General features: G+C 40.5%; 2 protein-coding genes across 2 annotated transcripts; both read right to left on the reverse strand.

Moving 5' to 3' along the window:
* Positions 1-17,555: 17,555 nt before the first annotated feature.
* LOC121640333 (alpha-tectorin-like) lies at positions 17,556-20,722 on the reverse strand. The gene is made up of 11 exons (XM_041986046.1): positions 20,480-20,722; positions 20,137-20,293; positions 19,945-20,029; positions 19,753-19,815; positions 19,379-19,578; positions 19,162-19,290; positions 18,885-19,072; positions 18,643-18,794; positions 18,296-18,541; positions 18,025-18,187; positions 17,556-17,585 (listed from the first exon to the last, which is right to left on the reverse strand). The coding sequence occupies exons 1-11, from the start codon at positions 20,720-20,722 to the stop codon at positions 17,556-17,558; spliced, it is 1,656 nt and encodes a 551-aa protein (XP_041841980.1).
* A 22,923-nt stretch (positions 20,723-43,645) lies between these two features.
* LOC121640334 (alpha-tectorin-like) lies at positions 43,646-47,033 on the reverse strand. The gene is made up of 11 exons (XM_041986047.1): positions 46,791-47,033; positions 46,448-46,604; positions 46,256-46,340; positions 46,064-46,126; positions 45,690-45,889; positions 45,473-45,601; positions 45,196-45,383; positions 44,954-45,105; positions 44,607-44,852; positions 44,336-44,498; positions 43,646-43,654 (listed from the first exon to the last, which is right to left on the reverse strand). Exons 1-11 carry the CDS (start codon positions 47,031-47,033, stop codon positions 43,646-43,648), a joined length of 1,635 nt encoding a protein of 544 aa, XP_041841981.1.
* Positions 47,034-72,089: the final 25,056 nt, after the last annotated feature.

A 72,089-nucleotide genomic window follows, 5' to 3' on the forward strand; every position in this document is an offset into this window, starting at 1 on the left:
GGCCAGCAGGTCCTGCTTCCACATCATCTTCTAGCTCTAAACTGTGTCTCACCATCTCCCTGAAAAGTTCACACAAATCATCCATCATCTCTCTCCAGCCTTTCAGTTACAGACCAAAGCAATGGATCATACTGGACTAGCATTAGCCCCACCCACTGAGTTTAATGGGCTAGGCTGACAGATAAAATAAATTAATGACACATTTAAGTAATTATTTAATGATATATTTAATTAATTCATTGTGTCACTTTTACTCCTCCATATGTCACAAGCTTGTTTTCTGTATCCATCCAATTTTAAGAACTTATATACAACTTGATGTCATTGCAGTCCTTATATATCACCAATCTATTGGACTTCTGTCTTTCTGTGATGGAACTGGGTTCCGGGTTCCACCCTGTGCCTGCTTCCACAGACACAGTGCAGTGGGCCGAGGCTCTGTCACCAGATGAAAGAAAACGGTGGTCGAAGGCTTGCGTTTACTTGGAGCTTTATTGTGGTGATTGCTCCTTAGGATGCGGTGAAGTGAACCAGCGCTGGTGATATTTACAACGATATTCACACTATTTACAAGTCGACTATGATGTCGTCCGCTACTCATTCACTGTTTTCACTTTCCCCAGTTTTCACTGTACAATCCATCTAATTCACCACCATCGGCATCATTCTCATCCTTCATCCAACAATCTTCATCCCTTCATTTATCAATCTCAATCCCTTCAGCCCCCCCCATTAAACCCACGGTCAGTCCTCTTTAAAGTTTGCTTCCCGGGTACAAAAAGGGGTGTGTCTGGCAGGACAACCAATCACATCACATCTCTACTCATGACATTCAGCTGAACACAATCTACTCATCAGGTAAGTAATCACATCAATTACATCATCCCCAAAAACTCACAGGTAAGTGAACAGGTAAAATACAAAACAAATAGAAACACTAACCATTCCCCTCCAAACAGATAGGTATGTTTGTGTGTGTGCCGTAGGTGATTGGAACTACCACTATGGTGACAGCTGACCCTGTCACACTTTCATTCTAAGATTGTTTCCCAGTAAAATAACAGAGCACCTTCCTCCCTCTTTTACTCTACTCTGCATTGTCCTTTTGCCATTTCAGGACAAAATAAGGTCTTCTTTGTCAGACTGCTGTCTGGTGTTCACTTCAGGCTTTAATGCCACCATCAGGCGGCTTATGGACTTTATGGAGACCAGTTCCACTAATTGTACCCTCTGTGTTTGGCTGTGTTTGTCTCATTATAATGTAAGACACAATGGTTTTTCGCACAGGTCTGTGTTGTGCAAACCTGTTCTGACAGTAACACAGACTTCTAAATGCTGTTTGGTGTGCAACATCAGGTCCTCCTGTAGGAGGGCCAAACATACTGATGAAGCTGTTTTCCAGAGTTGCTTTATTTGTCAGATCACTACAGTAGTTGTAGTTAAGTGGCTGAGTGTCAAAAGTTCAAAGTTTTTACAACACCAATAAGAAGCTTCAGATTTTCTCATGCAGGGTACACAAAAAAGAAAATACAGATGAATTAAGAATAAATTTAGAGCCTTGTTAGAACATGCCCACATTTCATATCATGCTTCCTTTGTGTGGAAATTTTATGCCATTTTATGTAAATGTTAGATCATCACAGCATAAAAAGCCTGTTTGTTCTCTCTGTGGGGTCAAGTGGCATGATGAGAAAGTTTGGCAAGCCACAAAATTGCACTTTTTGAGCACCCTTGAACACAAAAATGGTGAAAATGCTAAAAAAAAACAAAAAAAAACCCCACAGTAATAATTACCACCAGATTGAATGTCTTATCAGAAAAGAGTTAAGCATTATTTCATCTATGATATTTTTTATTGTTCTGCCGAGACTGTAATTTGTGTACTTCTTCCTAGTGATGTAAAGCAACCATAACAGCAAAACCACACAAATAGTCTATTAATACAATGATATCCTTTTAGTGGATGGTAATATTATTTCAGCCAGAAAAGGCTCACAATTTATTGCTGTCAACAAAACTCTTTCTCATAAGCTCTGTCCGAGGTCCTGGCTGAAGGGCAGTAATTTGCAGATTCTACCTTGATGTGAAGGCAGGGGTCGTAGCCCTCCCCCAGTAAGAAGTTCAAGTTCATCTGTAAAGCGCTAATAACAATAAGGTTGTCACACAATGGCTATGCAGACTACTGGGCAGTCTTTTGTTTTTCCTGAATTGAATGTAAATAGTGGAAAGTAATGCAAGAGTTATTAACTCATCTTGCGGAACAGGTTCCATATATTAACCTTTTCTTTAAATATACCCTTTCCCCGTTTGAACCTGATTTGTGTTAACTCCATCCGCCACACTTAGAAGTAACTCATTTTAATTTTTCTAGCCCAACAAGAGCCGCATGTTCAGAAGTATGTTGTAATGCTAAATTTTTCTGCCATTCTTCAATGCAGCTCCTGCAGCCGACAATGTTATGGCAACACAATGAAACCATGGGTTCAGCTGGACCTGCAAATTTGAATCAGAGAATAATTGTAAAAATCAAATAAAAACACAGTAATTGCATAAGCGGTTACATTATTGTTGGTGTCTGGGTCTATTTCCTTCATGGACATGGCTAGATGAGTTGCACTGACATCTGCCTACAGAAGACAAAACTTTTTTTTATTTACCTTTGCAGACAATACAGGTGAACGCATCTTTCGTCGCAGCTGTTTCAGCCTTTGTCAAGGACACTGTTGTTCTTCGGTTGGAACTTGCCAGGTGTGTCAGCTCTTTGATTGTAGTTGACACCTCCTGAAGACCCTGTGCTGCCAGGACCACCTCTTCAATTGTATCAAACACTGTATCCAGGCCATTATCTTATCATCTGTCAGGGTTTTGCTTGTTTCCGATCTGCCATCCACACGATCAGCAATGAAGGTCGTCCTGAAGACAAAAATAATTTTGAAATTCGTTGTACATTCTTTCTGTAATCTAATTCACAGTAATTGTGACAGACAGACAGACATATTAGCCTGATGGGCCTATCTGATGTGTTAAAGTATTTGTTCACGTTTGAAATGCCATGGGGGCTTTTGGAGAGGGCCTTGCAGCTGAAGCTGAGCTATGACCTGAGACCGTAGCAGCACTTGCTTGTTGGTGGAAGGAGAAGTGGGTAGGGAATGGTTCAGGCACACTGGCTCCCTCCCCCGCATCGTCACTCTCTCCATGCACTTCATAATGTCCCCTTACTGTAAGGTCAACAGTTCTGAATGGGCCCTGATTTCCAGGGAATATGGCCATATCGGTCTTTGTCAGGTGACATCACACTCGGGAGAACCGCAGGACCAAATTGAAATATTAAAACAATGCAGTTTTTTGTTTTTGTGTTAGATGTAAAAGCAAAAAACAAAATCTCTTATGTTTTTATTTTTTTTTATTTTTGATTGACAATTGAAAACAGAAAGAACGAATGATACACAGATTCTATTCTATTCTATTCTATTCTATTCTATTCTATTCTATTCTATTCTATTCTGTTCTATTCTACAGTCATTTAGGGGCTTGACTTTATTGTTGTCGATAAAAAGGGAGCCTGGCAGAAAAAGTCTGGGAACCATGATTTATGCCAAATATATACATTCACACCCTGAAATAACATTTTACTTCTTTAAGTTCACACATAAATTTTGTTTTGCACATTATGAAATTATAAATGGATTTGTCAACTCCATCAGACACAGAATCTGACGGAGTTGACAGAAGAGCGAGTATTTGCCCTCCAAAAACAGCTAGCTACACTGCAGCTTGCAATCAGTCAGCCAGGGAAACAAAAGGGGTCCTCGGTGATATAGCTGATCATGCTCTTGTCTGATTTAATGAAGTTTATGAAAAAATCTGACAGAGTTGACATAAAGACAAGACTTTGATAGGCAGAATTTAATGAAAATTATTTTTTCATAAATGTATATACCTACAACCCTTCTTTTTAATTTGATGTGTATGTGTGTACAATTCTTGAGTTTTTAGTTTTTCTTTTTAAATGATCAATACTTGGAATTCTTCTTAAGGACAAATAAAATAACATGGGCGTCCTAATCACAGACCATCCAATTAAGCAAAATTTCACCAAAAAAGATTAAAAATATGTGGAAACAATAAAAACAACAACAAAAAAGATTTATTTATTTATATAAATGAATTCCAGCAAAAATAAATTATTTAATGTCATATATTTTCCACCATATAATCGACTTCATATCACACATAAAAATATGCAACACAATGCATCCATGATCTCTTCCCATCTGGATCCTTATCATACAGAATCCACTGCAGAAATAATTCCCCTGATGAAAGTTGTCTCTTAACTAGAGTTTGTGGGCTAAAGCTGTAGAGATGTGACATTCATGACCAAATTGATTCCTTTGAACGACTCTTTTAAATGAACAATGGGAACTGATTCACAGCTGTGAGCCGTTTATTTGTGAGCCATTTTTTTATATAGAAATTTTTGACACTGCCTTCATCAAATCAAATCAAACTTTATTTATAAAGCTCTTTTCATGCCATAGGCAACACAAAGTTCTTTACATGATTAAAACATTTATGCATATCTCAGTTCATATCTGATTGTTCAATAAAACAAGCCTTTACATACATCAAAGTAGAATAAGAATAAGAATAAAAACACTCAATGAAATCTTTCACAGTCACACGTATACACACACACACACACACACACACACACACGCCAAGCCCAATCACCCCCTTCCAGCTAAAAAAGACTGAATAAATAAATAAATGAATAAATACGTAAATAAGAAGTAGTACAGTTGAGTAAAATGAACATAAAATAAATAACATTTGTGACATCATAGAAGTCTGATGTCCAACACGCTCCATTCATGTGAAGCATCTATGGGCAGAGAGTATTGTTTGGAAACAAATACTATGAGTTCAAAACATTTACTAGAATTTGCACTGACTGCTCAGGTTTATTCTTTTTTATCTATATTTTTCCTATAATTTTTTAATGTTGTATAGTGGATTTTATATATATACATATTTTGATTGTTTGTAATTCTTATGTATTGTGAAATTTTGTAAGATATTGTGAGAATGAGCCAGTCTTTTGAATGACTCTTCGAAAGGAACGGCTCCTCCTCCCTTCCAAGAGCCATAAATCCATCTCTATAAAGTAGACTTCTACATCTCATAGAGAGCAGGGTCGGAGGGTCCTTCAAATTCTGTGAATTGGGACAGTGCTTCGCGCACCGTGATGACGTATGTGGCCGACGAAGCCGCACTTCAAAGTGTGCAGACCCTGATTTGGGACACACTTCCTTCTCCTGCCACATCTTTATTTTATGTTTTTATTTTATTTATTTATTTTTATTATTATTTTTAACACGGTGTTGCTCAGTTTCTCTGTCTGCGGCTGTTCCTCTCGGTATAAAACCGACACAGCACGCAAATGCAAGAGACAATATGTGGACAAAGACAGTCTGGTTTTGCGAGTGCTTTAACGGATTGATTACAGCTGAAGACCAAGAAGTGCTGTGATCAGAAACATTATTCCTCCTCCTCCAGCTCGGTGGCCCCTTCCTGGGCCTCGGGGGGGCTTGGTCGCCCTGGGCATGCCATCGGGGTCGGGCTGATCCGTTGCCGGGCAGGTACCCTTGGGATTACAATGTGTCCTTTGGGTCTAAGGGAGGGGTAGGGGGTAGGGGGAAGGGGGGCGGCGGGAGTCCTGGTGGGCAGTGGGGAGGAATAAGGCTCATGGGGGTGGAGTCTGCTCTCCTTCTCGCTCTCTCCCCTCCCGCCGGGGGCTCCTTCGGGGAGGATGGGGGCGCTGTGCCTTGGACCCGACCAGGGGTGGGTGGGCGTCCGGGGCGCTCATGTGCGGGGCTCTTGGCGGGGCCGGGCCTTTGCCCCTCTTCCCTCGGGTGGTCTTGGGGAGGCGGGGGCGCCTACAGCGGCCAGCTGGGGAGTTGGCTGCCTGGGACGGGGATCTCTATCCCAGTTGTGCCCCTTCTCGGGCCCGGCTGGGACGGGGATCTCTCTCCCAGTTGTGCCCCTCCCCGAGCCCCTCTCCTCCCCCACCACCCCACATCACACACACTACACATAGGGCACTGTGGGGCGGGTGGAGGCGGTGGGTTTGGCTGGGGGGTCCCCATTGCGGGATCCCCCGGTGGACCCCTGCGACTGCCCGCCCCACTAGATTTTAATCACAACCTAGACATCAATATACATTTAGGGCCTCGGGGGGATGGGCACATGGGCTGAGGGTGGGCGGAAAGGAGCAACCGAGGTGGCCCTTCCTCCATCCCCTCCCTTTGTGACCTCTCTCCCCCCGATTTTATTTACATGTTAGACACTACCACATTTAACAGTACTGCACTACACACATAACACACACTCACACACACTGAGGGAGTCCTGAGGGGGTCCTGCTGCCTGGCAGCAGTGGGACCCATCACCATCTCATGGCTCCTTCCAGTTTTTAATTGCATTATAAATAGCCCATACTCACGCACACACAACTCAGGCTGGGGGGCAGGGGGGCCGGGGTCTTCCTACGCCCTCTTGTCCCGGGATGCACTCGGGGCTGCGGGGGGTGGAGGTTTGGTGCCTGCCTGGAGTCCTGTGCGGGGTGCTACTGGGCGCCATCTGCCCTGGGGGCTGCCCTCGGTGCCGCATCGGGGGGCTGGTGAGACCCTAGGGAGAATGTATGTGGTTGTGTGGGTGTGTGTATGTGGAGAGGGTCGGGTCTGGGGCCCACCAGGCCCTAGACTCCCTGGGCTGCCCCTGGTGGGGGCGGGGGGGTGGTGAATGGGTAAGGGTTGGGGAAAAGAGGGTTTTTTTTTGGGGGGGGGGGGACCTGCGGACATGTTCTTGTCCCTGGGGTGCCTAGCCTTGGTGTTGGGTTGGCGTGGCCCACGATGGTTTTGCCTGGGGCCCCGTCGGGTTCCTGGGTGGGGCTTTGCTGGGGGGAAAGGGTGGCCCTTGGGCCTGTGGGGCGCCTGCCCTCCGTGCGGCCCGTGCTGCAGCGCCCGGCGCCCACTGGGCCTGCTCGCCATCTCCCTGGGCTGCCCGGTGCCCCTGCCCCGTCGCGCCGGGGGTTCCGGTCTGGGGACCCCTCTGCTCTGGTCCGGGTGGGCCGCTGCTCTGTCTGCTTTGGCTGTCCCGGGCTTGGTACTCTGTGGATCTGCTTGGCCTTTGGGGCCTCGGGCTCCCCCCGTCCCCCGCTGATGCTTCGGGGTGTGGCGTGATCGCGGCCCCCTTGCAGGTACACATTTCCTCCTTGTTGCATGGCCACACATGCATATTAACACGTGCATGCTCACAAACGTGCTCGTCTCTCCATCCGCTTCTCACTAGATGTAGCTGATGTTTGTGTGTTGGTACGTTCATCTGCAAGTACGTTTGATGACTATTGTAATTTTTTATATCATCATCATTCTATCTTTCTTTAGGTATCATGTAGTACTGTGGTAGTTTATGTTGTTGTTTTTTTGTGATATGTTCTGGGCAGCATAGACAACTGTTATTTCCACATTTTAATCCTGTCCTTTTCTCCCTTTTTTTTTTTTTTTTTTTTTTTCTCTCTCTCTCTCTTCCTCTATCTCCCTGTCAGGTTCGGCACTGACATATAAGACTAAAGAAAATAAGATTACAATAAAAATAATAAAAATATCAAGGGCAGCCATGTATATAACATGTCTCCCTTGGTAGAGCAAATCTGTCAAGCAAAATATGGCACACAGACCACCGTTCTGTATGTTAGGATGCTGGACAGGACAGGGTAAAAAAAAAACGTTATTCAGGCATCTTGCTGCTTCACAGTTTAGGCTTCATGTGTTTGTATGTTTCTTTATTCCTATAATGTATAGTCCACTTCGTAGGTTACATGATTAATGTATCGATTTATAAAGTTTAATTTCCATTGATCATCATGACTTATTCCTTTCAACTGATTACAGTATTTCTTGTCAATAAAATGCATAATAGCTATATATTAAAGTGGTCTGATTTTATTCAAGCGTCATATCGTACTGTTTACTGACCAACTAGTACCGTCTCATCAGTTTCTGACCGATGATCACTTTATGGTACAACACCTGTAGTAGTTAGTTACTCAGTTTCAATGGGTGGTTCGATGGATGGATGGATGGATGGATGGATGGATGTTACTTTGTCCAGACATAGGCTTGCCGTTCTTTCTTATACAACTGTCCACACCGGTGAAGCACAGCAAGTGCCGTTGTCTTTTCAGATCAAATCAAAATTTATTTATATAGCACTTTTCATGCAGGATTGTAGCACAAAGTGCTTCACATAATAAAAATGCAACAGTTTTTGCATCTTAAAAACCTAAAAAACCTAAGTCACAACAAAGTTTCAATCAAAGCACACACACGAAGAAAAAATAAAATAAAAAAAGTGATTGGCTAGAAGAGCTGGCCATTCTTTTCTTGTTATAACTTTCCAGATCTGTTCCAGTTTTTTATTAAATAATCATTGCAATAACCATGATGCAGGCTTAAGACCACGCCCCTTCATTGTCTTACTTCTTTCTGCTACCTTTATATGCCAGGAGAAATTTAATGAAACAAGATTTTTGCAACTAAAAATAACCCATTTTGTTTGTGATTTCAACTACAAATGGTAGAAAGATACAAATTATAATAGAAAATAAACCAAATTCTAGTATTTTGATTAAGTCAAAGAAAAGCCTGTTTGACTCATTTAGTGTTTGATTGTTATATTTGGCTATTTAGCCTTTTATTGTTTGTTTACACATGGATTGGGACAATTGAAAAACTGATTAACACTATTTGGTTTACCAGTTTATGTGGTTGTTGCCCTCTAGAGCGATATTAGTTTCACATTATGTTCAAACACATGAACTCCACCACATAAATAAAAATATGTCTTATGGATGATGGAAAGCACATTACTCTTTCATAAGTAAATATGTGTTTTCCAACTGGATTTTAAAGTTTATATTTGTGGTAAAATGTCCAGGTTTTTACCCATTTGCTTTTCTTACAGATAATATTAGCAAGTCCAGTTAATTCAGCCCAGCACAGAAGTTGAAATTTTCCTCTCTTCATATTTTAATGACTCAAAACAACGACGTCCCAAAAAGGGGCATTACTAGGTCTTAAGGATGGGGGGGGGCTTAGCCCCCTGGAAATGCACAGGATGTGAGTGAACGTAGCGCCTGGTTTACTTTCAGATATTAATTCTTATTAATATAGAGTGTGGATGACAACATTTAAAAAGTTAAAAGTGCTGTAACATGTTGCAGACTCTTAATTATAGAACAGCTGGAGCTGTTAAACAATTTGAAATGACACTTTAACTTTGGGTCTGTTCAGTTTTGGCCTGGGATTTTTTATTTTTTATTTTTTTTCAAGACATAAATTGAGTTTACAATATTAATCTCTCTTGGTTTATAATTTTATTTATTCATCCCCTAAAATTGATTTAAATTTAAAAAAATTTTGCTTTTTGAGTCAAATGTTGTTATGCGATTAAAATGCGAATAATCAAAATTAATTACAAAGTCTGTAATTAATTAGATTAATTTTTTTAATTGAGTCTAATGCATAAGTGGTTTTCTCCACTTTCTAATCATTACTCTCCTACTCACATTACCAGTAGGGGTCTCTCCCCTCTCGCTCTCTGGGCTCCTCTGCCCTCACTCCTACAGATCAGTATAGATGGTAGGTAGGGGAGAACGGGGCTGGTTGTCACAGTGGCTACAACTCAACCACCAGAGAAAGCTGTTGAAAGATAGTGGTACAGAAATTTCCCTAATAGTCATTTTAGATTAGCTACATGGTTAATGTAGCATTTTGACTCTTGACATTGAGGTGCGTGGACATTTTATGTTTTTGACATTAAAATGTAACTTTTCAGTTTTTCTGCAAGTCTTTTACACATTGGTTGAAAATGTAACACTTATTACCATTTTATAATATTAAGGGAGAGCTACAGTTCAAAATGTTTTTTTATTTTTTGCTAGGCTATTGTTTACATTTGCTAGCTTAACTTTTAACTAAAAATGCCTGTTGGGTATGGTTGTCACATTCTCTCCAGGGTTGGTTGTCACATGTGGCATCTATGGCATCAACCAAAAATAAAAAAGAAGATGAGGATGAATGTCTCTGTTTGGTGTGTGTGGAGCCATTTTCAAACAGCCGCCCCAAAGAGACATGGGTCCAGTGCATTCTGTGCAGGCTCACCAGGTAGCACATCTGGGCAGAAGCTGTATATCTGTCAGAACTGTGACTTGGAAAGTGAGTGAATGAAATATGTGGGCCAATTTCTCTTCTGTGGTATTGTTGTTGTCTGATAGTTCTTGATACTGATTTTCTAATTCTGATACTGAAGAACAAAAATTATTCAGCTAGTTAATGGTATAAGTGAAAGAAATACCAGATTTTGGTAAGCCTATGTCTGTTCTGTTGTAATGTTTTTATACACATTCTATTCTGTTTCTTTTCAAGTAATTGTGTCCGTTCTTTATAGATGAAAGGTTGTAGCCTCAATAAACAGTTGTTTATATTAAATGCTTTAAAATAAAATATTTCAATAAAATATACTTTTTTTTTTAGCTTACTTTTTTTTTCTCATTGAAATAGCAATGTGACAACCAACCCCACAATGGGGATGTTGTCACAAAAGCCCATGTTGTAGTTGTCAGACCATATCTTTGGAACAGATTTATATTAAGGAGTGAAAGTCCATTCATTATGATACCACACTTTTGGCTTCCATTAGAGATTAAAATAAATCTAAGGCTACCAATTTTTGAGAATTGAAATTAAAGTAAAAAGTGTGGTAACATGAAAGAGTTCAGATGCTGTACTTGTGCCTAAAGTAAGAAACACAGCTCCAGAAGGAAGTCCCCCCCAAAGGTAGAAAGAGTGGGGCCTTCATAATGCATTTCAAGCTAACTGGCTAGCTAAGTAGCAGCGTTCTTTTAGAACTGGAAAATCACTTTTGACTGCAAAAGAACAAAAATAAGAAGTGCGCAGAGACAGTATATAGGGCTAATACTGTTCTGTTCGGCTCTCTGTGCTTCAGAGACACAGCTGCAGGTGGAGCGCAAGCAAGGTCACAGGGAAAACATGGACGGGATTTTCAGGGATGTAGGTGTTCTCTACATCAACAAGTGGAATGGATTGAATGAACGACGTACTGAAGGGTCTCTCTCGACCTTACGTCATGAAGTGAGGGGAAACTGGCAGGTTTATATTTAAATGGTTATGATTATTTAAACTCATATTCTAGCCAATTTATATTGAATATGTCAGCATTTTTTCTAAAAAAAAAAAAAAAAAAACTTTAAAATTAACAACACTGAATCACTTATTAGGGGGCTCACTAAATTATTTAAGAGGGCTTAAGAATATTTTAAATAGGCCTAACGATGCCATTGCTTTCCGACAGATCACATACAGACACAGAGACCTTGTTTTCACATGCAGGATGTACATGATCCACCAACAGGAACAAATCAAATTTCTGCATGGGGAACACCAATAATATTTTTTAAGAAGTCCAAATACTAGTATGTATATGTATGTACAAAATTAGAGATGTTTTATTTCAGGAGAAATTTCCAAAATGGCTATTTTGGCTCAGTTTGACATCTGTTCTGAAAGACCTCATGTTTTAAAGGTTTAAGGCCAGACCATCAGCTCTCTACTGCCGTACTTGACGGTTTGAGGTGTTTGGAGAAACCCTTACAGTGACACAGTTTACCAGCACATACATGTTGCTGTGCATTATAACGTCTCCACTTTGGTCTGGTCTATCCAAATGACATTTGGTCTAATTCACCAATATTTTTTACAATTATTTTTAAATTCTTTCTTGAGTACTTAAGAAATGTAAAAAAAAAAAAATCAGATTAATTAAAGTGTTTTAGACCTTTAAATTGTTTGCTTCTCTTCGATTAATAAATGCAAATCTCCTCAGAAATTTATAAAGGATGTTCCAGCTGCCATACATTTACATACACACCCAAATCCAAAAGATGAGATGAGGCTGCATGGCCATGTGCAGTTAATGTATTGTATCTATGGCTGGCAGAAGAGTGCAGATGATGCACAGTTATGATACGCCCACCGTACCACTGAAGTGTTTTAGTGGCCAAAAAGCCCAAGGTCTAGAGAACCTGCACACACAGTAGAACAGGGTTGGACCGCTGTGTATAATGGCTCTGTGGTGTTAGCTTAAAATGCCAACCAGGGTGTTGGGTGTCTTGATTAATCCCTGCAACTAAAGGATGTTCAGGATATGTTTCCGATGAGATTCCTTCCAAGATTAATGAGCAGCAACAGCTGGTTATTTAAGATCATTGCTGATCTGAAGGACTGAATAAAAGCAAATGGACTTCTTTGCTTATTGAAGATGTTTCAGCTCTCATTTACAACACACTTGTAACTTGTCGTCCTTATTAATCCACATGGTGATCACTTCTTTTGATATGAATCTATTTTGAATTTGCCTGCTCTTAACTTTTCACACATGCATTTGATCCTAACAGGATTTCACTTGCTGAGACCTTAAAAACCAGAACAGCATGCTGTTTGGCTCCATCTAGCGGCTAGAATTGAGACGTTGATTTAATTTCAGTATATTCAGCTATTTGAAGTTTAAATATACTGAATAAATATAAATGTTTTGTTGAACCCTTTTAAAATGGCCTTTAGCAACAGTTCTCCAGCTTTCTGAAGGTCTAGGTTTTAGTTAGTTTATTTCTTTTAAACACAAGAAGCAAATTCTCACCTAAAACCATATGAAGCCATTAAAATATGTTGGTCTTCAGAAAAATAGGTTTGTATAACATTCTTAAGTAAACCAACGGACATGATTCCAGTATAAGTAGCTTTATGTCATGAAATCACTTCATAACATGACAGTTTTTTCATTAGTATGTGTGAATGAAAATGTTTATCCACTATTTGAAGTTGTTCATATAAACAGTATGTTTGTTCACATAATATGCTAATGCTAATATGTTTGATTAAAAATGCAGAAGGTTTACAGGAGCTGTAATGTTCTCTGGTATCTTGAGTTTAATTTTCTGTTAGCCAGGGCTGCTTCCAGCTTTTTGGGTGCCCTAACCACAACTTCCTTCTGGTTAGGGCATAAAACACAGTTTTTACAAGAAAAAAAAAAAAAAAGGAAACGCAGGGTTGAAAGTCTCATTTCATTTGTTGGGGGGGACAATAAACACAAACATTTCAAAGTAATTTTCTGAGGGGATGTGAAAGAATTGCATTCCCTCTTTCCTGCTTCTCTGCCATTTGCCTTGCAGGGTTGACCCTCATCACGTTAAATAAAGTTATAAAATAAGACAGACAGATGAATAGACAGAAAGAAAAGACAAACAAACAAACTCCTGAAAACATAATCTCCGCAATGGATGATGAAATAGTGAGGATAGTAATAACTTATCATAGGCTATCAATCAAGTCAAATATTATTTATAAAACACTTTTCATACAGGAGTAACAACAAGTCAAACAAGCCCCCAGAGGCTGCCACCACAGGAACCTCGGCCAGCTGGGACCAGGTGGTCACTGGTCGACTACTGAGCTGCAGTGCAGGAATCACCTACTGTGTTAGGCTCACACTGTTTGGGTTGTTCAGTTTTTTAAGATTTAGTGAGAGAATGGCGCCCCCAGTTGTCAGAAAAGTGACACCAAAAGTCTGGTACTGATGTAATGACACAGCAGGAATGACTCGTGGGTGTGGGTTATAAAAATAAAAACATATATGACTCCTCATATGTATAAACTACAGCATTTCCATGCTAGGTGCAGGTACAGGTGAGCTAGGTGGTTATTTAGCAGGTTCAGAGCCAACACAGCTGGTAATTAAGAGTAAATAACCACTGAACTGTCGTCTGCAGCAACTAAAAGAAAATATGCACCAGCACATCAACAAAGAGACGGAGTACTGAATGAGCAGTTTATTCCATCTTTATTCCTCCACAGAAGGATTTAGTCCAGATGAACATCTTAAGTTTTGCAGCAGGACCTGGTCTAATGGATGACAAAAAAAATGCACATAAAATTAGTTTTATTTGCATTTTCACCAATTAAATAAAATTTCTTCCAATCAAAAGCTGTGTATTAATGAGTTTTCAAGTTTATTAAAATAATTCAGTCCAAATGTGAGTCTTGAAGTTTTGTTTTTTTTTTTTTTTGTAACAACTGGCCTGATGTGGTCAAGGTCCCCAAACAAGCAGGGTTTTTTTTTTTAGTTATTCATTGAACATTTGGCCTTTTCACATATATTCTGTCCAGTCTTTGTTACATGGCTAATGTCAAGAAATGTATCATTTTTATTTAACACTGACATATAAGTCATTCATGTATAAAAAAGGCTTGTAACTTAAGGGATGAGCCAGTATTGTCAACAAATACCAGACGACGCAGCAACGTTTTAATACATAGCCGTCTACCTACAGCTACATTTACTTCCTTCTTCCATTCAGTTTTCTCCTTCCTTTCATTCTGATATAAGGGCCTTATTATAAGCCTTAACATATAGGTGAAAAACACCAAATCTGGCAACAACAACCACCACAGAGCTGCACCGCGCATGCGTCATCAAATTACGAAACAAGGAGGCAAAATCCAATCAAGGCAGCAGCACCACCTCTGCCTCAATGATCACTACAGCATCTTCATATTATCACTTAAAATCATTTTTTGAAAAGGTCAGTGATGATCCAGGAGGGAGAAATTTTGCCTTTTTGTGTAAACTTTGCCCCGCCGGGTGTCACGAAGCAACTTCGGACATCAGCAACGTCAACAGCAAACCTGAAACAGCAGATTGAAATAAAGCACCCGGCAAGCCTTCCAAGGTATGTGAACTAGATGTCACTGAAAACAATCTAAAGTCTTGGAAACAGTGTGCTAAAGCAGATCCTCTACCAGCAGAACTAAATAACGGCGTACAGTAGCAGCAGCTCTGTTGTCTTCATCTCCAGCCACAGCTGGAAAACCTGCAGTATATTGTTGCAGACCTGCAGCCTTTGAGGAAAGAGGAGCCCTCAGCTTTCATAAACTTAACAAATGCAAGACATGTCGTCTTGATGTCTTTTTTGTTTGGTTTTTTACTTATTCATTTGGCCTGAATATTGCACTTTTATGACCCAAGTTTTTGAACTTTTCTTTGGGCAAGCAAGTCAGAAAAAAACATTCATAAAAAATTGTGAAGTGATTTAAAGAAAAGATTAATAATGTTTAAATGTTTTGCACTTTGAGGTTCGTCCTTTGTTTCCTACATCAGCCTGGTTCCTACCTCAATAATTCCTATTAAAAAAAGACAATTCAAGGAAGTTTTTTCTCATCTTTTTAAACTGATGGAGGGAAGCTGCAGCCGGCTACGAGCATGGACTGAATGGGTAGCAACAATAGGAAAATGCTGTATTCTAATGGCTCGCAGCGACATGGAAAAAAGAACTATGAACTAGTTCATTTTTAGAACTGTGAACTTAGTAAAAAAATGTAATTATGAACTGAACTAGTTCATGTAGAGATGGATCTTTCCCAACACTGCAGATATTACTGGTACTGACCACCTCAACCACCTCTCACACAAACTATTGCAGTGCACCAACTTCAAATTTAACCCAAACACAGCAACAGGCTAAGACTTGAGGCTTTGTATCACATACGCATCACACTAAACCAGTGCACTTATCACAATGTTTTATTTTTCTTTATCCATATCACAATCTTAAGAAGCAGGCACTTACTTCCACTGATGTGCAAGGATATATCAAAACTGTCCATTTAGATTATGTTAATGGTATAGACAATGATGGTTAATAGAAAATTTCTCCCCAAGCTCACCCTGTCTCCATGCTCCAGGCCTCAAACCGACACAGGTGAGCGTACCCATTAATGAAGATCACACACCCACGGTGCCACCCACAATCACCGGTGATGCCATGTGTACACATACATTATATGGGAAAATAAATAACCTGACATATGGCTCCTATACAAACTACTAGTCCTCCTCCCCTTAGATTTCTATGCATTGTAGTGCCTCACAAACCAGTGCTCACTGAACTGGCTTATATATGTTCCCTCACATCACAGCCTCAAGTGTGATCAGTTTTGAGTTGTTGTGTTCAACCGGTGACCCCTGTGCTTTAATCGTGTTTGACTTTTGCCACCTGTGCTCACCATTATGAAGCACAGGTGCATCACAATAAAATGTGTTGGCAAGTTGTGTTTAAACTCGTGAAAAGTGCTTATGGTTTTGTCAAAAGAGTGACTGATTAAATCAGTGGGTTCAGGCAACTGAGCATTTGGTTCAGACCATAGGGTTTAGTGTTTTAGCAATTAAGAAAAACTGTAAACTGCAGCCAATTTACCATAAAAACTAATAGAAGAATAGAAACAACAAATCAGCTAAAACAAGCTTATAAAACGTAAAAAAATAAATCTGCCAACTCTGAAAGAAAACAAATTCAGTTTCATTTTTACCCACATCCTTATTTTATTGATTTTTTTAATGTCTTAAATGCTGAACAAAGATTTCAACCATAAAACAGAGAAAATCAGCATTTTTCATTTTCAACTGAACTGAGACAAACTGCCTTCTGAAAAACAAGATCCAATGGAAACAAAATAAAAAGCATGTTTAATATTCACTCTTCTTTCTAAGAGGAAGGATGGAACATGTGACATTGCATCAGTAAATATCTCTGCAGGGCTGCAGACTCGCTTCAGATTGCCTTACATAGTTTTCAAAAACCCTACATCCATGATTAACCCCGACCTAGTTACCAATTAAGTTAGCTTAGTTACCAATCAATCCTTCCAGTCACTGTAAACATGAAGAAACTGTAAACTCTCACCTTACAAAAAACATAAACATCTTCTGTTTACTGTAGTTTAATCTTAAAAGACATAAATCCATCAGACATCACACAAAATACAGCTACAAACTAAAAGTAATCAGATTACATTCCTTCACCTATGATTTTACCCTGAGAACGACATGTTTAAAAGACACTGATTGATTAAGAAATTAACTTATTACCTCTAAATCACCTCATAGCTCCAGACTGTATCTGTAAATCACTACATCTTAGTATTAACTCATTAATTCTGGATTGTTTTACATCTTCAGGCCTAAAACATGTTGAGCTTGAACAACCTGAGAGAAGTATTTTCTCTTTGGTTGAAGACCTTTATGCATGTGGATGTCTGCAACATGCCATCAGATATTTTCTTGTTTGAAGGTCACAAATCAAACAGATGTGCTACAGCTACGTTTATCCATGACTTTCTGGGAGGTCTGGGAATGCCTCTAGGCATGCTGGGAGATGAAGTGATGCAGGATACAGTAGTCATACCTGATTACATACCTCAATAAAATGTAGATTATTATTCTGGTTTAAATGAAAATCAAGTGTAAACCTCACACACCTTCAATAACCTTTTACCACTAAAAACTCATCCTTTCACACATTAAAGCTCCACATCAGGACCACACATAAGTCAGGGATCATCACCAAGGTCAGCAACCTGTCAGTCAGTCCATGTCACCATGGCAACCACCTAAGAAGGCAATGAAATGAAAATGTGAGTGACGAATCTTTTATGATTTTTTTTACTTTATAGTTTCTGCTCAAACAAAGTCTTGTTCTTTTCAGTCAGATCTTGGGGAATCAGCCTGGCCATCATCACACATGATTTCTGTTTATAAAACAGGATGATCATCTACTACAGCAGTCTTACCTAATTAATCCAGGCCATGCTGACCAAGGCTGAAGCTCCACGTTCATGTTTAGGCCTGACAGATCTGCGTCTTCTTTTAGCTCCACCAGAACAATCCTACAAGTTCAAAACAACTTTCAGTCCAAACGTTATGCATTTTTATAGATTTTATCAGGGTTTTAATGAGCAGTTGTGACTAATTAAGTAACAAGAATAGTCCAGTCTCTCATATAACCAGTGTTAAACAGTCGTATTGAGTAAAGCTTCCAGCGAGGCGTACCGGGACGCAGCTGTTCTCCTCTTTGATGCACAGATTCAGTTTGCAGTGCAGGTAGACGTCACCAGAGCTCCCAATGAACTGGAACATGCTGAAGGAGAAGTAGTTGGAGGTTCCCTCCCCGTTTCCCTCCACCATCACTGTCTGGTCAGCAGCGTTGGCACAGCTGCTCACAAACAAGAAGAGACTTTTCTCAGCCTCCCATCACAACCATCAGAAATCACATCTATGAAGGAATCCCAGTGAGCAGCTCCCACTTCTCAGTGTGTCTCACCCATTCTGGATCAGGTCGTATCTCGGAGTGCTGTTGGACGATTCCTGGTCAGTTGCCCAGCAGGAGTCCGTCACCACGGCGATCAGGTCTGCATCCAACCCTTCGGTCTCCAGCTCCACCCAGATCTTCTGGTTCAGCATCACATCGGTGTTAGAATCCACAACGTGTGTGCGGTCGGCGTCGGTGTAGGATTTCATGGTTACATTATAACTCCACTCTCCAGATGTGATGTGCTGGACCACAGAGCTGCAGACGACACACATAAACACACCTCAGCTTCTCTGACTCACAAACCAGCTGAAAGGTTTCACGTAGCAGTAGAAATGAAGCTACCAGCCAGAACACACCTGTCTTTGATCCTGAAGGCCACAGTCTTCATTTCTGGCTGAACATGGATGCAGGAGAAGTCGATGTAGAACTGATCTTGGCGAGTGATGCCTTCAGAAGAGCTGTTCTGAGCCACGATGGCGTTCTTGTAGGTCACCTGGCTGTCGTTGGCCTGCAGAGCCAAATATTCAGATGTAAAGGAAGAAGCCTCTTTATTCTCTTTTTGTCTATACAGAGTAAAGATGTGGAGGAGAGGACCCACCGTGATCACTGCACCACAGGTGTTGCTGCTGTTGAAGCTGAAAGTCACCATGCCACTCTCCTGGTCCATCTCACCCCTGCAGGTCTCATCATTGAGGTGTAAGACAGAGTAGTCAATGTATTTGTCCCTCAGGAGACAACCCACCAGACTGACTGAGGCAGAGTTCTGTGTGCAGACCACTGGATCTCCTGAAAATGAGCATAATGATAAAAAGAAACAGTTAAATGTTTTCCTTCAATAACTCAGTCCTGTTATGTTGTGGTCACAGCTGTCGTACCCAGAGTGTTAGACTCTCTGTAACTGGAGGCAAAAACAGCTCTACAGAGGCAGCCAGTGTTACCCCCAAACTCGCCACAAAACTCATGATCACTGCAGACCTGGTTCTGACAAACGGCCTCAGGACGAGCTGCAGAAACACATATTGGTAAAGTATTTTAAACACATATGAGCTACAAAAATAGAGGTGAATTTAGCTGAAGTTGCTCAGGTCTTACAGCACTGAGCCTCAGACCACCAGCTCTCCAGGGTGACGTTGCTCAGGCTGCAGGCTCTGGCGTAGGCCCACAGGAACTGACACCCGAGACCGTCCACTGCAGGATATTTGCACAAAGTTGCATTGCAGGCAGTTATGTAGGGAGCTGGATCCACGATGGTGTTACAGGAGGAGAAGGGCGCCTCCATCAGGAGGTTACAGCTGTTCCACACATGGAAAGAGAGAACATGAGATCCAATGAACTGATCAGCTCCTTTATGTTTATCTCCCATCTGTAATAGTGTCATGTAACATGACTGATATGATGTAACATGTCAAATAGATCAGAGTATAACAGCAGAAGATGTTTCCTGCTGTGTGGATGAATCTGCTCACCGTTCAGTCATCATGGGGCAGTCGATCGTACCGTCAGCAGGTTCAGTGTACACGCTCTCACAGCTGCAGGAGACAAACACATATTCAGGACTGCTGCTCTGCTCCGGATTATTCATACAGCACATATAATACACAGTATCTGTAAGTCATTCATCAAGCAGCAGCAGAGAGTCGGTCTGTAGGAGGAGTTACCTGGAGGAGCTGTCCTCAGAGAGCTTTGCACTAGAAAAACTGCTGGAGTTTCCACACAGACCAACCAGAGATGATCCAGCAGGTCCTGAAATGGTTCAGGACAGAAAGTGAGTCAGAAAATCATCAATGTTTAAACTGGATCAACAGAAAACAGTTTCTTGGTCTCCACGTCCACAATGACACTTTCTGTACCTTTCATGTGGATCTGTGCTGTGTCTCCATCAAAGAACACAGCAGCAGAGCGTCCAGAGAGTGTAACTTTGGCCGTGACTCCAGTTTGGTCCTTAGAGAGCTGGACACCATGGACCTCCTGGATCGAGCTGTTGAGGACCAGAGCTACGTTGTCCACCTGAGTCACAGTGGAGAAACAAGATGGAGGAAATACTGAGAGAAACATCAGCATCATCTCCTAGCTTCATCAATCTGTTTCTACTGTCTCTGAGAGGGAAGATGAGAGCCTCCACAGCAGAGACTGTGGGGAGGATTTTAGACCAAACTCCACCCTGACTGGTGGACTGAAGTTCAGGCAGCTTACCAGGACTCTGCCGTCTTGTTTCAGGAGAATGTCAACGTTTAGACTCTCCAACCGCAGAGTCACACTGTCCACAAAGCTCACATCTGTACGACGTCGCTCACGGAAACTGGCCAGAATCTGAACAACTGAAATCCACGAATCCGACAGCAAAGTGTAGGAACAGCGATCTTCTATGAAGTCGGCTTTGTTGTGGACGTCAATGACAGCAGGACCGGTCACAGTGCAGGTGTATGCAGCTAACATCATGCAGGACAGACATAATTAGTTGCTGATGAGACTGCAGCCACGGGGGGCTCCAGTCTCATCAGCGCTACAACATCTGCTACAACAGTTGCTTTATATAAACCCAGCACTTATAACATGATTGATAACATGACCTTGTACTATTACACGTGCATACTTTTACTGAAGTAAACATTTCTAATGCAGATTTTTACTGCTTACAGGGTAAAATGTGAGTTTAAACTTTTGCTCATCTTAAGAATGTGAATGTTTCTCTGTCTCTGGTTGACTGATGTGTCTCTGGCTTACCTCCCAGTGAGATGAGAGCAAACAGGTGGAGAAGGGGGTGGAGCATGTTGGAAGGGATCCAATCAGCTGTCAGAAAGCTGGAAGACACAAAGCTGATTGGATAAAAACTGTAAGACACATTTTCATCATTAATGTATTAATTCCTTTCATCATGTCTGTTAGCTGCTGTTAATCTAAGAGGGAATTTATTTCCTAAAGGGACATTTCTAATAATACTTTGTTCTAGAGAATAACTGCTTTGTCTTTTCATAGCTTGCAATGTTCTGTGTAACTCTTGCTTCTAGTGCAGTACCATCAATGCTGTATATTAAACAGCTTGTTATTGGGTATTGAGACGTCTCGTTTGTGTTGCTGTCTTCAGGTTGGCTGGGGGTGGGGGGTAAAGGCCTGTTAATACTCTGTAAGAACAGAGAAATTTGTTCTTCCTCTCAGATTTGACTCTTTTGTCTGTTCTCCACACATCATCTAGGCAGAATTTTATTATCGTGTGGTGTCTGGCATCTATTCAGCGATGTGAAGTGGGTGTGGTTCATGTGGAAAAGTGGGAAACAGGAAGTTGCCAGAAGCTTTAAAAAGGATGAAGGCAGGCCGATGCCATGGCAAAGTATGAATATGTAAACAACAACACGACAAGAAGTCTGGTTCTATTTAAAGATTTAGGTTTTTGGCTCAAGTCCCTGATAAGATTCACTCAGAGCTTCTTTTTTAGGCCAGTTTATCACTTGTGAATACTTTGTATGTATCTAACCAATTTCTAATTCAGTTTGCATAGAAGTCTTATTTATGTGCATTACTTCATTATAAAATACAATTACTATTTAATATTTTGATCAATCCTTTAAATAAAGAATTGAGTGGGAGACATGAAAACCTGTGGGGCTGCAGCCCTCGTGGGACCGGACTGAGTAGTTCTGCTGAGGACTGTACAGGCCTGAGGCTGTCAGGTGAGGCAGGGGTGAGGAATGAAGCAAGCAGCACGTACACGAGGCTCAAGCTTGCTGCTGCAAAAGGGGGAGGAGCTGCTGGTGTGTGTGTGAGTGTGTGGGCCCACAGCTTAAACCTCTTTCTGTTGTTTCTAAGGACCATGTAAGATTATTTTACACAGTCTCCAGAAAATGAGGACTATAGAAAATAGTTTTTTTAAATGAAGATCATAGGTCTATAATCTTTATTAAGCAGCAGAAAGTGGAGCAGTGGTCATTCAGAGTGTGTATCCCTCATAGGCCACTACAGCTTGTGTTGTACAAGTTTATTAAGTTATCTTATACTTTTATATTTTTCTCAGCTTCTTAAAAATTATTTGATGATCATTTTGGCTGCGTTACGGCTAGCTGTCGTTTCTTTTTCTTGTGTCTTTTCCCCTCATTTGTCTTTTAAGCTTTGTTGATTGGATTCATATTTTTTACATAGTGTCAGTTCCTACAAAGGCTACCAGTGGGCCCAAGATTAATTAATAAATCTATTTATTTTTGTGTATGTGTGTATGATATTTTTAGTCAACATTGTAATAATCAGGAATTACTTCACACAAACAAATCCCTCTCGGCGCCCCCTGGTGGCCCCACAGCTCTTTAATATAACAAGACCAGAATTTCCAGCATCTGCCTATAATGGTAAAACAGTTTAATCTGGTAGAATCCAGCAAAAATATTAAATCTCACAATTTTTCTTCCTGATGAAACTCTGACATTAAAGAATGAAGGGTTTTAAACTGTAATGACAGTGACATTAAAAAGTTTAATTTCAATAGAAGTCAAGGTCGAAGGTCACCAGAGGGGGAATCTGACACTACGGAAAAATACTGATGCTACCAAATCTATTTTACTGCTAAGTGTTGACATATCTAACACACTAATTACTACCTAAAACTATCCCCTTGACTACTTTTTAGTTAGAAATTATTTTTTAGTTTTTGTTTTTTTACTTCATAATAAATAATGTAGTACTTTAAATAATTATACTGGCATTTAGAGAGCTGTAATAATATCTATAAACAAGGTAAATAAGTGCTATACAGCTGTAAGTGATCTATTTATGAGGTTTGTATGTGTGTGTAAGACAAACCTGTGTGGTCAGTGAAGAGGATCACCTACGATGCTGAAAACAAGAACAAAAACATCAGTTATTATCACTTTCTTTGGTAATTTAATATGTTTTCCAGTGTTACTTTGTTCACAACAAAGTTCCTTCTTTTGCTACTTCATTTTTCTTTCAGAAGGCACCATTCAGTCCTCAAAAGATATTTATGACATTTAAAAAGACTGTATTAGATTTACCTAATGTTAAAATCTGCTTTTAAATAAAAGGATTGTGGATTTTGTTTCTATCAGTTACACTGAAAACATTGAGTTAACTTTTAATAAAAACAAAGATAATCACCACCAGCCACTAAAACCGTGTAATTTTCCTTTAAACAAGGATGTGGCCTTAAAAGTTGAATTAAAAACCAGAAGACAATGTTTTGACCAGCGCAGGTGTACAGCTCGTCTCACCTTCTGCAGCTTTGGTAAGATGATGAAGACTTGTGTCCAGGAGGCTCTCTGAAGATCTGTTGGACAGATGTGTCTGGCGATGTCTCTGTGGAGGATGTCGCTCTGACTCTCTCTCTCTGTTCGTCCCTTTTTATTTGTGTCTTCGCTCTTGACGATACCCAATAGAATCCAAGGGGAGGACTGGATGTGGAGTCGACGGTGACGGGAACCTCCCTCTACTGAACTGAATGTGTCCTCATCATCTTGTCAGGTAAGCATCTCTGACATTTGAGTCTCAGCCGAAACCAGTTTACCAACTATTCCCAAAAACTGATACTCAAATACCAAAGAATCACACATCTTTATTAAACTGTTGGTGAAGCTGAATCAAAGCTGCTGGGCTTCAGTCAGAGTAAATTCACACTAATTTGCTCTCACTTTAAGGTGCTCTGCCAGCTGCAATCACTACCATGGAGGCTGCAGATGTCCCACCAGTCCCTGCTACACCAGTTCTAGAGTCTGTAAGTGTTCCACCAGATCTGAGACCCCAAAGAGTCCCTGTCCTGCTCATTTCTGGTTGATTTCCAGTTGGTTTCTTCCATTACCCCCCGTCATGTGGCTTTTGCTTTTTTCATCCATCTGGTTGTAAAAATATCTGCAGACTCATTTAATGATCAGTAGTTTTTAAATTCATGGCAGGTGTACGAACGTCCACCAAACACAAGGAAGACACAGATGTCTGAGACTGAAACTGGTGGCAACGCATCTAAAGCTGAACTTTATCTGTTGTTCATCTGCTTGTAATGATTTAAGTTATTAATGGTTTTGCATCATAATGACTCCACTTTCCATGTGAGCTGATCGCGGTGAGGACGTGTGTTTTTAGACGTGTTTTTAACAACGTTTGCTAGCGAGAAACCTGAAAGTGTCGATGGAGGCAGCAGGTTCCCCCAAAATGGCAAAGTCCTGATGACATTGTCTCTTTTCTTGTGATCTTTTGGCCAAGCCCCCCACCCTCCACCCAAAAGAAAAAAGGGGTTCCAGTCTTGTATTTTAGTCAGTTCTCAGGAGGCCTGGACAGCTTGTACCATATCCAACCTGTTCTCCTAGTTGAGCTTATTGATTTGCATACAGGTGCACTGGACGCCTGAAGCTGCTGCCGGCTTTTACAAAACATACCTGAGAAGTTTTCTGTCAATCTACACCCTGAAACTAATAGATGCCAAAGATGTTTGAGTAAAAGATGAAACCAGTGATCACGTAACAGTCACAAACACTAATGCTAAAATATCAAAGACACACGTTATTTATTAATCTATCAAAATTTATTTATCAAGCACTTTTCATACAATTTACAAAACAAAGTGTTTTACATTAAAAATAATAACAAAAATCTTTTTACAAAGAGTCCTCCAGACCACAAACCACTAAGTCAAGCCTACACACACATACATGACATATACCCACGCATATACACTAAAAGCAGATACATATACATATAGGCCATTGTGGTATAAAAACCATTAAGACTGAAATAAAAGGCTTTTTATCACTTGTTCATTAAAAGTGTGGAAATTCTAAATGTGTTAAAAAAGTAAATACTGACTAATCTGGTAAAACACAATCACACAATAATAAATAAATTAAACATACATGTAGTAAAATACCAATTATGAATACTAAATGCAAGTCAGTTAAATGCTTTGCTAAGAAGGTAAGTCTTAAGTTCACCTTTAAAAATATCAACACTCCCAGCTGCTCTCAGGTCGTCTGGAAGGCTGTTCCACAGGCGAAGACCATAGAAACTAAAAGATGTTTTAATAGAATTGTTATTTTAGGCAACTTTAATTTACATGTGGACAATCAATCAGACACCTCTTCCAGGTGATTTTAATGTTCTAAATTATATTAATTTTAAACAACACAGGGTCTGTCTCTTCTGTGATGAAGGATTTTCAGATCACACATGCATATTTTTTACCTTCATTTCAACAAGTACTCGATCTTAACCCTGGCTGCACACTTTAGTCACCTTTACAGAGCCGTTCACCTCACATCTTACCTGCTTCTTCTGAAGAGAAACTCAGACTCCTCTGATCTAAAACTACAAACCTGTATCCTATTCACCATTTTAAGCTAAATTTTAGAAAGACATTTTTACCAAACTTTGGTGCAAATAGTTGAATTAAAGTTGAATATTTTTATTTGCTGAGCATTTATGTTGGACAGTCCACCTCTTCCCTCTGACAGAAATTCTGTTCTGCATGATGAATGTTGCACTAAATATCAGTATGTTTAGTTTAATACAAGGATCTGACAGAGCGCACTACAGTTGTTAATGTTTAGAGCTGATTAAAAAAATAAAATGTTGAAATGACCACAGTGAAGTTTTTCTGTCCAGCAGCTGCTCTGTGAGTCGGTTTGATGCTGGATAGATGATCTGATTTCAGTTCTTCAGCTTTTCTTAAAGCAACTTCACGAGGCATCCTTCCATTAGTCGACCTCTTGTGGAGAAACTCTCCAACTCTTCCTGCTCTTTACAATATTTCAGGCTCTTCCTGCTGTTCTCAGCGTTTATTATTTAGTATAAAAACTCACCGTTGCTCCAGTAAACAGCAGCTTTAACCTTTTGACCCCTCGAATTTCTTTTAGACCTCTGCTTGAAATTAAATACCCCTGATGAAATGAGTGTTTCTCTCCAACCACAAGGTCTGTTTCATTAGTTTTAGAGTCATAAATGGAAAAATTTGTGATATTTTTTAGTATTTTTAAAACATCAGTAAATATGTTGCTGGTGAGGAATAAATGACGATGGCACATTGAACAAATAAAAATTTCAGGTTTCAATTCTGATCAAGTGAAGCAGAACAAAATTAGTGAAGTTTCTAGATCCTGTTTATTAGGCCTGTATGTAACTTACATGCATGAAACTAACACTGTAGAGTCAAAACAGAATAATTATTATATAGGAAACCATGTTTCTCTATTTCAACACAGAGGGCTCCTTTTATTTGTTCGTCAGTCGTCAACCCCTCAAAACATTTACATTTAGATTTAATATGTAAATTTAAAATATAGTATGACCTGTATTTGACCTGTGTGGTTAACAGTTGTGTTACATGTAGGGAAATGTGCCTAATATGAGGAAAGTGTGATAAATAATGAAAATGGTTCAGCTACAACTTCCATAAGATGGTTCGGTACTCTCTCCAAAACCACATGATGGAAACTAAGTTCAGAGGAAATGGTTCATTCTGTATGTTTATCTCTAAAGACTCTTTGTTACATGATGTACCATTTTTTCTTTGTTTATCACATCAGTTACTGCCAGCACACATACCTCAAATACATCCACACTGAGTATGCCTCCTGCAACTCTGCCTCAGGTACATTACTTCAAGTTCATCCACACCCAGTTGAACGCTGGTTGAAGGGGCTCCTGTGAAGTTTTGCCTAAAGCTCTAGAGTTATCTTTACATTTGAAGAGTTGCCTGAGGCAGCTACAGTCAGCAATAATAAATCTTTCGGTCCTACCTTTGCATTGATGTGACTGGTAAGACCAGAACGTTATGAAAGGATTCAGATTACAGCTAAAATGAGGTCACATCTTTGATTTCAAAGTGTCCAGAGGCTGCACTCCTGAAACAAACAGTCAGGGACACGTCCAGCTGGATTTTTAGCTACATTCACTAGCAGAATGACCACAGTTCAACACAAACAGGTCTGTTTTTGTTGGTAGGCACTCGGTGGAGTCTCCTCTTCTCTCAAATAGGAAGTACACCTCTTTCAGGCATTGGATACATTAATGGATACCCCTGTCCAACCACTAATCCCACAGCAGCTCTGTCACACAATGTGTCTGTTCAATTATGTATTAAAAATGGAGGTCAAATAGTTTTGGAGTTATACCAACCTGCATTACGCACAGATATTTTCCTAATTATTTCAATTGCAGGCATTGATTAATTTTAATAAATTGTATTTCTATTCATTTTCATTCATTCATTATTATTTCTGTATAAACAGAAACCAGGATGCTGCAGGGTGGAGGAGGTGGACAGGAGGAAGAAGAACAGAGCAAAACCAGCACTTTAACCTCAAACAAGGAACTTGAATTGAAGAAAACAACACATCAGTGAATAACTTGGAGACAAGACCAACAATAAGGTCCTTATATCAGAATAAAAACAAGGAGAAAACCGAATGGAAGAAGGAAGTAAATGTTGCTGTAGATAGACGGCTACATATTAAAACATTTCTGTTTTAATAGTCAGACAGTTCCCAGTAAGACAGTTCCCAGTCAGACAGTTCCCAGTCAGACAGTTCCCAGTAAGACAGTTCCCAGTCAGACTGTTCCCAGTCAGGCAGTTCCCAGTAAGGCAGTTCCCAGTCAGACAGTTTCCAGTAAGACAGTTCCCAGTAAGGCAGTTCCCAGTGACACAGTTTCCAGTAAGGCAGTTCCCAGTGAGACAGCAGCTTCAATACAAAACACGACGCAGCAACATTTACTGGAGAATAAATTTCAATATAATTTTTTAAACAGTTTTGTTGGAGCAAATTTCCAAAAATCAGTTATTATAATGTTATTCTGACGGCCATCAGAAATGGTGACCTGGGTCACACTGGCTCTGTGAGGCTCACATAACATGTTAAATGGGTCCAGACTGCAGTGGGGAGATGGAGGAGTCCCTGAAAACACTTTTATAAAAGTCTGGGTTTATTATAATGCGTAAAGTCACACATATCTGTTAAACCACTAATGTCAAATTCCCATGCATCTGGAAAAAAATTGTAAAGCATTTAGCTTTTTTTTTTTATAATGGCGAGTTATTTATATTTTGAGACAGTACATCGGTATACAATGTGCCGGTCTATGAAATACTGCTCAGCATAAAACATAAATAAATCCATGTTCTACATTTTCTAGAAACCGTAGTTACAGTTTCCTTTAGGATACTATAGCAAGCACCTTTTCTGTTGAGTGTTATTCCTGAAACACAGTCAGTTAGATGACAGTCAAATTAACAAAGTCAGTGGTAGTCGGCTACTTCATCCTTCCGTCGTTTATATAAATGCTCCTCTTCTCTCGTCTTTTAAGATGATCATAGATACAGAAAAAAACTCATCAGTGGAAAATATTAATATTTATTTATTTAGTTTTTTATCATGCCTCTCCTGACCACATGTCACTGATGGAGATGTATGAGGACTTAAAAGTGTCATCACCAGAAAAGATAATACGGCCGAGACTAATAAAGCGAGGAAAGTGGCAAACAACTGCTGACAGACTAAACGTGTAAGTTATACAAGTTTCATACCATTCTCAATTGTTACATGTTGATTTCACTGTCCTCATTTATTTCTGGTCTCCTCTTGTGTTATAAATCTGTTTACATAAAGCAGCTCAATTTTCTCTGTATAAGATGTACTGGTGCTGCTCAGTTTATTAATAACACAATAATCAATATGCATCATCATACTTTATGAATATATTGTATGTGTGTGTGTGTGTGTGTGTGTGTATGTATGTGTGTGTGTGTGTGCGCGCGTGCGTGTGTGTGACCCTCTGGTGCATGAATTATTACAAAACAGTATCACATGTTTTCAAATCAAATATTTTACTTCTACAGACATGCACATTGATGTTTTTCTGTTCTTTAATCTTATTTTAACTTTTACTCAGTGTATTTCTATTTGATCTATGAAAATATTTATAAAATAATGTCTTGTCATATTAATATAACATAAATTTCCTATAAAAACACCTGGATCATTTTCTTGTCCTTTTTATCACTGAGGCAAACATGGTAATTACAATGTATGTATATATACTATATCAAATGTATTTATTCTTCATACGTAGCAGAGTATTGGTGACTCACCAATGTCCATTGAAGTTGCTAATGTACAATCCATACCCATGCATACATTTAAAAACAGTCTTTAAATATGTGTCCTCTGTAGTGGACACTATGCATCAAAGGGTTAATTCTGCACTGTTACATCTCAACAGAAGCAGTCAAAAGCGTACCTGGCAGCAGGTGAAAATAAAGTACAACAACATATATCAGAGTTGAAGGTAGCCTTTAATTAAATGTATTTGATCTAAACGTGTTGAGCTGTAAACATGTTGCACTGTAAGGCAAGGTAAGGCAGTTTATTTGTATAGCACATTTCATGTACAGGACAATTCAAAGTGCTTTACATAAAACAAAGACATTACAGATATTAAGAATAGTAAAAGGCATCAACACATAATCACAATAAAATAATAAATTACATTAAAATTATTAAAAGCAAGATAAGTTAAAATAGTTACCGTGAAGATTTCATGCATAGGCGCATGAGAAAAGAAATGTTTTTAACCTGGATTTAAAAATGTCTACATTTGGTGAAAGTTTAATCTCCACCGGCAGTTTGTTCCATTTGTTTGCAGCATAACAGCTAAATGCTGCTTCTCCATGTTTAGTCTGGACTCTGGTCTGGACTAGTTGACCAGAGTCTTTGGATCTAAGAGCTCTGCTAGGTTTATATTCTCTGAACATATCACAGATGTATTCTGGGTCTAAACCATTCTGGGATTTGTAAACAAGCAGAAGGGTTTTAAAATCTATTCTTTGACTGACTGGAAGCCAGTGTAAAGATTTCAAAACTGGTGTGATGTGTTCAGATCTCTTAGTCCTGGTTAAAACTCTAGCAGCAGCGTTTTGGATGAGCTGCAGATGTTTAATGCTCTTTTTAGGAAGTCCTGTTAAAAGACCATTACAGTAATCCAGTCTACTGGAGATGAATGCATGGATGAGCTTCTCCTGGTCTTTCTGGGAGACTAAACTTTTAATTCTGTTGATGTTTCTGAGCTGGTAAAAAGCTTCTGCAACAGGATTCTGTGATCTACAGTATCAAACGCAGCACTGAGATCCAACAGAACCAGGACTGATACTTGACCAGAATCAGTATTCAACCTAATGTCATTTAGCACTTTGACCAGAGCTGTTTCAGGGCTGTGATGAGGTCAGAAGCCAGACTGAACTTTATCAAGATTTCCACTTTCATTTAAAAAGTCATTAAGCTGGTGAAATACTACTTTTTCAATAATCTTGGAAATAAAAGAGAGGTTAGAGACAGGTCTATAGTTGTTCATTATAGAGGCGTCTAGAGTCCTTTTCTTTAGGAGTGGCTTAATAGCAGCTATCTTTAGTGACTTGGGAAAAATGCCTGATGCCACTGAGCTGTTAACTGTCAGTAGGAGATCACTTTCTACTGAGGTAAAAACTGTTTTTAAAAAGTCGGATGGTATCATGTCCAGAGTGCATGTTGTTGATTTCAAATGCCAAACTGTTTCTTGTAGGACTTTTAAATTCACCATTTTAAATTGCGACATGACATAATTATTTCCGGGTTTTAGACACAGACTATTTTTTTTGTTCGACTGTGTGGAATTAATATTTTGCCTAATTGTTTTAATTTTTTGGCTAAAAAAGTTTGCAAATTGGTTGCATTTCTCAGTTGAAAGGAGCTCTGGGTATATCTGTATAGGAGGATTAGTAAGTTTTTCAATCATAGTAAACAGAGTGCGAGAATTGTTGACATTCCTGTTAATCATTTCAGATAAATGCAGCTCTCTGGCCTTGCACAGCTCATTGTTATAGTTACGCAGGCTTTGTTTGTACAGCTCATAGTGAATTTGAAGTTTATTTTTCCGCCATTTCCACTCAGTTTTTCTGCATTCTCTTTTTAGGCTGGTAACCACGGTGGTGTTTCTCCATGGTGTTTTCTGTTTGCTCAAGTTGCTCTTGATTCTTATTGGTGCAAAAGCATCCATTACATTCAAGACTTTCAGATTGAAATTATCCAGGAGTCCATCAACTGACTCTGCACTGGTTGTTGGTAACATAGCTATGGCCTCCACAAACTTAGCACTTGTTCTTTCATTAATGTACCTCTTCCTAACTGAGAAGCAGGTTGGCTGGACTTTCTGAGTGATCAGTAAATCAAACAAAATACAAAAATGGTCAGAAATGGCCAAGTCAGTGACCGCTACAGAAGAAATTTCCACACCCTTTGAAATAACCAGGTCCAGAATGTGACCTTGAATGTGGGTCGGTTGTTTTACATGTTGACACAAACCAAACATGTCCAATATGGAACAAAATTCCTTGACATTACCATCCATCATGTTATCTATGTGAATGTTAAAATCCCCAGTTATGATGAAATGGTTAAAATCAGTAGAGATAACCGACAACAATTCAGAAAATTCATCAATAAAATTTTGCATTCTCTTTTTAGGCTGGTAACCACAGTGTTAGCACTTTAACTGTAGCCCTTGTGTCTTCTGTTAACCATGTTTCTGTCAGAAAAAGAAAATCTAAACTGTGAAAAAATGATGAAGTCATTAACTAACAGTGACTTGTTGGACAGAAATCTAACATTAAGTACAGCAGCTTTATGAAGTTTACACTGGTCTCTGTTGTATTCTGAGTTGTACAAGGTACAGTTAACAGATTAGATCGATTCACCCCACAAGCTGACCATGTTCGATTCCTTATTTTACTAACTAACACAGGAATCCTACTGGGTCCAGGCTTGATCTCAGAACAGCTGTCAGTAGTAGCAAAACTACAGCAAGGACCCTGAACGCATCATGGCATGTTATCTTTGTTGTGAATTCTGCTGTTCTGGGAACCTCCTGCACCTCCTCCCGTGCCCTGCTCAGTCAGGACAGATGATCTAATAGGAGGATGAGGAGGGGGAGCCCTGTATTTCTTGGTAGATGGTGGTCGCTGGGGTCCAGACCGGGATGGAGACATCCTTTGAAGACCTTGGGTGATGTGGAGAAGAGGGTCTGGTGAGGGGGGAGAGCTGGGAGTTGATCGCCTCTCTGCTGTGTCCTTCGCTCTTATCTGTACACTCATGTTTGGGTTTGCCGTCCCAACAGCATGACGCAAGTGTGCACCAAGTAATCTGCATCCAGTTAGATTTGGATGCACACCATCAGGTCTGAATCGCTCCTTACAGTTCCAAAAGATATTGAAGTTATCAATGAACTTTATCCCATGGGTGATACATGCGTTTGATAACCATGTGTTCAGGCCAAGAAGTCTACTAAAAAGTTCAATCCCTTTACCCGCTGTAGGAATGGGTCCTGAAATGTAAACATGGTGTGCTCCCAATTTACACAGTCTCTCCAACGGCAGAGAAAAGTCTTTTTTCAGGATTTCAGAGCCAATTTTCCTCCTCAGAATATCAAAAGACCCTGTGTGGACAATAATCTTCATACCATCTGGATGTGAAGACAGAATGGTCGGCAACATCTCTGTCAGTTCCCTGACTGATGTATCAAAAAGTGTTAATTTTTCCGTCTTTGCCATCCTCACATGCTGTTATAGAGTCCCCAATCAGAATTGTGTCTATTTGTTTTTGTGTGGAGGCGCCCATAGCTTCTCTAGTCCTCCTGTTTGTGGAATTTTGGCCTCTCCTCCTGGTCTGGTTAGCCCTTGGCTGAGTTTTAGGGCTATTTCTTGAATTTTAATATATCCTTGCATTACACTCATCATCATTCATTTTAATGTGACTCAACACATCATATTTATTATGCAGTGAGACTTCAGGTGGTGGAGTGAGTGCTGGAGCTTTAAATTTCCTGCTGGATTTACCTCTGCGACGAACAACATCAGACCAGGTTCTGGCCGGGGTTGATGACTTTGGTCTGGCACCAACAGTGTTCCAGAAGGAGAGATCAGTCTGATGGTCCGGTTTGGGATTTTCCTCAGCTATTTCAATGTCATTTGAACACACCCAGGGAAGTGTATCAGCCAGGTCTGTAGCGGGAGGCTCCACATTCGACATGCAGATAAATGTAGATACCAAGACAACGTCAGAGACCACTGCTACTGGTGGGGGTCCTCCCCCAGAAAACCTGTGGGTCTGGTGGCCTGAATGCCCTTCGAATTAAGCGTGCATCTCTGCAGGGTCATCAAAAAAAAAGGCAGCCATTGGTAACCAAAAAGGAACCCTGTCTCTATCTTTCTCCGTCTATCTCTTTAGATTAGCTTTCTCTTTCTCTATCTCGCTCTTTAAATACTCTACACCTGTATGGACGGGGCTCAGCTGATCCCAGTTTTACTGTTAGCCAACCAGAGGCAGTGTAGGCCAGGTGTTGGTGAAATTGGGGAGGGGCTTAATAAGGTATTAATTAGTTTTAATGAATAATATGTTGCTTTTCATTTAATTTCATGTTTATTACTTGTATAGTTGGGTTTCTTTAGTTACATTGATTTATTGATTTTTGAGACAGTGACAGTGGTGATAAGAGGAGCTAAGCAGCATCAAGAGGACTGCTGTGTTTAGGAGTATTTCAGTAGAAGAACTGGACAGGGCTGAGGTTGCCATCATCATGTTCTGTCAAAGAAAGAGATTTCCTGAGGAACTAGCCAGCCTGGAGAAAGCACAGCTCATTATGAAATTCAGTCATCTTCGTAGGCTCTGTCCACAGTTTCAAGATGGAATCCATTGGTGGTAGGCTCAGTAGATCATTGATGCCTGTTGAGGCAAAACATCCTATAATACTGGCAAAGGACCAGATGTCCAATCACTAAAGCCTCCATGGATCCAAACGACCTGGAAGCTTTAACTCCAAATCACTTCTGTTAAAGACTTCACCATCATTTCCACCAGGAGTATTCCAACCCACAGACGTGTACACACATAGAAGATGGAAACAAGTCCAATATATGTTTGACTTGTTTTGGAAAAGATGGGTGAAGGAAAAGTTACTGCAACAGCAGAAACGTCAGCGATGGACAAGAGTGAAGAGGAACCTTCACTCTTGTTCTCATCATGGACAGTTCTGTACCAAGAAACTCTTGGCCAATGGGACGAGCGATGGAGACTTTTTTGGATTGAAGAGTATTTGTTCGTCAAGTCCGTATCAAGACTCAGACTAGCTGCCTGGACCGGCCTATCACGAAGCTGTGTCTGCTGCAGGAGGCTGATCACAGTTAGACTTTTAGACTTTAAATGTTCCAACTTTATTGACTGCTTTTGGACTCTTTAGATTTTGTCTTTTCTCTTTTTTCTTTGGTTTAAAGATGGACTCTAAGGTTAATTAGAATATTACAGCGGGTATTGATAGATAGTGCATGAATGAATGAATGAATAAATTAATGAATGAATGAAACTTAATTGTCATTGCAACAGGAGCAACAAAATTTTTTTCCAGTACAAATCCGCCCAAGAGTAGACAACAATAACATATAAGCAAACAGGATCAGGTAGACTGAGGCAGCAGCCGCCATGCAGCGCACCATTTTCACAGATGGAAAAGATAACATGAGGGAGTAACGGGAGGAGGCTAGAAAAAAGAAATTGGGCCTTGACGGGCCCAGTGTAGAAATACAAAAAAAACACACACCTCAGTACATAAAAGCACATAATACAGACATTCACAACATAAGAAACACATGATGCAGGATGGTTTGTTGAACACCTTTGTCTTTTGCATGTATTTTATGTCTCCTACTTGGTTTAATATAGGTAATTATTATGAGATATCTCAATACAGTTTTTCTCAAATGCTAAAACACAAAAGCCAATCCCCTAAACCAAATGACCAGTTGTCTAAACACATTTACTAAATCTAGCCATCATTTTCCAATATCATAAACACATTTCCCATGAAGACACAATTCACAAAACACAATCCTCCGTTCTCATAAATCTAAACACATTTTTCCTTGCTAAAACACAAGTTGCAAAAGAACTCTGCTCATATTCTCAAATGAAAGCTCATGTGATGCAAAATGCTTGCCACAGTCAGCAATATTTGAACACAATGAACAAACCTGGCGTCATTCATTACACACAACGACTCAAAATTGAAGACACCTGTTGGTAATGCTGTGACCACATGTATAAAAGCAAGTTCAGAGTACACAGTTTGCCGAAGATCCCAAACAAACAAAATGGACGAAGGCAGAGTCAGGGGAAGAGGAATTCGAGTCGGAAGAGGAAGACGAGCTGGCCATGGAAGAAGAGGAGCAGGCCAACGGCAAAGAGGAGTTCAAATCAGAGGAGGAAGAGGAGGCCAACAAGGGAGAGGAGAAGATGCAGGAGGGAGAGGAGGACGTCCAGGACGGAGAGCAGGACAACCTTGCAGACACGAGTATGTGCAAGTAAGTATACATCCATGTTCACAGCACAGTTAGTGGACATACTGTGTTGCTCAGTGGCCTACATTACTTCTGGACGATACTGTGCTACCTGATTGACTGTTGTTCTCAACACCTGTGCACTTTCACATTTTCACAGAGGATATTAGTTGGACGCAATGGCCAGACCTCATGAGTACCTCTTCCTGGATGAGGCTGGCTTCAACCTGCAGAAACGAAGGCAAAGAGGCCGTAACATCATTGGCCAAAGAGCCATCACTGAGGTTCCTGGCCAACGGGGGGGTAATACAGTATTACTCTTTGTGCGGCCATGGGTTCGGGGGGGCTTGTCCACCGGCATGCTGTCCTTGGGTCTCACAACACCCAACGTCTCCTCAACTTTCTAGAGGAGCTAAGAGACATCCTCCTGCTCCGCCAACACCATCCTGGGCCTGCACATCACATTTATGTGATCATTTGGGACAATGTCAGCTTCCACAGAACAAACCAAATCAGAGAGTGGTTCACCACCAACAGTAACCAGTTTTTAAACGTCTGTCTGCCAACCTACTCCCCTTTCCTGAACCCTATAGAGGAGTTCTTCTCATCGTGGAGATGGAAGGTTTATGACAGACAACCATACACTATAGAGAACCTCCTAAGGGCAATGGAGCTGGCTTGTGATGACATCCCAGTGGAGGCCTTCCAAGGATGGATTCGCCATTCCAGGGCGTTTTTCCCGCGGTGCCTGGCAAGAGACAATATAGCCTGCGACGTGGATGAGGTGATGTGGCCAGATGCAGCTCAGCGACATGATGCCGCACCATGATTGTGGGGTGTGTGTGGTGTGAAGAAAGTCAATAAAAAAACTTCACACCCTGATCATGTTTTCAAGAGTACTGTTGTGTGCAATAGATTCTGCCATGAGTCGTGTTACAGTAGTGTACATGCAGTATTTTCTATAGATTTATACTCTTCATATGAAACTCACAAATCTAAATGCCTAATCTTCTGCAGAGATCTAATAAGATCTGTTACTGTAAAGTTTCTAAAAATATTCATTGGCAGTTATGAAACAAAGACCCGTCTCACAAATTGAGCATTGTGTTTTCAACTGTTTTGCTGTAGTGTGTAATGATGTGTATAGTGTTTACATTTTTGAAAGCTTCGAGCTGCTCTTTTGGTGTGAAAGTTTGAGCTTTGAAGTTCGAAGGTGTGGTTGTGTTTATGTAGCTTTAGAAAAGGGTGTTGTGTTTAGGCATTGGGGAACATGGAGGAAACATTTGTGAAATGTGTATTAGCATTTGAGAAAAACAGTAATAAGGGGCTGGTATGTAGGATCCATAGAACGTGTTTGGAGTAATGATCACTGGGTGGATAAATGTTTTATTTGGTTGTCATGGTGATGTGCAGTGTGGGGTCACATGGATGTGGTAGGTGACAGGTTGAACTGTTAAGGAGTTGCCAGTCAGTCACGGGTGGTTTTGTGAGAGAGGAGGGCGTCACACAAATACACCAAACCGATCCTTTGCCTCACCAGTTACTGTGGAAGTCATCTGGACACATCTGGACACTTTGAAATCAAAGCTGTAACCTACTTTTAGCTGTTATCTGAATCTTTTCACAATGTTCCTGTCTTACCAGACACATCAACCCAAAAAACAGGGCCAAATGTTTTGTTGTTGCTGACTGTAGCTGCTTCAAATATAAAGATAACTCTAGAGCCCTATGCAAAATTCACAGTATTCACAGATAATTCTGTAATTCACAGATATGTATATAAAAAAAACATTTCCTGCTGCATGCCATGTCTTTTAATCATTTCTGAGATCTCCTGAAAATTTGATCAAAATCCATCCATTACTTTTTTTAGTTATGTTGCTAACAGACACACAGACGGACGGACAGACAGATGTTCACCACCAAACATAACCACCTTTGCCATGGCAGTGATTACCACAGGTTAAAAAAAACATTAAACATGCAGTAAATAGAGCTTTCATACTGGTCAAGTCACCATCAGTATACTGATGGTAGAGGAGACCGGGGATGGTTGTAACACTTTTTGCTGCAACACCTGTAACTCATTGAATTTTTGAGCTACAGTTCTCAAACTTTTATATGAAATACCCACATTTCTTCACTAAAAAATGCACCAATTCAAAAATCTGCAAGAATATCACAGACGTATGTTAATGTCAAACACATGGTTGTCCTTTGTTACAACCTACCCCACTACAGAATATGGTTGTAACACATACTGGGGAGGGTTGTAACAACTGGACAAAAGAAGCCTAAACAGATGCCACAACATATAATATGCTTCAAAAATGGATTTATTGAAAAGAAAAAAAGATTCCAAACAAAATCTTTCTCTTTAACTGACTACAGCTCAAACGTTTAATGTTTAACTCAGAAGTGTGTGAATTTGTGTGTGAATAAGTCTACTTGAACGAACTTTCATAACAGTACTATGGCTGCTTAATGATAACTCTGCACTTGTGAAAAAAGATTCAGGTGTGATATTGAGCTTACATACTTTTTGCATATAAAAAACAAAGAAAAAAAAACAGGGCTTGTTTGTACATATTTTGTTTGACTATGTTCTTAATCTGAATCACAATATTAACAAATGAAAGTTGGTAACCCTGGAGTACAAGCTTGGTGGCCCCATAGACTACATTGGGTACATTTTACCCACACTTCCTTTGGCCTTGAGCTGCAAGATGGCTCCATGTAGATAATACAAACATTCCCATCATCCAAGGTCTCAGAATCTTCAGCATTGCCTTTCAGCGTTTTTCATGTGTGTTTATTTATTTATTTATTGGTGGGGTGGTGTTGCTGCTGCTTCTTCTTCTGCTTTTCTTTATTCTATTGTAGCTTACTCTGGGAAGATCACTGGATCGCTGGTCTCTCAGCTTCTGCAGTGATTTGCAGTATCTGCTCAGTGTTACATGACAGATTCCTGTAACTGATCTGAATGACTTTCCCTTCTTTGAGACCTCATCAGATGCTTTTTTTTTTAAAAAAAAAAAGCTGGCACACATCTCTCTTTCTTTTTTCCATTGCCTAGACATGCTTTAAAAATAATAAAATAAAGAAAAAAACAACTTCATTTTATGAATGGGGATGGTTGTAACACTGTTAACATAAATGTTACAACCCACCCCAACCCTGTCAGGCAATGTTTAGGTAGCTGTGTTAGCATAGTGATTTGAAATTAGCAAGGGGGGAATGCATCACATTTTGCCTAAAAGACAACTTTTTCATTTACTGTAAGTCATATGGTTTTATTTTAAGTTACATAAGTACTAAACTAAATTAAGTGTTGGTAAAAAAAAATTACTTTCTTATCCCAAAATCAGTTTTTAGTCAATAAAATCAGCATACATGTGTTTTCAGCCTTGTTCACTGCCATGTGAGATTGAGAAGGAAGTGGGCAAACACTGGAATGATCATCAGGCTCCTGTTTCATTCTTGATTGGTGAAAATAGTGGCGTTTCAACTCTCCCCATGTTACCTCTAGAGTGCCTCTAGAGAGAGAGAGTGGCGCCATCTCCGTTCACTGCAATGGTTCAGTTTTTTCACAGCAATGGCGGCGTATGAAGCCTCTCAAAAGTTCCCGGAAGTTAGCAAAAGCTAAGCGACGGTCAATGTATTTCAATGGAGCAGATTGTCGGAGCTACACTTCTTCAAGGTAAGATGTTTTAGTAGTCATATTTCCATATCAGTTGTGCATCGAAATCGACTTGACAGGAGTAATTAAATATGTTGATGGATTGTCACCGTCTAGATTAATATATTTAGAGATTATAAACCGATAAAAGTTTATGCTAGCACACTGATAGCAACAAATGCCACAGATGCTTAAGGAAAGTATATCACTGTTCCCTCGTGCAGCTTTGTCCTGAAGAACTTTCAGCAGTTCTGGGGTTGCCTGACGTTAACTGGGATACTGTTCTTCTTCACCTTCCTGGTTTGGCCACTTTTAAGTGTTGTTTCCTGTCTTTTTTTTCTACATTCTGCAACCTCAACCATATAAATCTCCCTGTGATGTGTTCTCTGTGTTTAATTTAAAAATATTAAACTTCCCAATGATATGGTCTTTGAAAATGTGTAAATGCATTGTTTTAATATGATTACCTCACACATTTTTTTGTTTTCACAGTCCCTGATGGTGGTCAAATGTATCCTGCTGACTTTGGCCATCCATATTTTCCTTCTGTCCCTGTCTTTGGGGAAGCCATACATACGCACGCCTTTCTCTGAGCGATTGGAGCATCCCCATGCAGCACAGCATACCATGGTGAAGACTGTATTCAAGGATAGTAGAGAAAAGAAATGGCTAGACATGCTGATCTTGTCGAGTTTTATGCTATTGTAAAGGAATTCTTTTAGGTATTAAATGCATTTGGAAAACAAAGGGTGTTTGTCTGATTTATTATGTATATGTAGGGAGTAAGTCTTGGGATAGTTAACAAATAGTGATAGAAAGCCATGTATTTTCCACGAATTGAAATCAAAATTTTATTTATTTGCCATGGATTTTCTGTAATAACACATTATATTGTGAGTCCAGACTTGTGTAGTTATCAGTCTGCCTCAGTCAAAATAAGTCTTAAGACTTAAAAGCAATTCACACAAGTAGATACTAATAAGTAAGAATAGATAACCCATTTATTTGAAATGAATTGGGATCTAAATTTTATTTATTGGATATAGATTTCCTGTAAGAACAGTTATCATTATGCTGTGAGCCTAGATTTATTGTGTAGTCACTTGGTAAATCATTGTCGTGGTATGCCTCAGTCAAGTCTGAAAGATAAAGTTAAAAAAAACAGAAAATATTAAGATTTACATTGCTGTTGATGTCATACAGGTTTAGTTAACATGATTCAAATCAATGAACACAACTATAAAAATATTGCAAAGCAAAGCCTTCATTACCGATTATCGTAGTTTTCTTATTATTTTGTATTGGCCGCCAAACCCTTCCTGGAACTTTTGGAGGCTACATGGACCACGTGATCGGCGAGCGTTTTGAGCTTCCGGTGACGCCACTCTCTCTCTAGAGGCACTCTAGTTACAACCATCCCCGGTCTCCCCTACATACTGTCGGTATAATTCCCTCTTCCTGTAGCGGAACTGGCGCTGCGCTCTTATTGTGAAAGTCCACGAATGCTACTGTGATGAGTTAGTCTTAGCTTTGCACATCGAGTGATAAAACGCTACTTCAAACTAATTACGGTGCATTTCAGCGCAGCAACAACACTCTGAACGGCGCTGAAACCAGACCATTAGCATACATGCACATCTCAACATGAATATGACCCTTTTGAGCTAGGTGGTTATTTAGCAGGCATGGAGCCCACATGGCTGGTAATTAAGATTAAATAGGCTCTGAACTGTCGTCTGCAGCAACTAAAGGAAAATATGCACCAGGACATCAACAAACAGATATAACCTAGGTACTGAATGAGCATTTTATTCCATCTTACATGATGGCGCTACCATATTCCTCTGTAGAATAATTCAGTCCAGATAAACATCTCAAGTTTTGCAGTTATTTAGCAAGACCTTTAATGTGGCCTAATGTGCCCAGGATGCAAAAAAAACAAACAACAAAAAAAAAAAAACATAAAATTACCTTTATTTACATTTTCACAAATGAAATAAAATTTCTTCTAATCAGAAGCTGTGTATTAATGAGTTTTCAAGTTCAGTAAAATAATTCAGTTCAAATTTGAGTCTTTGAGTAGTTTGTTAGTAGTACCTGGTCTAATGTGGTCAAGGTCCCCAAAAAGCTTTTTATTAAAAGCTTTATTATTATTATTATTTTTTTTTTCTTTATTCCTTCTTCCATTCAGTTTTCTCCTTCTGTTCATTCTGATATAAGGACCTTATTGTTGGTCTTTTCCCCAAGTTATTCACTGATGTTTTGTTTTGTCTTTTTTCTATTCAAGTTCCTTGTTTGAGGTAAAAGTGCTGGTTTTGTTCTATTCTTCCTCCTCCTGTCCACCTCCTCTACTCTGCAACACCCTGGTGTCTGTGTATACAAAAATTATAATAAATGAATGAAAATTAATAGAAATAAAATCGATTAAATAAATGGCTGCAAATGAAATAATTAGAAAAATATCTGTGTGTAAAGCAGGCTGGTATAACTCCAACACCATCTGACCTCCATTTTTAACACATAATTAAATGGACACATTGTGTGACAGAGCTGATGGGATTTGTGGTTGGAGACTAGAGGGGTTAACGTATCCAATTGTTTAGTTTTATTTTCAGTGCACTGGCTCAAAAAAATTGTTAAATGTGAATGTTTTATTTCATTCATGACTTTATTGTACTGGTATTCAAATTTGTTGGAGAAAAGTGATCCAAGAGCGCGATGCGCGACACAGACACCATCACTGCTGTTGGTCGCCTCCTGTGTGTTGAACCCATTGTACTACAATACTACAGTACACTGGCACAGTGATGTACTGAAACACATATTTAATTACAGTATAATGTGGTACAGTATATAGGATAGTCATATAGTAATTGCTGTCAACATTTACATACTGTAATGTCAAGAAAGGTAATTACCTGTTTTCTTCTCTAAATCTTCTGATTATGATGGACAGAGTGAATCTACTGACATTTGGTTGTACCCTTTGTCCAGCCTCTCTCATGCTCAATCCATGGACAAGAACATGGTCAGTAACAGTAGCTATGACTATTCGTTGTAGTGCCTCACAAACCAGTGCTCACTGAACTGGCTTATATATGTTCCCTCACATCATAGCCTCAAGTGTGATCAGTTTTGAGTTGTTGTGTTCAACCGGTGACCCCTGTGCTTTAATCGTGTTTGACTTTTGCCACCTGTGCTCACCATTATGAAGCACAGGTGCATCACAATAAAATGTGTTGGCAAGTTGTGTTTAAACTCGTGAAAAGTGCTTATGGTTTTGTCAAAAGAGTGACTGATTAAATCAGTGGGTTCAGGCAACTGAGCATTTGGTTCAGACCATAGGGTTTAGTGTTTTAGCAATTAAGAAAAACTGTAAACTGCAGCCAATTTACCATAAAAACTAATAGAAGAATAGAAACAACAAATCAGCTAAAACAAGCTTATAAAACGTAAAACAAAAAATCTGCCAACTCTGAAAGAAAACAAATTCAGTTTCATTTTTACCCACATCCTTATTTTATTGATTTTTTTAATGTCTTAAATGCTGAACAAAGATTTCAACCATAAAACAGAGAAAATCAGCATTTTTCATTTTCAACTGAACTGAGACAAACTGCCTTCTGAAAAACAAGATCCAATGGAAACAAAATAAAAAGCATGTTTAATATTCACTCTTCTTTCTAAGAGGAAGGATGGAACATGTGACATTGCATCAGTAAATATCTCTGCAGGGCTGCAGACTCGCTTCAGATTGCCTTACATAGTTTTCAAAAACCCTACATCCATGATTAACCCCGACCTAGTTACCAATTAAGTTAGCTTAGTTACCAATCAATCCTTCCAGTCACTGTAAACATGAAGAAACTGTAAACTCTCACCTTACAAAAAACATAAACATCTTCTGTTTACTGTAGTTTAATCTTAAAAGACATAAATGCATCAGACATCACACAAAATACAGCTACAAACTAAAAGTAATCAGATTACATTCCTTCACCTATGATTTTACCCTGAGAACGACATGTTTAAAAGAGACTGATTGATTATGAAATTAACTTATTACCTCTAAATCACCTCATAGCTCCAGACTGTATCTGTAAATCACTACATCTTAGTATTAACTCATTAATTCTGGATTGTTTTACATCTTCAGGCCTAAAACATGTTGAGCTTGAACAACCTGAGAGAAGTATTTTCTCTTTGGTTGAAGACCTTTATGCATGTGGATGTCTGCAACATGCCATCAGATATTTTCTTGTTTGAAGGTCACAAATCAAACAGATGTGCTACAGCTACGTTTATCCATGACTTTCTGGGAGGTCTGGGAATGCCTCTAGGCATGCTGGGAGATGAAGTGATACAGGATACAGTAGTCATACCTGATTACATACCTCAATAAAATGTAGATTATTATTCTGGTTTAAATGAAAATCAAGTGTAAACCTCACACACCTTCAATAACCTTTTACCACTAAAAACTCATCCTTTCACACATTAAAGCTCCACATCAGGACCACACATGAGTCAGGGATCATCACCAAGGTCGGCAACCTGTCAGTCAGTCCATGTCACTATGGCAACCACCTAAGAAGGCAATGAAATGAAAATGTGAGTGACGAATCTTTTATGATTTTTTTTACTTTATAGTTTCTGCTCAAACAAAGTCTTGTTCTTTTCAGTCAGATCTTGGGGAATCAGCCTGGCCATCATCACACATGATTTCTGTTTATAAAACAGGATGATCATCTACTACAGCAGTCTTACCTAATTAATCCAGGCCATGCTGACCAAGGCTGAAGCTCCACGTTCATGTTTAGGCCTGACAGATCTGCGTCTTCTTTTAGCTCCACCAGAACAATCCTACAAGTTCAAAACAACTTTCAGTCCAAACGTTATGCATTTTTATAGATTTTATCAGGGTTTAAATGAGCAGTTGTGACTAATTAAGTAACTAGAATAGTCCAGTCTCTCATATAACCAGTATCAAACAGTCGTATTGAGTAAAGCTTCCAGCGAGGCGTACCGGGACGCAGCTGTTCTCCTCTTTGATGCACAGATTCAGTTTGCAGTGCAGGTAGACATCACCAGAGCTCCCAATGAACTGGAACATGCTGAAGGAGAAGTAGTTGGAGGTTCCCTCCCCGTTTCCCTCCACCATCACTGTCTGGTCAGCAGCGTTGGCACAGCTGCTCACAAACAAGAAGAGACTTTTCTCAGCCTCCCATCACAACCATCAGAAATCACATCTATGAAGGAATCCCAGTGAGCAGCTCCCACTTCTCAGTGTGTCTCACCCATTCTGGATCAGGTCGTATCTCGGAGTGCTGTTGGACGATTCCTGGTCAGTTGCCCAGCAGGAGTCCGTCACCACGGCGATCAGGTCTGCATCCAACCCTTCGGTCTCCAGCTCCACCCAGATCTTCTGGTTCAGCATCACATCGGTGTTAGAATCCACAACGTGTGTGCGGTCGGCGTCGGTGTAGGATTTCATGGTTACATTATAACTCCACTCTCCAGATGTGATGTGCTGGACCACAGAGCTGCAGACGACACACATAAACACACCTCAGCTTCTCTGACTCACAAACCAGCTGAAAGGTTTCACGTAGCAGTAGAAATGAAGCTACCAGCCAGAACACACCTGTCTTTGATCCTGAAGGCCACAGTCTTCATTTCTGGCTGAACATGGATGCAGGAGAAGTCGATGTAGAACTGATCTTGGCGAGTGATGCCTTCAGAAGAGCTGTTCTGAGCCACGATGGCGTTCTTGTAGGTCACCTGGCTGTCGTTGGCCTGCAGAGCCAAATATTCAGATGTAAAGGAAGAAGCCTCTTTATTCTCTTTTTGTCTATACAGAGTAAAGATGTGGAGGAGAGGACCCACCGCGATCACTGCACCACAGGTGTTGCTGCTGTTGAAGCTGAAAGTCACCATGCCACTCTCCTGGTCCATCTCACCCCTGCAGGTCTCATTATTGAGGTGTAAGACAGAGTAGTCAATGTATTTGTCCCTCAGGAGACAACCCACCAGACTGACTGAGGCAGAGTTCTGTGTGCAGACCACTGGATCTCCTGAAAATGAGCATAATGATAAAAAGAAACAGTTAAATGTTTTCCTTCAATAACTCAGTCCTGTTATGTTGTCGTCACAGCTGTCGTACCCAGAGTGTTAGACTCTCTGTAACTGGAGGCAAAAACAGCTCTACAGAGGCAGCCAGTGTTACCCCCAAACTCGCCACAAAACTCATGATCACTGCAGACCTGGTCCTGACAAACGGCCTCAGGACGAGCTGCAGAAACACATATTGGTAAAGTATTTTAAACACATATGAGTTACAAAAATAGAGGTGAATTTAGTTAAAGTTGCTGAGGTCTTACAGCACTGAGCCTCAGACCACCAGCTCTCCAGGGTGACGTTGCTCAGGCTGCAGGCTCTGGCGTATGCCCACAGGAACTGACACCCAAGACCGTCGACTGCAGGATATTTGCACAAAGTTGCATTGCAGGCAGTTATGTAGGGAGCTGGATCCACGATGGTGTTACAGGAGGAGAAGGGCGCCTCCATCAGGAGGTTACAGCTGTTCCACACATGGAAAGAGAGAACATGAGATCCAATGAACTGATCAGCTCCTTTATGTTTATCTCCCATCTGTAATAGTGTCATGTAACATGACTGATATGATGTAACATGTCAAATAGATCAGAGTATAACAGCAGAAGATGTTTCCTGCTGTGTGGATGAATCTGCTCACCGTTCAGTCATCATGGGGCAGTCGATCGTACCGTCAGCAGGTTCAGTGTACACGCTCTCACAGCTGCAGGAGACAAACACATATTCAGGACTGCTGCTCTGCTCCGGATTATTCATACAGCACATATGATACACAGTATCTGTAAGTCATTCATCAAGCAGCAGCAGAGAGTCGGTCTGTAGGAGGAGTTACCTGGAGGAGCTGTCCTCAGAGAGCTTTGCACTAGAAAAACTGCTGGAGTTTCCACACAGACCAACCAGAGATGATCCAGCAGGTCCTGAAATGGTTCAGGACAGAAAGTGAGTCAGAAAATCATCAATGTTTAAACTGGATCAACAGAAAACAGTTTCTTGGTCTCCACGTCCACAATGACACTTTCTGTACCTTTCATGTGGATCTGTGCTGTGTCTCCATCAAAGAACACAGCAGCAGAGCGTCCAGAGAGTGTAACTTTGGCCGTGACTCCAGTTTGGTCCTTAGAGAGCTGGACACCATGGACCTCCTGGATCGAGCTGTTGAGGACCAGAGCTACGTTGTCCACCTGAGTCACAGTGGAGACACAAGATGGAGGAAATACTAAGAGAAACATCAGCATCATCTCCTCGCTTCATCAATCTGTTTCTACTGTCTCTGAGAGGGAAGATGAGAGCCTCCACAGCAGAGACTGTGGGGAGGATTTTAGACCAAACTCCACTCTGACTGGTGGACTGAAGTTCAGGCAGCTTACCAGGACTCTGCCGTCTTGTTTCAGGAGAATGTCAACGTTTAGACTCTCCAACCGCAGAGTCACACTGTCCACAAAGCTCACATCTGTACGACGTCGCTCACGGAAACTGGCCAGAATCTGAACAACTGAAATCCACGAATCCGACAGCAAAGTGTAGGAACAGCGATCTTCTATGAAGTCGGCGTTGTTGTGGACGTCAATGACAGCAGGACCGGTCACAGTGCAGGTGTATGCAGCTAACATCATGCAGGACAGACATAATTAGTTGCTGATGAGACTGCAGCCACGGGGGGCTCCAGTCTCATCAGCGCTACAACATCTGCTACAACAGTTGCTTTATATAAACCCAGCACTTATAACATGATTGATAACATGACCTTGTACTATTACACGTGCATACTTTTACTGAAGTAAACATTTCTAATGCAGATTTTTACTGCTTACAGGGTAAAATGTGAGTTTAAACTTTTGCTCATCTTAAGAATGTGAATGTTTCTCTGTCTCTGGTTGACTGATGTGTCTCTGGCTTACCTCCCAGTGAGATGAGAGCAAACAGGTGGAGAAGGGGGTGGAGCATGTTGGAAGGGATCCAATCAGCTGTCAGAAAGCTGGAAGACACAAAGCTGATTGGATAAAAACTGTAAGACACATTTTCATCATTAATGTATTAATTCCTTTCATCATGTCTGTTAGCTGCTGTTAATCTAAGAGGGAATTTATTTCCTAAAGGGACATTTCTAATAATACTTTGTTCTAGAGAATAACTGCTTTGTCTTTTCATAGCTTGCAGTGTTCTGTGTAACTCTTGCTTCTAGTGCAGTACCATCAATGCTGTATATTAAACAGCTTGTTATTGGGTATTGAGACGTCTCGTTTGTGTTGCTGTCTTCAGGTTGGCTGGGGATGGGGGGTAAAGGCCTGTTAATACTCTGTAAGAACAGAGAAATTTGTTCTTCCTCTCAGATTTGACTCTTTTGTCTGTTCTCCACACATCATCTAGGCAGAATTTTATTATCGTGTGGTGTCTGGCATCTATTCAGCGATGTGAAGTGGGTGTGGTTAATGTAGAAAAGTGGGAAACAGGAAGTTGCCAGAAGCTTTAAAAAGGATGAAGGCAGGCCGATGCCATGGCAAAGTATGAATATGTGAACAACAACACGACAAGAAGTCTGGTTCTATTTAAAGATTTAGGTTTTTGGCTCAAGTCCCTGATAAGATTCACTCAGAGCTTCTTTTTTAGGCCAGTTTATCACTTGTGAATACTTTGTATGTATCTAACCAATTTCTAATTCAGTTTGCATAGAAGTCTTATTTATGTGCATTACTTCATTATAAAATACAATTACTATTTAATATTTTGATCAATCCTTTAAATAAAGAATTGAGTGGGAGACATGAAAACCTGTGGGGCTGCAGCCCTCGTGGGACCGGACTGAGTAGTTCTGCTGAGGACTGTACAGGCCTGAGGCTGTCAGGTGAGGCAGGGGTGAGGAATGAAGCAAGCAGCACGTACACGAGGCTCAAGCTTGCTGCTGCAAAAGGGGGAGGAGCTGCTGGTGTGTGTGTGAGTGTGTGGGCCCACAGCTTAAACCTCTTTCTGTTGTTTCTAAGGACCATGTAAGATTATTTTACACAGTCTCCAGAAAATGAGGACTATAGAAAATAGTTTTTTTAAATGAAGATCATAGGTCTATAATCTTTATTAAGCAGCAGAAAGTGGAGCAGTGGTCATTCAGAGTGTGTATCCCTCATAGGCCACTACAGCTTGTGTTGTACAAGTTTATTAAGTTATCTTATACTTTTATATTTTTCTCAGCTTCTTAAAAATTATTTGATGATCATTTTGGCTGCGTTACGGCTAGCTGTCGTTTCTTTTTCTTGTGTCTTTTCCCCTCATTTGTCTTTTAAGCTTTGTTGATTGGATTCATATTTTTTACATAGTGTCAGTTCCTACAAAGGCTACCAGTGGGCCCAAGATTAATTAATAAATCTATTTATTTTTGTGTATGTGTGTATGATATTTTTAGTCAACATTGTAATAATCAGGAATTACTTCACACAAACAAATCCCTCTTGGCGCCCCCTGGTGGCCCCACAGCTCTTTAATATAACAAGACCAGAATTTCCAGCATCTGCCTATAATGGTAAAACAGTTTAATCTGGTAGAATCCAGCAAAAATATTAAATCTCACAATTTTTCTTCCTGATGAAACTCTGACATTAAAGAATGAAGGGTTTTAAACTGTAATGACAGTGACATTAAAAAGTTTAATTTCAATAGAAGTCAAGGTCGAAGGTCACCAGAGGGAGAATCTGACACTACGGAAAAATACTGATGCTACCAAATCTATTTTACTGCTAAGCATTGACATATCTAACACACTAATTACTACCTAAAACTATCCCCTTGACTACTTTTTAGTTAGAAATTATTTTTTAGTTTTTGTTTTTTTACTTCATAATAAATAATGTAGTACTTTAAATAATTATACTGGCATTTAGAGAGCTGTAATAATATCTATAAACAAGGTAAATAAGTGTTATACAGCTGTAAGTGATCTATTTATGAGGTTTGTATGTGTGTGTAAGACAAACCTGTGTGGTCAGTGAAGAGGATCACCTACGATGCTGAAAACAAGAACAAAAACATCAGTTATTATCACTTTCTTTGGTAATTTAATATGTTTTCCAGTGTTACTTTGTTCACAACAAAGTTCCTTCTTTTGCTACTTCATTTTTCTTTCAGAAGGCACCATTCAGTCCTCAAAAGATATTTATGACATTTAAAAAGACTGTATTAGATTTACCTAATGTTAAAATCTGCTTTTAAATAAAAGGATTGTGGATTTTGTTTCTATCAGTTACACTGAAAACATTGAGTTAACTTTTAATAAAAACAAAGATAATCACCACCAGCCACTAAAACCGTGTAATTTTCCTTTAAACAAGGATGTGGCCTTAAAAGTTGAATTAAAAACCAGAAGACAATGTTTTGACCAGCGCAGGTGTACAGCTCGTCTCACCTTCTGCAGCTTTGGTGAGATGATGAAGACTTGTGTCCAGGAGGCTCTCTGAAGATCTGTTGGACAGATGTGTCTGGCGATGTCTCTGTGGAGGATGTCGCTCTGACTCTCTCTCGATGTTTCTCCCTTTTTATTTGTGTCTTCGCTCTTGACGATACCCAATAGAATCCAAGGGGAGGACTGGATGTGGAGTCGACGGTGACGGGAACCTCCCTCTACTGAACTGAATGTGTCCTCATCATCTTGTCAGGTAAGCATCTCTGACATTTGAGTCTCAGCCGAAACCAGTTTACCAACTATTCCCAAAAACTGATACTCAAATACCAAAGAATCACACATCTTTATTAAACTGTTGGTGAAGCTGAATCAAAGTTGCTGGGCTTCAGTCAGAGTAAATTCACACTAATTTGCTCTCACTTTAAGGTGCTCTGCCAGCTGCAATCACTACCATGGAGGCTGCAGATGTCCCACCAGTCCCTGCTACACCAGTTCTAGAGTCTGTAAGTGTTCCACCAGATCTGAGACCCCAAAGAGTCCCTGTCCTGCTCATTTCTGGTTGATTTCCAGTTGGTTTCTTCCATTACCCCCCGTCATGTGGCTTTTGCTTTTTTCATCCATCTGGTTGTAAAAATATCTGCAGACTCATTTAATGATCAGTAGTTTTTAAATTCATGGCAGGTGTACGAACGTCCACCAAACACAAGGAAGACACAGATGTCTGAGACTGAAACTGGTGGCAACGCATCTAAAGCTGAACTTTATCTGTTGTTCATCTGCTTGTAATGATTTAAGTTATTAATGGTTTTGCATCATAATGACTCCACTTTCCATGTGAGCTGATCGCGGTGAGGACGTGTGTTTTTAGACGTGTTTTTAACAACGTTTGCTAGCGAGAAACCTGAAAGTGTCGATGGAGGCAGCAGGTTCCCCCAAAATGGCAAAGTCCTGATGACATTGTCTCTTTTCTTGTGATCTTTTGGCCAAGCCCCCCACCCTCCACCCAAAAGAAAAAAGGGGTTCCAGTCTTGTATTTTAGTCAGTTCTCAGGAGGCCTGGACAGCTTGTACCATATCCAACCTGTTCTCCTAGTTGAGCTTATTGATTTGCATACAGGTGCACTGGACGCCTGAAGCTGCTGCCGGCTTTTACAAAACATACCTGAGAAGTTTTCTGTCAATCTACACCCTGAAACTAATAGATGCCAAAGATGTTTGAGTAAAAGATGAAACCAGTGATCACGTAACAGTCACAAACACTAATGCTAAAATATCAAAGACACACGTTAGTTATTAATCAATCAAAATTTATTTATCAAGCACTCTTCATACAATTTGCAAAACAAAGTGTTTTACATTAAAAATAACAACAAAAATCTTTTTACAAAGAGTCCTCCAGACCACAAACCACTAAGTCAAGCCTACACACACATACATGACATATACCCACGCATATACACTAAAAGCAGATACATATACATATAGGCCATTGTGGTATAAAAACCATTAAGACTGAAATAAAAGGCTTTTTATCACTTGTTCATTAAAAATGTGGAAATTCTAAATGTGTTAAAAAAGTAAATACTGACTAATCTGGTAAAACACAATCACACAATAATAAACTAAACATACATGTAGTAAAATACCAATTATGAATACTAAATGCAAGTCAGTTAAATGTTTTGCTAAGAAGGTAAGTCTTAAGTTCACCTTTAAAAATATCAACACTCCCAGCTGCTCTCAGGTCGTCTGGAAGGCTGTTCCACAGGCGAAGACCATAGAAACTAAAAGATGTTTTAATAGAATTGTTATTTTAGGCAACTTTAATTTACATGTGGACAATCAATCAGACACCTCTTCCAGGTGATTTTAATGTTCTAAATTATATTAATTTTAAACAACACAGGGTCTGTCTCTTCTGTGATGTAGGATTTTCAGATCACACATGCATATTTTTTACCTTCATTTCAACAAGTACTCGATCTTAACCCTGGCTGCACACTTTAGTCACCTTTACAGAGCCGTTCACCTCACATCTTACCTGCTTCTTCTGAAGAGAAACTCAGACTCCTCTGATCTAAAACTACAAACCTGTATCCTATTCACCATTTTAAGCTAAATTTTAGAAAGACATTTTTACCAAACTTTGGTGCAAATAGTTGAATTAAAGTTGAATATTTTTATTTGCTGGGCATTTATGTTGGACAGTCCACCTCTTCCCTCTGACAGAAATTCTGTTGTTCATGATGAATGTTGCACTAAATATCAGCATGTTTAGTTTAATACAAGGATCTGACAGAACGCACTACAGTTGTTAATGTTTAGAGCTGATTAAATCAATAAAATGTTGAAATGACCACAGTGAAGTTTTTCTGTCCAGCAGCTGCTCTGTGAGTCGGTTTGATGCTGGATAGTTGATCTGATTTCAGTTCTTCAGCTTTTCTTAAAGCAACTTCACGAGGCATCCTTCCATTAGTCCACCTCTTGTGGAGAAACTCTCCAACTCTTCCTGCTCTTTACAATATTTCAGGCTCTTCCTGCTGTTCTCAGCGTTTATTATTTAGTATAAAAACTCACCGTTGCTCCAGTAAACAGCAGCTTTAACCTTTTGACCCCTGGAATTTCTTTTAGACCTCTGCTTGAAATTAAATACCCCTGATGAAATGAGTGTTTCTCTCCAACCACAAGGTCTGTTTCATTAGTTTTAGAGTCATAAATGAAAAACATTTGTGATATTTTTTAGTATTTTTAAAACATCAGTAAATATGTTGCTGGTGAGGAATAAATGACGATGGCACATTGAACAAATAAAAATTTCAGGTTTCAATTCTGATCAAGTGAAGCAGAACAAAATTAGTGAAGTTTCTAGATCCTGTTTATTAGGCCTGTATGTAACTTACATGCATGAAACTAACACTGTAGAGTCAAAACAGAATAATTATTATATAGGAAACCATGTTTCTCTATTTCAGCAGAGAGGGCTCCTTTTATTTGTTCGTCAGTCGTCAACCCCTCAAAACATTTACATTTAGATTTAATATGTAAATTTAAAATATAGTATGACCTGTATTTGACCTGTGTGGTTAACAGTTGTGTTACATGTAGGGAAATGTGCCTAATATGAGGAAAGTGTGATAAATAATGAAAATGGTTCAGCTACAACTTCCATAAGATGGTTCGGTATTCTCTCCAAATCCACATGATGTAAACTGTAAGTTCAGAGGAAATGGTTCATTCTATATTTTTATTTCTAAAGACTCTTTGTTACATGATGTGCCATTTTTTTCTTTGTTTATCACATCAGTTACTGCCAGCACACATACCTCAAATACATCCACACTGAGTTTGCCTCCTGCAACTCTGCCTCAGGTACATTACTTCAAGTTCATCTACACCCAGTTGAATGCTGATTGAAGGGGCCCCCTGTGAAGTTTTGCCTAGAGCTCTAGAGTTATCTTTACATTTGAAGAGTTGCCTGAGGCAGCTACAGTCAGCAATAATAAATCTTTCGGTCCTACCTTTGCATTGATGTAACTGGTAAGACCAGAACGTTATGAAAGGATTCAGATTACAGCTAAAATGAGGTCACATCTTTGATTTCAAAGTGTCCAGAGGCTGCACTCCTGAAACAAACAGTCAGGGACACGTCCAGCTGGATTTTTAGCTACATTCACTAGTAGAATGACCACAGTTCAACACAAACAGGTCTGTTTTTGTTGGTAGGCACTCGGTACAGTCTCCTCTTTTCTCAAACAGGAAGTACACCTCTTTCAGACATTGGATACATTAATGGATACTCCTGTCCAACCACTAATCCCACATCAGCTCTGTCACACAATGTGTCTGTTCAATTATGTATTAAAAATAGAGGTGAAATAGTTTTGGAGTTATACCAACCTGCATTACGCACAGATATTTTCCTAATTATTTCATTTGCAGGCATTGATTAATTTTAATAAATTGTATTTCTATTCATTTTCATTCATTCATTATTATTTCTGTATAAACAGAAACCAGGATGCTGCAGGGTGGAGGAGGTGGACAGGAGGAAGAAGAACAGAGCAAAACCAGCACTTTAACCTCAAACAAGGAACTTGAATTGAAGAAAACAACACATCAGTGAATAACTTGGAGACAAGACCAACAATAAGGTCCTTATATCAGAATAAAAACAAGGAGAAAACCGAATGGAAGAAGGAAGTAAATGTTGCTGTAGATAGACGGCTACATATTAAAACATTTTTGTTTTAATAGTCAGACAGTTCCCAGTAAGACAGTTCCCAGTCAGACAGTTCCCAGTCAAACAGTTCCCAGTAAGACAGTTCCCAGTCAGACTGTTCCCAGTCAGGCAGTTCCCAGTAAGGCAGTTCCCAGTCAGACAGTTTCCAGTAAGACAGTTCCCAGTAAGGCAGTTCCCAGTGACACAGTTTCCAGTAAGGTAGTTCCCAGTAAGGCAGTTCCCAGTGAGACAGCAGCTTCAATACAAAACAAGACGCAGCAACATTTACTGGAGAATAAATTTCAATATAATTTTTTAAACAGTTTTGTTGGAGCAAATTTCCAACAATCAGTTATTATAATGTTATTCTGACAGTCATCAGAAATGGTGACCTGGGTCACACTGGCTCTGTGAGGCTCACATAACATGTTAAATGGGTCCAGACTGCAGTGGGGAGATGGAGGAGTCCCTGAAAACACTTTTATAAAAGTCTGGGTTTATTATAATGCGTAACGTCACACATATCTGTTAAACCACTAATGTCAAATTCCCATGCATCTGGAAAAATAAACTGTAAAGCATTTAGCATTTTTTTTTTTTATAATGGCGAGTTATTTATATTTTGAGACAGTACATCGGTATACAATGTGCCGGTCTATGAAATACTGCTTAGCATAAAACATAAATAAATCCATGTTCTACATTTTCTAGAAACCGTAGTTACAGTTTCCTTTAGGATACTATAGCAAGCACCTTTTGTGTTGAGTGTTATTCTTGAAACACAGTCAGTTAGATGACAGTCAAATTAACAAAGTCAGTGGTAGTCAGCTACTTCATCCTTCCGTCGTTTATATAAATGCTCCTCTTCTCTCGTCTTTTAAGATGATCATAGATACAGAAAAAAAACTCATCAGTGGAAAATATTAATATTTATTTATTTAGTTTTTTTATCATGCCTCTCCTGACCACATGTCACTGATGGAGATGTATGAGGACTTTAAAAGTATCATCACCAGAAAAGATAATACGGCCGAGACTAATAAAGCGAGGAAAGTGGCAAACAACTGCTGACAGACTAAACGTGTAAGTTATACAAGTTTCATACCATTCTCAATTGTTACATGTTGATTTCACTGTCCTCATTTATTTCTGGTCTCCTCTTGTGTTATAAATCTGTTTACATAAAGCAGCTCAATTGTCTCTGTATAAGATGTACTGGTCCTGCTCAGTTTATTAATAACACAATAATCAATATGCATCATCATACTTTATGAATATATTGTATGTGTGTGTGTGTGTGTGTGCGCGCGTGCGTGTGTGTGTGTGACCCTCTGGTGCATGAATTATTACAAAACAGTACCACATGTTTTCAAATCAAACTTTTACTCAGTGTATTGATTTTTCTATTTGATCTATGAAAATATTTATAAAATAATGTCTTGTCATATTAATATAACATAAATTTTCTATAAAAACACCTGGATCATTTTCTTGTCCTTTTTATCACTGAGGCAAACATGGTAATTACAATGTATGTATATATACTATATCAAATGTATTTATTCTTCATACGTAGCAGAGTATTGGTGACTCACCAATGTCCATTGAAGTTGCTAATGTACAATCCATACCCATGCATACATTTAAAAACAGCCTTTAAATATGTGTCCTCTGTAGTGGACACTATGCATCAAAGGGTTAATTCTGCACTGTTACATCTCGACAGAAGCAGTCAAAAGCGTACCTGGCAGCAGGTGAAAATAAAGTACAACAACATATATCAGAGTTGAAGGTAGCCTTTAATTAAATGTATTTGATCTAAACGTGTTGAGCTGTAAACATGTTGCACTGTAAGGCAAGGCAAGGCAGTTTATTTGTACAGCACATTTCATGTACAGGACAATTCAAAGTGCTTTACATAAAACAAAGACATTACAGATATTTAGAATAGTAAAAGGCATCAACACATAATCACAATAAAATAATAAATTACATAAAAATTATTAAAAGCAAGATAAGTTAAAATAGTTACCGTGAAGATTTCATGCATAGGCGCATGAGAAAAGAAATATTTTTAACCTGGATTTAAAAATGTCTACATTTGGTGAAAGTTTAATCTCCACTGGCAGTTTGTTCCATTTGTTTGCAGCATAACAGCTAAATGCTGCTTCTCCATGTTTAGTCTGGACTCTGGTCTGGACTAGTTGACCAGAGTCTTTGGATCTAAGAGCTCTGCTAGGTTTATATTCTCTGAACATATCACAGATGTATTCTGGGTCTAAACCATTCTGGGATTTGTAAACAAGCAGAAGGGTTTTAAAATCTATTCTTTGACTGACTGGAAGCCAGTGTAAAGATTTCAAAACTGGTGTGATGTGTTCAGATCTCTTAGTCCTGGTTAAAACTCTAGCAGCAGCGTTTTGGATGAGCTGCAGATGTTTAATGCTCTTTTTAGGAAGTCCTGTTAAAAGACCATTACAGTAATCCAGTCTACTGGAGATGAATGCATGGATGAGCTTCTCCTGGTCTTTCTGAGAGACTAAACTTTTAATTCTGTTGATGTTTCTGAGCTGGTAAAAAGCTTCTTAATGACAGCTTCGATGTGGCTGCTGAAAGTCAGATCTGAGTCTATCAACACTCCCAGGTTATTAACTTGGTCAGTGATTTTAAGAGCCCGAGTCTCCAGGTGTCTCCAGGTGACCCTCTTCTCTTTGCTACCAAACAGAATAATCTCAGTTTTGTCTTCATTTAATTGTAGGAAATTCTCCTTCATCCAGGTGTTTATTTGCTCCAGACACTGACACATTAACTCCTTATCAAGCGGGGTCACATGGCTGCAATGTTGTTCATTAGTAGTCATGTACCGGGACCGGTATGTTTGCATCTTAAGGGGTTAAGTCTACTGGACTGCAGTCATCTGGTGACAGAGACACATAAAGTTGTGTATCATCTGCATAACTTTGATAACTAATGCTATAGTTCTGTAATATTTTACCCAAAGGGAGCATATACAAGTTGAACAGAAGAGGTCCAAGGACTGACCCCTGGGGGACTCCACAAGTCATGGCCACTCGCTCGGATTCATAGCTGCCGATCGTAACAAAATAACTCCGGCCTTCTAAATAGGACCTGAACCAGTTAAGGACCGCTCCAGAAAGTCCAAACCAGTTTTCCAGCCTGTGCAACAGGATTCTGTGATCTACAGTATCAAACGCAGCACTGAGATCCAACAGAACCAGGACTGATACTTGACCAGAATCAGTATTCAACCTAATGTCATTTAGCACTTTGACCAGAGCTGTTTCAGGGCTGTGATGAGGTCAGAAGCCAGACTAAAATTTATCAAGATTTCCACTTTCATTTAAAAAGTCATTAAGCTGGTCAAATACTACTTTTTCAATAATCTTGGAAATAAAAGAGAGGTTAGAGACAGGTCTGTAGTTGTTCATTATAGAGGCGTCTAGAGTCCTTTTCTTTAGGAGTGGCTTAATAGCAGCTATCTTTAGTGACTTGGGAAAAATGCCTGATGCCACTGAGCTGTTAACTGTCAGTAGGAGATCACTTTCTACTGAGGTAAAAACTGTTTTTAAAAAGTACGATGGTATCATGTCCAGAGTGCATGTTGTGGATTTCAAATGCCAAACTGTTTCTTGTAGGACTTTTAAATTCACCATTTTAAATTGCGACATGACATCAGAATTATTTCCGGGTTTTAGACACAGACTAATTTTCTTGTTCGACTGTGTGGAATTAATATTTTGCCTAATTGTTTTAATTTTTTGGCTAAAAAAGTTTGCAAATTGGTTGCATTTCTCAGTTGAAAGGAGCTCAGGGCTTATCTGTATAGGAGGATTAGTAAGTTTTTCAATCATAGTAAACAGAGTGCGAGAATTGTTGACATTCCTGTTAATCATTTCAGATAAATGCAGCTCTCTGGCCTTGCACAGCTCATTGTTATAGTTACGCAGGCTTTGTTTGTACAGCTCATAGTAAATTTGAAGTTTATTTTTCCGCCATTTCCGCTCAGTTTTTCTGCATTCTCTTTTTAGGCTGGTAACCACGGTGGTGTTTCTCCATGGTGTTTCCTGTTTGCTCAAGTTGCTCTTGATTCTTATTGGTGCAAAAGCATCCATTACATTCAAGACTTTCAGATTGAAATTATCCAGGAGTCCATCAACTGACTCTGCACTGGTTGTTGGTAACATAGCTATGGCCTCCACAAACTTAGCACTTGTTCTTTCATTAATGTACCTCTTCCTAACTGAGGAGCAGGTTGGCTGGACTTTCTGAGTGATCAGTAAATCAAACAAAATACAAAAATGGTCAGAAATGGCCAACTCAGTGACCGCTACAGAAGAAATTTCCACACCCTTTGAAATAACCAGGTCCAGAATGTGACCTTAAATGTGGGTCGGTTGTTTTACATGTTGACACAAACCAAACATGTCCAATATGGAACAAAATTCCTTGACATTACCATCCATCATGTTATCTATGTGAATGTTAAAATCCCCAGTTATGATGAAATGGTTAAAATCAGTAGAGATAACCGACAACAATTCAGAAAATTCATCAATAAAATTTTGCATTCTCTTTTTAGGCTGGTAACCACAGTGTTAGCACTTTAACTGTAGCCCTTGTGTCTTCTGTTAACCATGTTTCTGTCAAAAAAAGAAAATCTAAACTGTGAAAAAATGATGAAGTCATTAACTAACAGTGACTTGTTGGACAGAAATCTAACATTAAGTACAGCAGCTTTATGAAGTTTACACTGGTCTCTGTTGTATTCTGAGTTGTACAAGGTACAGTTAACAGATTAAATCGATTCACCCCACAAGCTGACCATGTTCGATTCCTTATTTTACTAACTAACACAGGAATCCTACTGGGTCCAGGCTTGATCTCAGAACAGCTGTCAGTAGTAGCAAAACTACAGCAAGGACCCTGAACGCATCATGGCATGTTATCTTTGTTGTGAATTCTGCTGTTCTGGGAACCTCCTGCACCTCCTCCCGTGCCCTGCTCAGTCAGGACAGATGATCTAATAGGAGGATGAGGAGGGGGAGCCCTGTATTTCTTGGTAGATGGTGGTCGCTGGGGTTCAGGCCTGGACAGAGACATCCTTTTAAGACCTTGGGTGATGTGGAGAAGAGGGTCTGGTGCGGGGGGAGAGCTGGGAGTTGATCGCTTCTCTGCTGTGTCCTTCGCTGTTATCTGTACACTCATGTTTGGGTTTGCCGTCCCAACAGCATGACGCAAGTGTGCACCAAGTAATCTGCATCCAGTTAGATTTGGATGCACACCATCAGGTCTGTATCGCTCCTTACAGTTCCAAAAGATATTGAAGTTATCAATGAACTTTATCCCATGGGTGATACATGCATTTGATAACCATGTGTTCCGGCCAAGAAGTCTACTAAAAAGTTCAATCCCTTTACCCGCTGTAGGAATGGGTCCTGAAATGTAAACATGGTGTGCTCCCAATTGACACAGTCTCTCCAACGGCAGAGAAAAGTCTTTTTTTCAGGATTTCAGAGCCAATTTTCCTCCTCAGAATATCAAAAGACCCTGTGTGGACAATAATCTTCATACCATCTGGATGTGAAGACAGAATGGTCGGCAACATCTCTGTCAGTTCCCTGACTGATGTATCAAAAAGTGTTAAATTTTCCGTCTTTGCCATCCTCACATGCTGTTATAGAGTCCCCAATCAGAATTGTGTCTATTTGTTTTTGTGTGGAGGCGCCCATAGCTTCTCTAGTCCTCCTGTTTGTGGAATTTTGGCCTCTCCTCCTGGTCTGGTTAGCCCTTGGCTGAGTTTTAGGGCTATTTCTTGAATTTTGATATATGCTTGCATTACATTCATCATCATTCATTTTAATATGACTCAACACATCATATTTATTATGCAGTGAGACTGCAGGTGGTGGAGTGAGTGCTGGAGCTTTAAATTTCCTGCTGGATTTACCTCTGCGACGAACAACATCAGACCAGGTTCTGGCCGGGGTTGATGACTTTGGTCTGGCACCAACAGTGTTCCAGAAGGAGAGATCAGTCTGATGGTCCGGTTTGGGATTTTCCTCAGCTATTCCAATGTCATTTGAACACACCCAGGGAAGTGTATCAGCCAGGTCTGTAGCGGGAGGCTCCACATTCGACATGCAGATAAATGTAGATACCAAGACAACGTCAGAGACCACTGCTACTGGTGGGGGTCCTCCCCCAGAAAACCTGTGGGTCTGGTGGCCTGAATGCCCTTCGAATTAAGCGTGCATCTCTGCAGGGTCATCAAAAAAAAAGGCAGCCATTGGTAACCAAAAAGGAACCCTGTCTCTATCTTTCTCCGTCTATCTCTTTCGATTAGCTTTCTCTTTCTCTATCTCGCTCTTTAAATACTCTACACCTGTATGGACGGGGCTCAGCTGATCCCAGTTTTACTGTTAGCCAACCAGAGGCAGTGTAGGCCAGGTGTTGGTGAAATTGGGGAGGGGCTTAATAAGGTATTAATTAGTTTTAATGAATATTATGTTGCTTTTCATTTAATTTCATGTTTATTACTTGTATAGTTGGGTTTCTTTAGTTACATTGATTTATTGATTTTTGAGACAGTGACAGTGGTGATAAGAGGAGCTAAGCAGCATCAAGAGGACTGTTGTGTTTAGGAGTATTTCAGTAGAAGAACTGGACAGGGCTGAGGTTGCCATCATCATGTTCTGTCAAAGAAAGAGATTTCCTGAGGAACTAGCCAGCCTGGAGAAAGCACAGCTCATTATGAAATTCAGTCATCTTCGTAGGCTCTGTCCACAGTTTCAAGATGGAATCCATTGGTGGTAGGCTCAGTAGATCATTGATGCCTGTTGAGGCAAAACATCCTATAATACTGGCAAAGGACCAGATGTCCAATCACTAAAGCCTCCATGGATCCAAACGACCTGGAAGCTTTAACTCCAAATCACTTCTGTTAAAGACTTCACCATCATTTCCACCAGGAGTATTCCAACCCACAGACGTGTACACACATAGAAGATGGAAACAAGTCCAATATATGTTTGACTTGTTTTGGAAAAGATGGGTGAAGGAAAAGTTACTGCAACAGCAGAAACGTCAGCGATGGACAAGAGTGAAGAGGAACCTTCACTCTTGTTCTCATCATGGACAGTTCTGTACCAAGAAACTCTTGGCCAATGGGACGAGCGATGGAGACTTTTTTGGATTGAAGAGTATTTGTTCGTCAAGTCCGTATCAAGACTCAGACTAGCTGCCTGGACCGGCCTATCACGAAGCTGTGTCTGCTGCAGGAGGCTGATCACAGTTAGACTTTTAGACTTTAAATGTTCCAACTTTATTGACTGCTTTTGGTCTTTTCTCTTTTTTCTTTGGTTTGAAGATGGACTCTAAGGTTAATTAGAATATTACAGTGGGTATTGATAGATAGTGCATGAATGAATGAATGAATGAATGAATGAATGAATGAATGAATGAATAAATTAATGAATGAATGAAACTTAATTGTCATTGCAACAGGAGCAACAAAATTTTTTTCCAGTACAAATCCGCCCAAGAGTAGACAACAATAACATATAAGCAAACAGGATCAGGTAGACTGAGGCAGCAGCCGCCATGCAGCGCACCATTTTCACAGATGGAAAAGATAACATGAGGGAGTAACGGGAGGAGGCTAGAAAAAAGAAATTGGGCCTTGACGGGCCCAGTGTAGAAATACAAAAAAAACACACACCTCAGTACATAAAAGCACATAATACAGACATTCACAACATAAGAAACACATGATGCAGGATGGTTTGTTGAACACCTTTGTCTTTTGCATGTATTTTATGTCTCCTACTTGGTTTAATATAGGTAATTATTATGAGATATCTCAATACAGTTTTTCTCAAATGCTAAAACACAAAAGCCAATCCCCTAAACCAAATGACCAGTTGTCTAAACACATTTACTAAATCTAGCCATCATTTTCCAATATCATAAACACATTTCCCATGAAGACACAATTCACATAACACAATCCTCCGTTCTCATAAATCTAAACACATTTTTCCTTGCTAAAACACAAGTTGCAAAAGAACTCTGCTCATATTCTCAAATGAAAGCTCATGTGATGCAAAATGCTTGCCACAGTCAGCAATATTTGAACACAATGAACACACCTGGCGTCATTCATTACACACAACGACTCAAAATTGAAGACACCTGTTGGTAATGCTGTGACCACATGTATAAAAGCAAGTTCAGAGTACACAGTTTGCCGAAGATCCCAAACAAACAAAATGGATGAAGGCAGAGTCAGGGGAAGAGGAATTCGAGTCGGAGGAGGAAGACGAGCTGGCCATGGAAGAAGAGGAGCAGGCCAACGGCAAAGAGGAGTTCAAATCAGAGGAGGAAGAGGAGGCCAACAAGGGAGAGGAGAAGATGCAGGAGGGAGAGGAGGACGTCCAGGACGGAGAGCAGGACAACCTTGCAGACACGAGTATGTGCAAGTAAGTATACATCCATGTTCACAGTACAGTTAGTGGACATACTGTGTTGCTCAGTGGCCTACATTACTTCTGGACGATACTGTGCTACCTGATTGACTGTTGTTCTCAACACCTGTGCACTTTCACATTTTCACAGAGGATATTAGTTGGACGCAATGGCCAGACCTCATGAGTACCTCTTCCTGGATGAGGCTGGCTTCAACCTGCAGAAACGAAGGCAAAGAGGCCGTAACATCATTGGCCAGAGAGCCATCACTGAGGTTCCTGGCCAACGGGGGGGTAATACAGTATTACTCTTTGTGCAGCCATGGGTTCGGGGGGGCTTGTCCACCGGCATGCTGTCCTTGGGTCTTACAACACCCAACGTCTCCTCAACTTTCTAGAGGAGCTAAGAGACATCCTCCTGCTCCGCCAACACCATCCTGGGCCCGCACATCACATTTATGTGATCATTTGGGACAATGTCAGCTTCCACAGAACAAACCAAATCAGAGAGTGGTTCACCACCAACAGTAACCAGTTTTTAAACGTCTGTCTGCCAACCTACTCCCCTTTCCTGAACCCTATAGAGGAGTTCTTCTCATCGTGGAGATGGAAGGTTTATGACAGACAACCATACACTATAGAGAACCTCCTAAGGGCAATGGAGCTGGCTTTTGATGACATCCCAGTGGAGGCCTTCCAAGGATGGATTCGCCATTCCAGGGCGTTTTTCCCACGGTGCCTGGCAAGAGACAATATAGCCTGCGACGTGGATGAGGTGATGTGGCCAGATGCAGCTCAGCGACATGATTCCGCACCATGATTGTGGGGTGTGTGTGGTGTGAAGAAAGTCAATAAAAAAACTTCACACCCTGATCATGTTTTCAAGAGTACTGTTGTGTGCAATAGATTCTGCCATGAGTCGTGTTACAGTAGTGTACATGCAGTATTTTCTATAGATTTATACTCTTCATATGAAACTCACAAATCTAAATGCCTAATCTTCTGCAGAGATCTAATAAGATCTGTTACTGTAAAGTTTCTAAAAATATTCATTGGCAGTTATGAAACAAAGACCCGTCTCACAAATTGAGCATTGTGTAGCATATACGTTGCACAAAATGGTCACTAATCACTAAAGGGTGAGTAAAGAAGGGACCCTAGGTACTAACATTATGCAATATAATTGTAATGGACTAGTGTTCAGAAGAGTAAGGTTCAGCTCAAGGAGAGAGAGACAGAGATTGGTAGGGTTGCTTTTGATGGTACCATGTATTAAATATAATTAAAGACAAAGACAAAACATACATTTAACATTCAGAGAGAAAGAATGGCCATTCTAAAGAGTAAAACCCACAATGTATTACAAGGTTTCAATATTCAAATGATTACCCAGTTCAAGGGTTATTCACAACAGTTCAATAGTCAATTCAACATTGATCGGGAGCGCACAGATCAATGAAAAGCTCACATGCACAGTCCAACGCAGAGTGAGCGTTAACAGTTCATACGACCCAGGTGTACCAGTTCAGAGGAACGTCCATATGTGGGAATGGAATAGTGTAAGTAGCTGGAGCAATGGGTCGCAGAATAAGTGCGTGAGCGAGTGCAAGAGTTCGTGTCGGCTACAGGTGCCTCCTACCAGCCTGAGCTGAGCAGAGGGATGGAGGGGACCTGATAGGAATCTTCAGCAGCTTCAGGTTCATTAGGGTTAGCTCGCCATCTAGATCTGGCCTGTATAAACAACAGGACCAACGTTATTCCAATAAATCTATGTGTACACAATTTCCCAATTTAAATATCAAAACCCAATAATTCTAATTGTATTACAGTGGATAAATAATTTCACATGTACGATCAATATTATACAATATATCCAAAGTATTCCAAACAATTAATAAACAATTACTTGTAACTGAATAACTTGCAGTCACATAAATCAGTCACAATAAAGCTTTGCAATTAAAATGCATATAAGTACAGTACATTTCAATAGAAACAAGGACGGATAATATAAACAGACATGTCACATTAAATACATTTCATTCAGACAACAATACTGTCCACTGTTTGGCATAGATAGCAAATGCTAACCGGACCCATGTTATCCTATGGGGTGGCTAATGCTAAGCTAACCAACCAAACAATATAGGAAGCATGGACTCACCGATTCCGTTTATCTCATTTAAATGCGCAGTCATTCGCGGCGGTTTCAGACTGATAGTCGGCTCCTACAAGTCATCAGTTCATGCAATAAGTTTCAGAACATGACATGATGAGTTAATAGTAATCTGAAGCAAAACATACCTCGTAGCAAACATTTGTATGGCTCTCCCCTCGCATGTTACCGGTCACTTCCGGGTAGCGCTTAATAAAGCTAGCTAATTGGTCGACCGCAGTCATGTGACCAAAGGCATACAAGGCACGTGAGAATCAAAGAGCAAGAAGGCAGGTCAAGAGAACACAGTGAGAGCGGTTTTGGCACCCGCGTTACACCCTCCCCCCTTAAGACCATGCACCTCCGTGTGCATGTGAGGCAACGTGAACAGACGACTGTGAGCTGTAGTTTGCTACTGAGGAAGTACTAAGTGCTTCACTACAGACATCTGCCAAACTATGGAATAATGTCTGAATCACCGAGACTAAAGGGTTTCCTAACGTAGAATAGCGGAGGCGGTCAGGCGGCTGTCGTTGTCTTGATGAACGACGAACTGTATCAATAGGCTCTACTACAGGCAAGGTTGGCTCTGAGTCGTCAGGGACAACCGATGGATTAAGAGAAATCTCGGTTAAATCAGGAGATGTCCCTGCTTGGCCACACAGCTCCACTCCCTCACCAGGAACGTCCATCTCTGGAAGTACTCCTTCATCAGCTTGAGGTAAGTGTTCAGTGATTATGGCAGCAGCAGAAGACTCTCCAGAAGCAGGTAAGTATTGAGGTAGAGATGCTGGCTCCGGACCACCAGCATCCGTAGGTACAGGCACAGGAACAACAGAGACAATACGTTCAAACTGAAATGGCTCAGGTGACCTGGTTGTGACATATGGCAGATCACATCCATCTTCATCTGGAAGATCAGTTGAAGGACCAGGTTGACACTGGCTGCGGGTCACTGGCCTACGAACAGGTGACAGTTCTGGAACAGGAGCAGTATCGACCGGAAGAAACCCACAGGGGAGTAAGAGGTCACGGTGGAGTGTTCGACTCGGAGCGTGAACATCATTCTCTAACCTCACGGTGTATACTGGTAAATCCCCAGCACGGTTGAGGACAACATACACATCTCGTTCCCACTTATCTTCCAATTTGTGTTTCCCACGCAGTCTCACATTGCGAACAAGAACTCGATCACCAACTTCCAAGATCGACGGGGTCACACGCTGATCAAAGCGAGTTTTATTCCTGGCTGCTGATTTTCCAGCATACTTTGAAGCCAATTGGTAGCTTTGCTCAAGTCGGGAGCGCAGGTTCTCAACGTATTGTGAGTGCGATGTCGACCGATGTTCTCGGATGGGTAGTCCAAATGCCAGGTCCACGGGAAGACGAGGTGAGCGACCAAACATTAACTCATATGGTGTGAACCCAGTAACTTCATTTCTGGTACAATTGTATGCATGGACAAGTGGCTTCACGTACTCTTTCCACCTCTTCTTCTGTGTGGACTCGAGGGTTCCCAGCATGCTTAAGAGTGTTCTATTGAAGCGTTCAACGGGATTACCCCGAGGATGGTAAGGGGTAGTTCTTGTCTTTTCAATTCCAGAGATTTCACAGAGTTCTTTGATGAGCTTTGACTCAAAATCTGGTCCTTGATCCGTGTGTAGGCGTTCAGGAAAACCATAACACACAATGAAATTTTCCCACAAGCAACGTGCCACTGTCCGGGCCTTCTGGTTTGGCGTTGGTAAAGCCACGGCAAACTTTGTGAAGTGGTCTGTAAGTACCAGAATATCCTTGGTGTTACTCTGGTCAGGTTCGAGTGACAAGAAGTCCATGCAGACCAACTCCAATGGACGAGTGGTAGCGATGTTGACCAAAGGCGCAGCTCGTTCTGGCAGGGTCTTTCTCCTCACACAGCGGTCGCAAGTGCGAATTTTGGTCTCAACATCCGCTGACATGCGAGGCCAGAAAAACCTAGATCGGACTAGATCCAATGTCCGTTCAATGCCCAGATGTCGCATGTCATTATGAAGACTTGTCAACACGAGGGACCGTAGATCTTCGGGCAGGACAAGTTGAAACTGCACGTCTTCACCCTCTTTCCTCTTTCTATACAAAATATCGTCTCTTAAGTCAAGGCGGTTCAACTCCCGAAGCAACAATGCAAGTTCAGGGAGCTCTTGCCTTGCGGTGGGCAGAACTCGTTCCCCCGTTTCCAACTGGTGAATAATCTCCCTGATCGACGGGTCAGATCGTTGTTTGGCCTTGAGTTCTTCCAGAGACAAGGAGGGAATGACAGGCAGCCCATGTTGACTCTCGTTGACGTAACAGTCGGGAATGGCCTTGGTGGACATGGTGAGAGATTCAACAAGTGTGATGGAGTGATGGTCAGAAGAAGTGGAGAGGGAACAGGCTCTGGCCAAACAGCTTTGACAGATAGCCGCAACAACTTCTGGGACGACCTTGTATCCAAATTCACCACTATGTTCTTGGGTAAACTGATGGATAAAATCTATGTCGGAAGAAGAGTCAAGTGGCAAACCATGTGGACGTCGAGACAGCGCATCTGCATCTTGGTTTTGATTGCCGGCACGATGCTGGAGTGTGAAGTTATAAGTGGAGAGAGCAGCAAGCCAACGATGACTAGCCGCATCCAACTTAGCGGACGTCAGAATATAAGTGAGTGGATTATTGTCGGTGACTACCGCAAAGTTGGCTCCATACAGATAATCATGGAACTTCTCTGTGACGGACCACTTCAACGCCAGAAACTCCAGTTTGTGTGCTGGATACCTTGCTTCACTTGATGAAAGTCCACGGCTGGCATATGCGATGACCCTCAGATGACCATCCTGCTCCTGGTACAGGGCAGCACCAGGCCCGGTAGTACTGGCATCGGTGTGAAGGATATATGGCCTCTTTGGATCAGCAAATCCAAGAACCGGAGCAGATGTCAGCTGGTCGATCAGCGTTTCGAAGGCATGCTGACACTCAGACGTCCATCTCTCTCCGAACGGCTGTTTCAAATCGTGCACCTTGGCAGTTGTGGTGGATCTCTTCAACTTGGACTTGCGAGTCGGAATGTAGCCTCGAGTCAAATTGTTGAGTGGCTTTGCGATGGCTGCATATCCACGGATAAAGCGTCTATAATATCCAGCAAAACCAAGGAAGGATTTCAGTTCTTTCAGTGTTTGGGGGATCGGCCAAGATTTCAAAGCGATGATTTTTTCAGGATCGGTCTCCACGCCCCCCTTCGATACCACATGACCCAGGTACCGCACAGAGGTTTGAAAAAATTTACATTTCTCCGGAGACAACTTAAGACCATATTCTTTCAGCCTGTAAAGAACACGTAAGAGGCGCTCTTCATGCTCCTCCAAAGTGCTTGAGAAGACAATAAGGTCATCAAGAAATACCAGAACTTGGTTGAGATGTAGCTCTGCCATGCATTTTTCCATGAGCCGTTGGAACGTAGCGGGAGCATTAGTAACACCTTGTGGCATACAATTAAATTCCCAGAACCCCAACGGGGTAACAAACGCAGTTTTTTCCTTGTCTGCTTCCGTCATCTCGATCTGATAGTAGCCAGACTTGAGGTCCAAGACGCTGAACCACTTTGAACCTGTTAACGCAGAGAAAGACTCTTCTAAATTAGGAAGAGCATAGGCGTCCTTGATAGTTTGCAGGTTCAACTTCCAGTAGTCAATGCATAGGCGGACATCACCATTCTTTTTACGCACAACCACAATTGGGGAGGAGAAGGGAGACGCTGACTCTCGAATTACACCAGCTTGTAGCAGATCTTCCAGGTGTTTACGCACAGCCTCAATGTCTTGTGGATGTATTGGTCTTGGTCGATGCTTAAATGGAGTTTCATCATGCAACTTGATACTGTTTCACTTTATCTGTTCTTCCAAAATCAAGATCATGATTAGAAAAGACTTCAGGGATTTCGTTTAGCTTATTTGTAATCCTTTCCTTCCATTCCACAGATATCGGAGAGTCACCAAAGTCTGGTTGAAGGCTTTGGATGGTTTCAACAGGTTTGACAGCATGTGACAAAACCTGAGGAGTTAACACCAGATCAGCGATGGTGCTCATGGGTGGAACAAACACATCCTGCTCTGACTCATTCTTGAGGATGACTGGAACTTTGTGCGGTGAGTGGCGTGAGATGGTAATGAGACAGCTTGTGACACATAGTCCCCCAGCAAGCGGAGTAGTGGGATGTTCAACGAGCACACAGCAGCCTGCAGGAGGGGTGATGGCATGAATGGAGCCCTCCACAACGACAGTGTGGCCCGCAGGGATGATAACAGGGCCTTTGCCGGAGAGTCGCACAACCGCTTCGCTACCCCACTGTGTTTGCTGGTGTCTCAGCTGGAGCAGTTTGAGAACGGCTCTGTAACCGCAAGTCGCTGGCTGGAAGCTGGCATGCTCACTCTGTGTGTACTGCTCGTAAAGTGGTTCCAGAGTATTCATCCCAATCAATACTTGAGACTGAGCCTCAGGCTGAAAATCAGGGACGACGAGTGCAAGTGTGGATAGTTCAGTGTTGATGCCACCAAAGTCACTGGGGAATTTTACTGTTATTTCAACGTATCCCACGTAAGGAACAGCTTGCCCTGCAGCACCCTCAACATGAAGGAGCTCGCAGAGAGGTTTCAATGGCTGGTGAAACAGATACTTGTTATAAAACGACACAGGAACGGTGGTGACTTGCGACCCAGTGTCGAGTAAACAGTAACACACTTGACCAGCGATGTCGACTTCACTCGTGCACTTGGATCCGATGAGACCTTTTGGCAGATGTGACTTGGTAACTGGACTGGCAGAAGTCAGTTCTTGGCATGTAACAGTGTTCTTGGGACATTTTGGGTCCAAAAGAGTTCCAGTTCGCCCCTTAACAGGAACTTCACTTAGTTTAAAGACTGATGTGGGACTGACTTAGATCCTTGCCACCTGCCATGTTTCTCAGCAAACTGCTTCCTCTTAGCAGCAACAAGGGCAGAGTTTGGGGGGTTATCACAGTGAGTTCTGATATGCCCGTCTTCGCCACACCTGAAGCAATAGCCCGGCTTAGGTGCAGAGAGTGAGTTTCTTTGTGGCTTACCCACCCTCTGACCCTCACCAGAGAGACGGCTGGGTGTGGACTTTGCTGCAGCATGCTTGGAGCTGGACTGGGCAGCAGTCAGGGCTGCTAATTGTCTTTGTATATCAGCCAGCTGTTTTGTAAGTTGTTCCAACGTAGCAGTTTCTGGTTTTTCTCCAGGCTGAGAACAGGCATACTGAACGTGAGTCTTAACTTTGGCGGGACCAAGGTGTTGTTTCATCCGCTGCATCTTTGAAGCTTCAAGATCCTCCTCTGTACGGAGCAGGAACAGTAGGTCAGAGAAGGACGGCGGGTTTGATTTTCGTTGCTTGAGTTGAAGTTCGGAAATCAATATATTGTCCCAACAACCTCTGCAGAACTGATTGAGCAGACGCTTATCTTGTTTTCAACTGTTTTGCTGTAGTGTGTAATGATGTGTATAGTGTTTACATTTTTGAAAGCTTCGAGCTGCTCTTTTGGTGTGAAAGTTTGAGCTTTGAAGTTCGAAGGTGTGGTTGTGTTTATGTAGCTTTAGAAAAGGGTTTTGTGTTTAGGCATTGGGGAACATGGAGGAAACATTTGTGAAATGTGTATTAGCATTTGAGAAAAACAGTAATAAGGGGCTGGTATGTAGGATCCATAGAACGTGTTTGGAGTAATGATCACTGGGTGGATAAATGTTTTATTTGGTTGTCATGGTGATGTGCAGTGTGGGGTCACATGGATGTGGTAGGTGACAGGTTGAACTGTTAAGAGGGAGTTGCCAGTCAGTCACGGGTGGTTTTGTCAGAGAGAGGAGGGCGTCACACAAATACACCAAACCCATCCTTTGCCTCACCAGTTACTGTGGAAGTCATCTGGACACATCTGGACACTTTGAAATCAAAGCTGTAACCTACTTTTAGCTGTTATCTGAATCTTTTCACAATGTTCCTGTCTTACCAGACACATTAACCCAAAAAACAGGGCCAAATGTTTTGTTGTTGCTGACTGTAGCTGCTTCAAATATAAAGATAACTCTAGAGCCCTATGCAAAAATTCACAGTATTCACAGATAATTCTGTAATTCACAGATATGTATATAAAAAACATTTCCTGCTGCATGCCATGTCTTTTAATCATTTCTGAGATCTCCTGAAAATTTGATCAAAATCCATCCATTACTTTTTTTAGTTATGTTGCTAACAGACACACAGACAGACAGACGGACAGACAGATGTTCACCGCCAAACATAACCACCTTTGCCATGGCAGTGATAACCACAGGTTAAAAAAAACATTAAACATACAGTAAATAGAGCTTTCATACTGGTCAAGTCACCATCAGTATACTGATGGTAGAGGAGACCGGGGATGGTTGTAACACTTTTTGCTGCAACACCTGTAACTCATTGAATTTTTGAGCTACAGTTCTCAAACTTTTATATGAAATACCCACATTTCTTCACTAAAAAATGCACCAATTCAAAAATCTGCAAGAATATCACAGACGTATGTTAATGTCAACCACATGGTTGTCCTTTGTTACAACCTACCCCACTACCGGGTATGGTTGTAACACATACTGGGGAGGGTTGTAACAACTGGACAAAAGAAGCCTAAACAGATGCCACAACATATAATATGCTTCAAAAATGGATTTCTTGAAAAGAAAAAAAGATCCCAAACAAAATCTTTCTCTTTAACTGACTACAGCTCAAACGTTTAATGTTTAACTCAGAAGTGTGTGAATTTGTGTGTGAATAAGTCTACTTGAACGAACTTTCATAACAGTACTATGGCTGCTTAATGATAACTCTGCACTTGTGAAAAAAGATTCAGGTGTGATATTGAGCTTACATACTTTTTGCATATAAAAAAAGAAAAAAAAACAGGGCTTGTTTGTACATATTTTGTTTGACTATGTTCTTAATCTGAATCACAATATTAACAAATGAAAGTTGGTGACCCTGGAGTACAAGCTTGGTGGCCCCATAGACTACATTGGGTACATTTTACCCACACTTCCTTTGGCCTTGAGCTGCAAGATGGCTCCATGTAGATAATACAAACATTCCCATCATCCAAGGTCTCAGAATCTTCAGCATTGCCTTTCAGCGTTTTTCATGTGTGATTATTTATTTATTGATGGGGGTGGTGTTGCTGCTGCTTCTTCTTCTGCTTTTCTTTATTCTATTGTAGCTTACTCTGGGAAGATCACTGGATCGCTGGTCTCTCAGCTTCTGCAGTGATTTGCAGTATCTGCTCAATGTTACATGACAGATTCCTGTAACTGATCTGAATGACTTTCCCTTCTTTGAGACCTCATCAGATGCTTTTTTTTAAAAAAAA

The sequence above is a fragment of the Melanotaenia boesemani genome, chromosome 5 (genome assembly GCF_017639745.1).
Source record: "Melanotaenia boesemani isolate fMelBoe1 chromosome 5, fMelBoe1.pri, whole genome shotgun sequence".
NCBI classification, from domain to species: Eukaryota; Metazoa; Chordata; class Actinopteri; order Atheriniformes; family Melanotaeniidae; genus Melanotaenia; species Melanotaenia boesemani.

Excerpts from the sequence above, each read along its gene's own strand:
- LOC121640333 (XM_041986046.1), bottom strand. The coding sequence starts at position 20,722 with ATGTTAGCTGCATACACCTGCACTGTGACCGGTCCTGCTGTCATTGAC. Across the intron at positions 19,291-19,378 it reads GTGGTCTGAGGCTCAGTGCT|CTCGTCCTGAGGCCGTTTGT; the intron begins GTAAGACCTGAG and ends GTGTTTCTGCAG. Across the intron at positions 18,188-18,295 it reads TACGACCTGATCCAGAATGG|CTGTGCCAACGCTGCTGACC; the intron begins GTGAGACACACT and ends GTTTGTGAGCAG.
- LOC121640334 (XM_041986047.1), bottom strand. The coding sequence starts at position 47,033 with ATGTTAGCTGCATACACCTGCACTGTGACCGGTCCTGCTGTCATTGAC. Across the intron at positions 46,605-46,790 it reads AACAAGACGGCAGAGTCCTG|GTGGACAACGTAGCTCTGGT; the intron begins GTAAGCTGCCTG and ends ACTGTGACTCAG. Across the intron at positions 46,127-46,255 it reads TCTGAGGACAGCTCCTCCAG|CTGTGAGAGCGTGTACACTG; the intron begins GTAACTCCTCCT and ends TGTCTCCTGCAG.